This window comes from Aythya ferina, assembly GCF_964211825.1.
Source record: "Aythya ferina genome assembly, chromosome: Z".
Lineage (NCBI taxonomy): Eukaryota > Metazoa > Chordata > Aves > Anseriformes > Anatidae > Aythya > Aythya ferina.
The window spans coordinates 82,042,296-82,114,384 of NC_140299.1; positions in this window are offsets into that span (position 1 = coordinate 82,042,296).

A 72,089-nucleotide genomic window follows, 5' to 3' on the forward strand; every position below is an offset into this window, starting at 1 on the left:
GACAGAGCAGAAAAAAGTAATTAATGCAAGCTTGTATGGACTAGATTTGAATTCAGATGCTTCCATTCCTTGTGGTATCATGGAGATGGATCATGACACAGGTAGCTTCAGTCCTGTTGGTGCTTTGCCCTCCCACCACAATAAGAGGTTTTCACATTGAGAGATGGATTATAGATGCTGTGGGGAATATAACATAGAAAGCATGAACAATAGGAAAAAATAGTTTTTCAGCCATTCCTGTGTACAATACATTTTCTACTACTTCCCATTAAAGACAATTGCAATCAAATGGTAAACAAAACAGCCCCAATACTACTAAATAGATTTAACTGTACTCTTCAATAATAGATAGAACTAAAGCTAACTGAGCAATGTCCTTTTACTCTGGAATCATTCTTTGTTAATTATCCCCTTGACTTCTCTTAATTCTCTTAGCAGTAATTTCTAATTTTACTGTGATCTTTTCTTCACCCATAACCTTTGAACAATATTGCCAGGGTATTTTTTTCCTTCAGATAATTTCATTTGATTTCTCTTCAGTGTCCTCAAAATGTACAATGAATAGCAGCCAAGATTTCTTCTTCTGTCATCTTCTCAGTTTTAATAAAGCTCTTCTCTTGTTTAGCCATTTTCATTTTCTTTTCCATATTATTTATACATTCAGAAACTGTTTTATGAAATAGAATAATATTGACAGCTGGACAGAGGGCACAAAACAGAACAGTAAACAGAATCTGCTCTAGGAACCACAGTGATGGGAACAGATCACAGAAATTCTCAGGTTTGAAGACTTTTCCCATTCCAGTGTTGTGGTAGGTCTGGAAGATAACACACAGTCCATGTTTTGAGGGGATTCTTTTTCTTTTTCTTTTTCTTTTTCTTTTTCTTTTTCTTTTTCTTTTTCTTTTTCTTTTTCTTTTTCTTTTTCTTTTTCTTTTTCTTTTTCTTTTTCTTTTTCTTTTTCTTTTTCTTTTTCTTTTTCTTTTTCTTTTTCTTTTTCTCTTTCTCTTTCTCTTTCTCTTTCTTTCTTTTTCTTTTTCTTTTTCTTTTTCTTTTTCTTTTTCTTTTTCTTTTTCTTTTTCTTTTTCTTTTTCTTTTTCTTTTTCTTTTTCTCTTTCTCTTTCTCTTTCTTTTTCTTTTTCTTTTTCTTTCTTTTTTTTTCTTTTTCTTTTTCTTTTTTTTTTTTTTCTTTTTCTTCTTTTTCTTTTTCTTTCTTTTTCCTTTTCTTTTCTTTTTTTTTTTTTTTTTCTTGAGGATGATATACATCTAGAATATGATAATATAAATAGATAAATATCCATACAGTTTCTCAGAATCAAAAGAATGCTTCATTACAAAGAAATTAAATAAGCATACACAACACATGATAAACGATAAAGGGAACTTCACTGCTGTAGTTATTGCTCGAATTCTGTGAATTGAGCAATCTGAGTTTTGTAATTATACTAGAAGTGGATTATTACATATTTTACTTATTTTATTTTATTTTATTTTATTTTATTTTATTTTATTTTATTTTATTTTATTTTATTTTATTTTATTTTATTTTATTTTATTTTATTTTATTTTATTTTATTTTATTTTATTTTATTTTATTGTCAGCCATTGGTAGAAGATCTGAGAAATGCAATGTTTAGGTTTGCTGTGTTGAACTCTATTGTCTACAAAAACTGATCCTATCCTATCTCCTAGGTAAAGTCATTTAGAATATCACGGAATCACAGAATGATATCTTCAAGCTCTAACTTACAAAGTAGACAGCAAAACTAAGGATTTTGCAGTGTTTTCATTCCTTTAAAATATGGTATTTGCTTTTAACAGTTAGTGACGATAACAAAAAACTCTGATTCCAATATCTGACTTTAGTACCATTTCATATGGATGACTGTGAAACTGTAATCTAGGAGAGAAGGATGGAGGGACTTTTGCTGCAGTAATTTCTGCAGCAAAAGTCTGATTCCAGTCCTGAGTTAGAAATACAGAAAAAAATAATGTAGGAACTTGAATGTGAAGGAGTTAATGTGAGTTGAGGATGACTGGTGAAACTTCTGAGGAGATGTAGATTTATTGGATTTATGTATGTGTATCTGTGTGCGTGTGGACATGCATGCAAATTTCTATTCCACTGTATATGCACCACATGAATGTGTGACTTGTGAATATCTTCAGATACCCTTCTCTAATGTAGTCTACTGTAACTCAAGCAAAGAAATTTACATGAGTAAATTGTGGAAAACCCATGTAACTCTATGAATAAAGCTGATTAATTATGTTTAAATTTCTATAATCTGTTAAAAGGGTCAGCCCCCAAATTAGAAGAGTTTTCTATATTCCTATTATAAAACATAGACACACTGTCTGAGCTAAATTAAATTTTTAAGCAGCCTCAGGAAAGGAAAAAAAAAAAAAAGATTTAAATTGCTGCCACAGGGAAATTTAAACCTGACACATAAAATAGAAAAGTGATCATCAACAGCCTGTGAAACAGAGCTTCTGGTTCTATTTCCAATTTGTCATCAGCCCCCTCCCCCCACCCCCATAATTTTCTTTATTCTTTGTTTTGAACATAAAATTCTACAGAGAATGATTTTAGCAAATTCTCCTGTGGTGCAAATGCAGTAGTGTAATCATGGATGTTTTTTTAGCAATGCTTTAAACTGAGTAATATATTTTTTACTGTATTTTCCCTATTTTGAGGGGTGTGTGTGTCCCAGTATGTAATCATATAAAACTAGAATGTTTTATTATATTTTTATTTAAAATTGGATATGCAAATATCTATGCCATGCTTTTTTGAGACTAAATAAAAATTTATTTTCAAAAAAAAAAATCAAAAAAAAAATCAGAAGACTAGAAAAATACTGCAATTATAATCCCATATGTCTATGAGCATTATTCCATTAATATCTAATATATCTAGCCTGAAGATTATTTCTTTCAACTGATGAAGTCTAATAAAATAAATACTACATCCTTTCAGTAATCTACCTTCATTTTACTCTCAAATATAATCCGTTTTAGTAAGAATTTGGCCAGACAGTTCTTTGTTCAGCATGTAAAGAGAGTGTAAGTATAGTTGCACAAAATGTAGGACTGCAACAACCACATTACAGTTTATTTTAAATACCTTTATTTGGCAGAATTCTTAAATTGGAGTCTTATATAACAGAAATAGGTAGCATTTACCCAGTTTAGTTTGTGAAATAGTAACTATATTATAAAAATTACTTATTAAAATTTATTATCAGTTAAATATTTGCATTTTTTAATAGATTGAGGAATTTCTGTTGTCAGACTGAGAGTTCAAACTTCATTTTTGCTTAGAAGTAAAGCAAAAGATGAAATAAGATATATAATAAATATCAAATAATAAAATAAATAATAAAAACAACAACAAAAAACATAACAAATTTTAAACTAAAATGAATGGTTTCTGGTTGAGTCTCCTGCTATTTTTTTTGCTATTTTCTTCCCTGTTTTATTTTTTTTTTTTTCACAAAAACTAAGATTTTCATAAGCTATTTCAGGAAAAAACTCCAGGAAAGATAATGGTACAGGTATTGGCTTGTAGCATCTTTTTTTTTCCCCTTCCTTCCTTCCTTCCTTCCTTCCTTCCTTCCTTCCTTCCTTCCTTCCTTCCTTCCTTCCTTCCTTCCTTCCTTCCTTCCTTCCTTCCTTCCTTCCTTCCTTCCTTCCTTCCTTCCTTCCTTCCTTCCTTCCTTCCTTCCTTCCTTCCTTCCTTCCTTCCTTCCTTCCTCCCTCCCTTCCTCCCTTCCTCCCTTCCTCCCTTCCTCCCTTCCTCCCTTCCTCCCTCCCTCCCTTCCTCCCTCCCTTCCTCCCTCCCTCCCTCCCTCCCTCCCTCCCTCCCTCCCTTCCTCCCTTCCTCCCTTCCTCCCTTCCTCCCTTCCTCCCTTCCTCCCTTCCTCCCTTCCTCCCTTCCTCCCTTCCTCCCTTCCTCCCTTCCTCCCTTCCTCCCTTCCTCCCTTCCTTCCTTCCTTCCTTCCTTCCTTCCTTCCTTCCTTCCTTCCTTCCTTCCTTCCTTCCTTCCTTCCTTCCTTCCTTCCTTCCTTCCTTCCTTCCTTCCTTCCTTCCTTCCTTCCTTCCTCCCTCCCTCCCTCCCTCCCTTCCTCCCTTCCTCCCTTCCTCCCTTCCTCCCTTCCTCCCTTCCTCCCTCCCTTCCTCCCTTCCTCCCTTCCTCCCTTCCTCCCTTCCTCCTTTCCTCCCTTTCTCCCTCCCTTCCTCCCTTCCTCCCTTCCTTCCTCCCTCTCTCCCTCTCTTTTTCCCTCCCTCCTTCCCTCCCTTCCTCCCTTCCTTCTTCCCTTCCCTCCCTCTTTTCCTTTCTTCTTTTCTCTCTCTCTCACTCTCTTTCTTTCTCTTTTCTTTTTCTCTCTATTTCTTCTTTCTTTCTTTCTTTCTTTCTTTCTTTCTTTCTTTCTTTCTTTCTTTCTTTCTTTCTTTCTTTCTTTCTTTCTTTCTTTCTTTCTTTCTTTCTTTCTTTCTTTCTTTCTTTCTTTCTTTCTTTCTTTCTTTTTCTTCCTTCCTTCCTTCCTTCCTTCCTCCCTTCCTCCCTTCCTTCCTTCCTTCCTTCCTTCCTTCCTTCCTTCCTTCCTTCCTTCCTTCCTTCCTTCCTTCCTTCCTTCCTTCCTTCCTTCCTTCCTTCCTTCCTTCCTTCCTTTCTTTCTTTCTTTCTTTCTTTCTTTCTTTCTTTCTTTCTTTCTTTCTTTCTTTCTTTCTTTCTTTCTTTCTTTCTTTCTTTCTTTCTTTCTTTCTTTCTTTCTTTCTTTCCTTTCTTTCTTTCTCTTTCCTAATGTCTGTTTTGCCAGTTCTTGCTCTTCTACTATCACGCTTTTAAAACCAAAATATTAAAAGTGCTAGAAGTGATTAAAACCTAAAATATATGGTTTTGTGTAATATTACAGTTTTACACCATATTGGACCTGTGAATATTTAATGTATCTTACTCTTTTCGTACTAATTACAAAAATGGCTCCAAATCTTTTAATGGTGTTAAAGAGGACTAAGTATAAATGATAAACAGAATTCTAAATAATACAGGACCTAAATATAGTTGAACTTAGGTTTTCCTTTAACAATAGTCTGAGTAAACTCTAATTTAAAAATTCCTAAGATTTGAAGGATACATTCTTAAGAGAAAACAGTCTACCTCACAATGCTGCAAAATTGCTAGAATGGATTATATAATACCTTCCTATGTGTATAGTGTATGGAGGGTATAGGAGGTTTAATATAATTGTTAATTCCATTTACATCATAATATTCATTCATTAATCATAGAAGATATACTGATATTCTCAAATCCAGAATATTTGAAATCCAATGCATAAAGCAGAACGTCTAGTAACTCAGTTCCTCATGTATTAACTGCTTAGGACTACTATGTTTTCTTTTTGCCCTTTGGTAAGACTGTATTTTACCAACTTATTTGCTTTTTCACACCTATTAAGAAGTTGTGACCAAACCAATATAAATGTGCTAAAACCATGCTTGATTGCTGTGTGGAGGGAAACTGAATGTAAGCTTTCTAAAAATTTGCAAAATTTTGAATTTACCTATAAGCATACTTGTGAAGGTTTTCACTGTTTTGATGAAGTAACGGGATTGTCATCTTGAGACTCTAAATTAAAGAAATTAATAGTATATTGCAGCTGTTGTTCCTTTTCTTTTCTTTCCCTTTTTTTTTTTTTTTTTTTTCTTTCCTTTTTTTTCTGAGATTTAACCTATAATTTTGTTTGAGGTCAGTGAAGTTGGCTTAATAAGAAAAAAAATCAATGCCAATTCAAAAACAGTTTAAACTTTTCTCAGCAGCTCAGCAATTAGTGAAAATCTCTTTTGAGAGAAAAATCTCTGAGCCTCACTAGCTTCACTGCATAATGTGTAATTTAATAATCCTGAACCCACATTCTTTTTTAATAAAAATTGTAGAGTTCTCTGATGTGTAAATATACATAGATTCAGATGGCCCTTTATTAGGCATTTTAACCTGTATTAAAAAGATTACATGTAACCAGAGTGTTTTTTTTTTTTTTTTTTTTTTTTTTTTTCCCTGCTCATATACAATAGGGTATGGTACAGTGTTGAACAAGGTTGCTTGGAAGTAAAACTTTGGAGATTTGTGGAGAAGGCCATGTGTACAGTCAGTTGTGAGTGCTTAAGCCATGTTTGGGAAATCTGCTTAGATGGGATTCTCCTACTCTGTCCATCTCGAGATGTTGTGATAGCTCACCAAAGATTGTGGTCTGCACCTGAGTACCATCTTGTTAACTAAACACAGAAATACTCAGGTCATGGAGGTGGTAAGGTATCATACTGATTTTTATCTATCAGTTTTGACATTCCTGAAGGATTAAAGGGAAATAGTCATTCGCATTTGTGCTTGAGAATGATGGTTGTTGGGGAAGATTTTTATTTTTATAATACCTTGTAGATATAGACACTGTATAGTTCTGTAATAAAGTCCTTTACTAAAGAGACCTTTATGTGTGTATATCAGAAGCCTTAGGGGTTTTGTTCTAGATACTTTTTCTTGTCCTTTTGCAACGATATCTTTACTTTCAAATATTTATGTCAGAATCATTTTCTTTTATATGACCTCTTTATCATCTTTTTCTGGACAAGCAACAGAGGCCCTTTCCAATCTAGAACTATGAAAAAGGTATTGCGATTTGAATCAAGCTGAAATCTTGTTCTCCTGGGATAAAAAAGAATAATTATATATATATTTTTATGATAGCACTGCTGTTTAAAAGCCTTGTTTCCCACTATAAACATGAATATCATTTTCTGTGAACTCAGCATAATATGGGCTGTTATTTTACCTTTCTTATTCCTGTATTTAGTTGCAAGTCTCTGACATCAGTTCCTAATTAGGCAGAGATTCAGTTTCCTCTCTTCCTTTTTTTTTTTTTTTTTTTTTTTTTTTTTATGCCAAAATGTCAGCAGATGGTGACCCATGTTTCACTGATGTGTTCCTGGAATTACATAATATATAATTATAGGTTGAAGTTTGAGTTTTTAGCCTTATATAGGCCCATTTCAACTCAGCTGTAGGTTTATGGTTTCCATGGGATCGTGGAAAGTAACATGATGCAATTTGTACTTCACTGAAGACTGGTTAATTCAGTACACTATTAGAAAAGCCACAATTAACAGTTTGATGCGATCGTTAGCTATAGAATGTTCTAGTAAAGCTGTCAGATGAAAGTTTAAGTAGTAATTGATCACTCTCCTTTTTTCTTCATGCCTTGTAAGTGGGTCATAGAGCTGGACGGAGCCCTCTGAAATAATCCAGACAGTTTCTGTCTTCAAGACAGTCAACTGCCTTGTAATTTCTAGTACAGGCTTGTCTATACTCTCTGTCAAGTCTTCATAACCTCCAAATTTATTTTGATGTTTGCTATTGTCAATATACCCTCGTTCAGGACAAGCCTGTGACTTCTTATCCAATGGAGATACTTGGAAAACAGTATTCTGTTTTCATCTGTAGAAATGGCTGTTGAATCCAAAACCTCTCAGTTGCTCCCCTTTAGACCAACCAGTCTCTATTCTTTAAATAATTCTTCATAGGCTATGTTCCTACACCCCTGCTATTTTTCACTGATATTTTCTAGACTTTGGGCAAATAGTTAATTTCTTCTGGAAATACACTGTAATTTATCTAAAACTGTGCCTGTCTGAGCAGAAAAATGAAGGATTACTTCAGCCCTATGTGTTTGTCTACTGCTCATGAACACATCCTTTTTTCAAAAGGAAAATGTTGATGTCTTATAATTAGTTATTATTCACAGAAAGGCAACTAATAATCTTCTGATGAATATTTTGTCTACCAATTGTCTCCCAGGTTATACATTTGATTTTCTGCCTAGCTGCAACATCTTGCACTTACTTCCTCCTCTTGAAAATGAACATACTTTCTCAGGCCACGTCTCCAGTTTGTCAATATAATTTTGAATTCTAAAATTGCCTTGAAAAATGCTAGCAATCCTTGCCTGTCTAGTGTGATCTGCAATTTTATTATATATGCCCTCTGCTTAATTAAGCAGGTAACCCTAGTACTACATAGCATAAGACTGATTTGTGTGATCTGTATTTGTGACATCCTTTCTTCCTGACAGTTAACTATCAATAATTCCTTAAGCACAGTTCTTGGTTTAAACCAAGAACAGTGTTTACATTCACATTTCTGTATTTAGATTTAGACCTTCATGAAAATTAATTTCCTACGAAAATTTAGCTCTAAGAATGCAATCAATGTCTACATCCTGCATTTCAAAGACAATCTCTTCCTTCACTTGGACATTGAGTGTACATGTCAAGCATTAGCACATGCCTATCTTAGATACTGAAATCTCTAGATATCTTTTCTATAGCTTTTTTTTTTTGACTATTTATTATTATTTATTATTATTTAATACTTCACCACTTTGTCCTTTGTTCTTTAGCAACCCCATTGTGACTTCTTTAAAATAAAATCCTTTAAGGTGATCTGAGACAGCCAGCATGGCTTCAGCATCGGCAAATCATGCCTAACCAATCTGGTAGCCTTCTAGGATGGAGTGAACGCATCAGCTGACAAAGGAAGATTGATTAATGCCATCTACCTGGACTTCCGTAAGGCTATTGACACAGTCCCTGGTCTCCACATTGGAGAGAAATGGATTTGAAGGATGGACCATTCAGTGGATAAAGAATTGGTTTGAAGGCAGCACCTAGAGAGTGGTGGTCAATGTCTTCATGTCCAGGTGGAGGCTGGTGATGAGTGGTGTCCCTCAGGGGTCTGTCCTGAGACCAGTGCTCTTTAATATCTTTATCAATGACATAAACAGTGGGATAGAGCACACCCTCAGAAAGTTTGATGATGGCACCAAACAGCACTGCAGTTGATGCAACGGAAGGAATGGAAGTCATCCAAAGAGACCTGGACAAGCTTGAGAAGTGGGTCCACATGAATCTAATCAGGTTCAGAAAATGAGAAGTGCTGCTTGTAGGTCTGAGCAAACTCAGACATTAGTCTAGGCCGGGAGAACTCATTGAGAGTAGCCCTGCAGAGAAGGACCTGCAAAGAAGCCCACGTTAGTAAGGTTTGAACTGATCTTGGAAGTTAATAAACTGATCTTTAAGGTCCCTTCCAGCCCAAGCCATTCCATGATTCTAAGTCTGAGGGGTGACCTCCTTGTGCTCTCCCATTTGCTGATGAGGGGGAGCAGAGGGGTCCATCCCTTCTCTCTGTTGCCCAGGGCTAGGACAGGACCTGCTGCAATAGCAGGAAACTGCCTCCAGACCAGCAAAGGAGCTGAACTCAATGCTCATGGTGGGTCCCTTCCAAGTCAGGAGCTTCTCAGATTCTCTGCTTCTTTGAGGCAAGCCTTGTACCCAGCGAGCTGTCCACCTTCGTGACAACACACTGGGCACAGCTGGGAAAGCTTTTGGGGCTCCCTGCCCTGTAAGCATGTGCTGCAGGCTTTCTTGGTCACTGCATGAAGGCTTGGAGGTGACCATTCCTTCACCTGGACAGCTCCTATGAACAAAGGGAGGTACAGCCTTCAAGCAGGTACCCTACGAAGACCCTCCTGGGGAAAGGATGGATCACAATGCACTCCATGAATACTGTGGTAAGGAATCAGAGTCTGAATAGGAGTCAATCCCTGTCTCTCAGCAGCTGAACAGAAAGGTGGTGGAGTAGTTTTTTCCCCAGACCAGTTCAACATCAACTTCTTGGACATCAGTCCTCCCTTGTCAATCATTAACAGGCTTAACAGGTGAGTATCAACAGGCACTCTGTGATTGTCTTTCAGACCCTGCAGCTGGGGCTCTCTAAGCAGATGCAAAAACAATGAAGAGCAAAGTAAAGCACTATGCCTTTATTGTGTGCAGCTGGAAAGGGGCAGCTCCTGCTGGTGCCTCAAGCCTGCAGGCCTTCAAGGCTCGGCCGGGCTGCTTTGCACAAGCCACCACAGCTGGGCACATGGAAGCCAGGCAAGGCTTTGAGCTCTCTGCCTCTTCCTAAGCTCTGGTAGGAAAAAAGCCAGAGAGTGACAGGGCACCAGTGGCGCCTGGGTGCTGCAAGAGCAGCTGGCAGTGGCCTAGTGCAAAGTGCCCCTGAGGCTTTGCAGCAGGGCACTGAGAGTGTTACTGCCTGCAGTGGTACTTGTACCAAGATGGGGAAAGTCCTAGAGGGCACGAGGCAGGAGGAGCAACTGAGGTTCCTTGGTTTGCTCAGCTTGCAGAAGAGAAGGGACAGAAGACTGCTTCTTCCCCAAAGCAATTGGGAAGGGTTCTTCTGGAAATCTGATGTGGTCACAGGTGATGTGGACTGATAGTCCCACTGAGGTGCCTCAGCAAGTGCACACAGCAAGGAGGAGTTGGAAACCATGGTGCAATTAGACAAATAAGACCAGATTGCTATCACAGAAATGTGATAGTTGAAAGGCTGAGGTAGTCAACAACTTTGCTTCAGTCTTCACTGCCCGTCACGCTTCCCACGTCTCTCAAGCACCTGAACCTTCAGGCAGGGGCTGCAGTAGCAGAGTCCCTCCCACTCTAAGTAAAGAGAAAGTTTGGGACCTCCTGATGCAACTTAACAACTATGGGGCCTATGACAGGCATCCCAGGGTCCTGAGGAAATTGGCTGATGGAGTACACCATCTTGGCTGTTGTCTGCTAATAGCTCTAATTATTCTCTATAAGCTTGCATTACTGGTAGTGTGCTTGACAATTACAGTTCACATTTTTTTTTAGAAACTAATCAATTAAAAAAATCATTTTAACATGTACAGATGTTATCTGTATATTAAGCATGCTTTTGGTGAATGTTACAGAGCGTATTAATAAATGTTATGTTTCTCAGATTTGTATTGCTTTTTCAACTGAAAATTTAAATATGAAAAAAAAAAAAACAAACAACTGTGTACCAATAGTGTGAACTATTTGTTGGGAATTTCAGCAATCATAACATAATTTGTGATCATTTTAAGAAAACAGGTATGTCATAAGTAATAGTGCAAAACATGTTAGTCCTTTGGGCTGTGGCTTCAGTTGATTTTCGTTTAGGATGGGCTAATGTATAACTTTTATTATAGTTTGTCACATACAGACTAACAGCCTCATATTTCTATGAGATCATTGCATGTTATACCTTCCTTGTGAGTCATCTGTGGAAATTTGGTTAAGTGTATACTATCATTGTACCTAACACTGAGGCATCTTTAATGCCTTCCATTTCCTCTTATCATTAAGATTTGCATCTCATGGCTTTTGGATATGGTGGTGTGCTCATATTCCCAGAATGGTTACTAGTCCAAGTGTCTGGAATAAGCACTTAAGCATAATCTTGTCATAATTTATTATGCTAGGGGAATATTGTAATTTATCTATATTTGCTAAGGCAAATGTATTAAGGATGGCCACAAACTTACGTTGATCTACTTGTATGTTTAGTAGTAAATTCCCTTCAGATGTTTTTTTTCCTTTTTTTCTTTTTCTTGCATATTATTTGGATGGAAACTCTGACCCTCTCCTTGCTGCTCAAAAAATCTTATCGTATTCTTTAAATTATTTGTGTGTGTGTGCGTGGTGTTTTTTTTGTTTGTTTGTTTTTCCCCATAGACTAGGCTGTTGTGCTCCTTACAGTACCCAAAGCTTCAGTATTTCGTTGTGAAGGATCTTAAGTGTTGAACAGAAACTAGACAACACTCTTCAGAACCCATGTTCAAGAAGAGCACAGATAAATGCGTATTCTAGTTTCTGTAAGAATACCTGCAAGAACTGTGCACATTAAATATATATATAAAGTATGTAAAACAATATCTCTTACATCAAAATTTCCCCATTGTAGGTGGAGTTAAAAGTTTATTTTATACAATAGAAGGGACCCTATCTCTGTTGGTCCTTCTGCTTTTAATATGATATTCAGGGTAGGATATCTATCAGCTTCTTCTCCTAGTAATATAAATTATTCAAAAGGCAAGAATATCAATGCCTTTTGGAAATCAATACCTTTTGGTTATATCTTGTGTTCTGATAATTTCTCTACTCTTTGAAACTATTCTCAGTTTTGCCTGTTTTGTTCAGGTTCTTTGGCTCTCCAGCAAATGTTTTCTTTGAGGCCTACATTTTCACAGAATGGCTGAGGTTGGAAGGAACCTCTGAAGATCTTCTAATCTGAAGGAACCTCTGAAGATCATCTAGTCCAACCTCCCTGCCCAGCAGCACGTTGTGCAGGATGGCTTACAGGTGGGTTTTGAGTATCTCCAGGAAAGGAGACTTCATAACCTCTCTGGGCAACCTGTCCTAGTGCTCTGTCACCCTCACAGTAAAGAAGAGTCCCTTATATTGAGACGGAACTTCCTGTGCTTCAGTTTGTGCCTGTTGCCTCTTGTCCCATCACTGGGCACAAATGAAAACAGACCGTCTCCATCCTCTCAACATGCTCCCCTCAGATATTTATATACATTGATGAGGTCTCCCCTCAGTCTTCTCTTTTCCATGCTACACACGCCCAGTTCTCTCAGCCTGTCCTCATACAACAGGTGCTTCAGTTCTCTAATCATCTTAGTAGCTCTAAGCCCCTTTTGAGACATTGTAGTCCAATATTCACAAAATCATAATCAAAATCAAATTTCTTCCAGTTGAGGCTGGAAGGAATGCTGTGAAATCACCTACTCCAAACCCCACAAGCTCTGGGAGTGTTAAACAGAGAGGATGTCTCTGTCTCAAGATCATAGAAAATGGAAATAGTTTCACTTAATTTCAGTCAACTTCATAATCAATATTACTCGTGAGTAAGAAGCAACGGCAGTTGAAATTATATGCTGTTCTAGATTTCAGTCATTAAACTCGCTAGCATTAGATTTGGGTAAAAATGGTAGATTATGATTTTAAAACCTATTTTTCCAAAAGCAACCTATGACACACACGCACACACACACATATTACTTTCTGGGAAAAAAAGAAATGGTATGAAATTTGTACACAAACTTGGAAGTCTGAGATTTAAACAGCAAAAAATCTTTTGTTCTGTGGTATAACAACAAAACAATCTGTGGACAGGACCAGTTTCAGAACTGAACTCTTAATATTCTTTAAATGTGCCTCCAAGAAGGAGAAGAATATTGTCATGGAATTAAAACCACAATGATTAAGAAGGCAAGCACTCAGCATGCCCTTTAAAAGTAGAATTTCAGTGTGGCAGTAGCCTGTTGTAGCCTTTCAAGGATAGGATTGTCTTTAACTTTTCTGAGCCTTTGCTATGCTATCAAAATTTGCCTTCCAAAAATACACCCTTTCTTTCTGTATTATATATATATTATATACACATAATATAATACGCATAATGCTTTTATAGGCTTTTCAGTATCCTAATAATTTTCTCTTGCTCTTCCATCTTCCAATTTTTCTTCATTCTATTATTTGATAGGTTTTGACAAAATGTGGTGAATATGTGCAGATTTTCCTTTGACGTATTTGTTGGGGGAAATTTAGTAAAAGAATTGCTGAAGTCCTGGTTGAGTTTCATAAAAACCTTTCCTACTAGCCAGGATAATTCCTTGGCTGTACAGCTTAAGCTTTGTTGAAGATGCATCAAACCTAAGTCATTCAAGAGTGTGCTATGTGATTGTTCTCAAAGCATACGTTACAATAACTATCTGCTCAGAAAGGACTTTCTTCAGACTAATCAAACGAAATTTTTACAATGAAGTTGTCATGGGTGGTTCTCGCATCCTTTTAATTGTTTTTGATGCCATGTCAAGCAGGGATAACCACAGGGCTGCCACTGTTGCACTGGGACCTCAGCAAGTCCTTTCCTCTGCCACATGCAACGGCTTCTTGTTGCTTCAGTTCTTCTCCTTCCTTGTTGTTCACTGAGAATGCCAGACTTTTTGCCCAGAGCAACAGAAAAATATCCCATGAGATTTTCTATCTTGCTCACTGGCTGATTTCTATTGATTTCAGAGGGACAGAGTTAGAACAATGTTGTACACCTTTGAAACTGCTCTCAAAATGGTGACAATAGAGCGAACGGGACAGCTTTTTGGCAATGTTTATACTTGCATAAGAAAAAAAAAAACCAAACAGCTTAAAAGCTGGGCTTGTAACAGCATGACAGATTTCTACTTATTTTGCTAAGCACAAAATCTGAGAAAAATAAATCAACTTCCCAACAAGTTTGGTAAAATATTTATATCAGGAGCCTTTTATGTTTAAATATGTATAACTTCTATAGATATCTTTGAGATGTTACACTGTGACAAAAAATTCAACTCTTATATCAATAATTCCACCATCCTGTACATATTATATTTTCAAAATATATACTTAATCAAAGCTGACCATTAAGCCATGTCAAATGTGGTATGGTGGCTTGACCCCTTAAATGGGGAAATTAGTTTATTTCACAAAGCCAAGAGTTACAGTAACCACTGAATTGTATTTTTATTGGCAGTTCCTGAAAAAAAAAATATAAAAAAGTCTTATAGTCCCATGGATGACAGTACTATTTTATTTTATTTTATTTTATTTTATTTTATTTTATTTTATTTTATTTTATTTTATTTTATTTTATTTTATTTTATTTTATTATTTTATTTTATTTTATTTTATTTTATTTTATTTTATTTTATTTTATTTTATTTTATTTTATTTTTTTCTACCAGAGATCTCTTCAAATCCATGTGTGAAAGAGAGAAATGCTACTGGCTTTCCTTTACTTTTTTTTTTTTTTTTTTTTTGGCTAAACATCAGAATTATGTGGTCTTTAACAGTGCCAATTTGCAGTGTTTCTTAAGAGCTAAATAGATTCAAAAATCAAAGACAATTCCACATATAGTTTTTGGAAATTTATAAATGTTTTAGCATTATAAATTTTACAGATAAGAGAAAAAATTATAAATATATATTGTTGGATTTTCTCAGTTCTGGGAATTTCCTTCTATAATTTCCTCCTATAGTTTCTGTTGTAATCTGTTATATACAGTGGAAATTTCTTTAATGATATTAGTCTTTGAACAGAATTCATTTATTTCATCTGATTTTTTTCTTAAAGCAGAATTTGTTTGGAAATCTCAGTGCTTGTGGTTTGGCTGCAGTTTGTTTCATAGAAACTACAATTGATTTTATCTAATTCAGCTGTTATTTCCGTCATATTTTTTGTCTGTTTTTGATGTTATAGGAATCAACTGTTTTAGTTGGTTAAGGCTTCTCGCCTGTTCATAAAAACAATAGGTTCCTTTTAACAATACAAGGACATATTGCTCTGGCAAGAAGGGGGAGAATAACTATTTTGTTTGTTTGTTTTCTCATACATTGGATAGCCCAATGTTTTCTCTGATTGCACTTTGTTTTCTTTCATCATAGCTACCCCCTTCAGTTTCCAATTGGGTAGTGTGGAATAGCAACTCATATTCTTCTGGTAATGCTTCTGTGTAAGAACTAGTACCACAGAACAGACCAAGATACAAAGCTAGTTAGGTTTAAAAAACAACTGTCCTTAAGTCTCGTGCTTCACCAAATCTATGTTGTCATGCGACGGGTCTCATTTTGCAGTCCATCGATGTTCCTGCCCAGTTGTTCCAAGCCAAGCACTATCTCTAGGGTATCTAAACCCCATAAAACCATGGGTGGATGTCTGGAAAATGTCATCTGAGCTGTTCCATGCTGTAGACTCACCTCTGTGCCCTCTGATATATTCCCACGAAAATGTAGATCATTTGGCATCACTGCTAATGAGAAGGAATACTGTTTTCTTTCATCAATGCCTACAACATAAAAAAAAATCTTTTATAGAATTGTTATTCAGTGCTACATATTAGCGTGAGACTTACAGAAAAAAATCAATATAAAATGTTTATTAGCTATAAAAGTTCAAAGAGACTGAGGACACCTCAGCTTGCAAATTTCTGGATACTTAAATTTGGAAAATTGTGAATTCATTTGTGTTTGCAGAATTTCAGTACCGATATCAAATATCTGTAATTCATAGTGACCCATTCTGACCTATTCGTGTGCCCTGTATTCACCTGTGAGGCTTTGTCTTGAATATGACTAGTAAGATAGAGTTTTATACATAGCATATATGTACTAGAAGTGGATGCTGTATTAACCATCTTGTGCAAAAGGTATAAATAGGAACATGTGTCAGCTCAAAGCTTCATGACAGATGCATTTAGGTATAATACATGATACATCACAAACTATCATCTTAGCCAGAAATCTTGAAAAGACCTGGATTTCTGAAGAATGCAAAGATGAAAGACAATGTTTTCCAGGGAGAGATGTCTTTTCTTCTAAAAGCTCCAGGACTTCAGAAAGTATTTTAATAGGTATTTGCTATTTGAATCTGTGTAGACAATTACCAACCCAAACTTCCTGCTTAAATATACGTAAATTTCTTCTCTCTATTCTGTCTGTGCTCCAGGTCTGAAAATGTGCTGACCTTTCCTTCCTTGGATGCTCTTAGTGATGGGACAGACCACATAGGAGGAGGGAGAGGACATCCAATCAATTGCTTAGGTTGGAAGCTTGGTTTATTCTTGGATATGTTTTCAGAAGAAAACAGCATACTAAACTGATCTTCCCTTCCCTGCTGACACCCTGCTGACACTGTTCTCTCCCTCACAGCCAGGCATAGTTCAGTACCAACCATGAGAACAATGGAAACTTTCTTCTTTAGTTCTAGAGATAAAAAGGTAATTTTGTTTGTGTCTATTCATTAAGTCCCTTGACGAGAGAAACTCTATAAACAGGAACACTGAGGCTAGGTCAGCAATTATTAAATCTAAACTTAAAAACATTTTTTTTTTTTGTTTTGAGAACAGCTGTTACCCATAGCTCAGCTTAGGGAATTAAAAGTGACCCAGTTGCGTTGATCTCAGTGTGCTAAACTGGGACATTAACCTACAGCTACAGCTAGGGGAAAGGATTAGATTACTTAAAATGTTAGCTAATGTCTGTTTGATCTTGATTTCCTCTTACAAAGACAAAATGTGAACAAATAAATTATTCAATGTCTTTTGTTTCGTAGGTAAGTTAAAGTGAATTGATGACATATAATCCTAATTATTATTATTTAGGAACTTGAAAACCACCTCATTGATGCCTTTTATTCCTAATATGTATGTGGCTTTCTTGGAGAAATGTTCTCATTGACCTCAAGATCAAAAACACATTTATGTAACAGATGCAAACCCTGCAAACCCATATCTTTTCTTTTTTTTTTTTTTTTTTTTTTCCCACCACAATTAATTTTTATGAATCTTATGTAGCTGCAAGAAGAATGTTACTGAAGCACTGATAGCCATTGAAATACATGTAGACTGATGACAGTATGATAGACAAAAGACTTGTCTCCAGAAAGCAGTTAATGCCAGCCCCAAACAAGAATTTTAAGTCTAGAAAAGAGAAGCAGAGCTGGGGTCAGCAAATACAGAGTTGTAGAGGGCTGGGGTTAACCCCAGTTACGTAAATCGCTGGTGTTGTGGATGACCAGGCAGGCTCATTGGGTGAGATCTAAGTTCTCTCAGACAAACCGGGTTCTTGACCTTCTGTGGGACTGATTGCTGGCTGCAGCCTATACACAGCTTTTTTAAGTCATCCTTGGAACTGTAGTTGAGCAATAATGATGGAAGAGCTGCAAAATGCCATTAGTGAAAATTGCAGAGCTACCAGAAAGTGGTTTAAGGAAATGTTACACTTAAATATGACAAAGGCAAAGGTCAAACTAAAGAGATGCCTTATCGTGGAAAATGTACATCATGTTGCTCAGATCCCTAAGCTGAGTACGGCGTAAGTCCACGGGGAGTCGGTAAGTGTGTGTATGAGACTTATTACTCTGCCATGACACTATTATGTTTTATTTTTTAGCATTTTTAAAGAGTAGGTAATAGTTATGAGAGATGAGGAACTTGGAATTAAGTACTGCAGTTATACACAGAAGGATAATTTGGTTTTGATAAATTGTCCTGAGCCTGTTAACTAATAATACATTTTTTTTTTTTTTTTTAAGTAGCATCTCACCAGTACAAAAAAAAAAAAAAAAGAAAAAGAAAAAGAAAAAAAAGGTAGTATCATTATTAATGTCTAAACTATAGTATGTTTCACACAGGATTATGGTAAAGGTCAGACCATGTTTCGCTGAATTAAAAGCTATTCTGAGCTATAGCATTCCTAATCAACTCAGACCTAAAGGTGCATAGCTCAATTATAATGAGGCACAATGAATTTAAATAAACTGTGCAACACTGTGTAGTGATTTATAAATACACTGTTATATCCTTTTAACTCATTAGCAATGAATGATACTCCTATATGTATTCTCCAGTATTTTCTGCTGTGTAATTATTTTTACTCACAATACTTCTTAGAGAAGACTTTTTTTTTTTGTTCGTTTATAATATGCAGGATGTAAAATGCAACAGGGGCTGTCTTGAAAAACAAAGGGAAGGGAAGGGAGGGGAAGGGAAAGGATTTGTACAGAAAAGTAGTTGTGGTTTTTAATTTTAAAATCTGTGATCACATATCTATATGTCAGATAGTACAGATACGGCCAGGTTCAAGGACAAATCCATGGTTTTATCATAGGCATGCAAATGATCTTACCTAAGACGAATATGTAGGGAATAGTTAACAAAAAGTTAATTTCATAGAGCTAGGACACAGGAACTAGGGAAAGAAGTTATAAACATGTTTTGATGGGAAAAACAAAACAAAACAAAACAAAACAACAAACAAACAAAACAACAAACATAAAAATAAGGTAATAAATGTAGGTTGCAACTTATTGTTCTGTGTGTGGCACAACAGAACATGGCCATTGCAGATTGTGGATGGTAGTTTGTAGGAAGGGTGAAATAGATGGAGAAATCATTTTCTAAAAACTTTTGGAAATATTATTCAGGTGTTTGAGGAAGTTGAGATGAAGGTAGTTAATCATATATATATATATAATTTATTTCCTATTTGTCAGCATGCAGATCAAGAAGAGTGGAATTAATGTAAGATCTGAACTTTTAGGCTCAAATTTTCAAAATTGCTGTGTCCCTTAAATTAGGACTGCAGTATAACAGAATCACAGGATCACATAATAGTTAGAGGAGAAGGCTCACCTCACTTGACCTGCTGGGAAGACTTAGTCTAATGCAGCCAAGAATACCATTAGCCTTCTTAATGACTAGGGCACATTGCTGACTCATGTTCAGCTTGGTGTCCTCCACAGCTTCCAGGGCCTTTCATGCAGAGCTGCTCTCCAGCTGGTGCCCCCAGCAAGTCCTGGTGCCTTGGGCTGTTCCTCCCCGGGAACCTGAAGGTCCCTCTGGATGGCAGCATGGCCATCTGGTGAGCCATCACTTCCCAAAGTTTTGTGTCAGATTTACTGAGGATGCTCTTTACTCATCAACCAGGTCATTAATAAAGATGTTAAACAGGACTGCACCCAGTATGGAGGCCTGGGGTACTCCATATGATTCTTCCCTCCAACTAGACTTTGCATTATTGACCACTAACCTTTGTGTCCACCTGCTCAGCCGGTTTTTGATCCACCTCACTGTCTGCTAATCCAGCCCATACTGCCACAGCTTCTCTATGAAGATCTTATGGGGGACAGTGTTAAAGGCCCTACTGAAGTCTAGAAAGACCACGGCTCCACCCCCCAGTCAGGCTGACCATCCCATTTTAGAAGCTTGCCAGGTTGTTCTTGCCTGAATTCCTCTTGTTGAATCCATGCTAACTGCTCCTGATATCTTTCTTCTCCTTCATGTGCATGGAAACAGTTTCTTGGTACCAACATGATCAATTTTCAGAAGTGCTGAGCCTGCATTAACTCTCAGTTTCAGGTGTCTAACATTAAGCACTGTTAGGATTAGATGTGTGTGGAAGGTGGTATACAACTATCTGAAAACACGGCTAAACTTCTGATTTAATTCCCAAACCTGTCATGTTTTGACAAATGCTGTACCCTAGTGTACTTTTGCTCATTATGATATCATTATAATACCAAAACACACCTCCATCCCAAAAGCTACCTGCCTCCAAGGTGCGACCACCCCTCACTGAGCTCTGCATTTCTCAGGGCCTATACCTTTAAAGGGAGATGGGAGAACTTTTCACCAATCATAACTAAGTTATGCCTGACTAGAGTCACTCAAGCTCCACCTAAAAGATAGAAAATAATATAAATTGGCCTAAGAGAGAGGGGATGTCAGGGAAGATACCATTGTTGGGGAAGATACCACCATCAGGGGAGGTACTACCCCAAGGGGATACACCATCCTGAGAACCTCCTGACTCCTGGGATCAGTCGACGGGCTGAGCCTCTCTTCCCCCCCCATTGAGACGCCTTTGGGTGAGATTTGAACACTTGGTTATACTGTGTGTCTCTGCGGAAACTTAGAAATCTCTATAGAGGCTTTGTGCCTTTTAATGCGTTAATTTCCAGGCTGTGCACCTCTGTATTTCATGCATGCTAGCTTGCTTTTGCAGACAGTAAATTATCACTGGCAATCCAAAGAACCTGTGTACCTGTTGCTGTAATAAATTGCACTTAATTGCACTGTACCTAGCCATGATAGTTCTCATTGAATGTGACTAGAGTAAGGGTGGTTATACGTTATTGGTGAATCCGTGACCGTGCTAGTTCAGTGCTCAGGGCAGTTGTACATTGTAGGTGAACCTGTGATTGTTACTGTGATAGTTCAGTGTCCTGAATCTGACCGGACCCATAATAGTTAATCAGCTACACCCCTTAACGTGACAATTCTTTCCCCCAGCTTTTATTGCTTAGCATGTCACCACATGCTATGGGACATCCCATACGTGTGCCAGTGACATCTGGACTGTAGACCTGTTGGCAGTCAACTCACACATACAAACACACACACACACAAACAAACACACAATAACTTTTATTTTTATTTATTTTTTGATTCATGATGCATCTGAGTCAAGATCTGCCACCACAGTTCTGACAATCAGGTATCTGATGTCAGATGCCAGGTTCACTCCAGCTGTATTCAATAAATTAAATTGCACAGTGAGGTGAGATCAGATTGCTAGGCTTCCATGCACCCTCCCCCTTTTTAAAAAAGCAACGGGGAAAAATAATAGTGGAAGTGTTATCTAGCAGATCCAGATTCTCAAGAGCAACTCTGGAAAAGGCCTGATTGTCTCTAATCTGAATAAACCTATGTAAAACTAAGGGCCCCAAATCCTCCAAAAAAAAGTGTCTTGTTCACTTTTCTAATAAAAGCTAAGACAGAAATGTTCTGCTGGTTCTAACTTACAGGATCAAGCCTTGCCTCAAACCCTACCCAATACATCATGAAAATGTACAAAATCAGACTTATTAACAAATTATTCAAACTTTCTGTTAATCAGGGAACTTTGTTACTAATCCAGCAGTTTTCTCTCTTGGCCATGACTCCATCTGCATTCATATAAATATGTAAATGACCTTCCCCAAAGGCAATTTATTTGTTGGTTAGAAAAGTATATTGGTGCACTGATCTGATCTTATTTACAAAGGTGACCAGTGGGATTCACAATGCAAAGCTTTTTGTAGTGCAGATTGAAAGTTCTTTCAAACAAATGAAAGGTACTCACATTTCTAGCACATTTTTGATCTTTTTGTTTGTTTGTTTGTTTGTTTGCATCTGTACTTTCTAGCTGATGCCTTGTGAGATTAGTGCCCTTAACAATGTAACAACCATCATATTTAAACTGTGGGGACAGAGAAGCCAAAGCTTCCCTTGTTCCCTTTTTTTTTTTTTTTTTTTTTTTTTTTTTTTTTTTTTTAAAAAAAAATAGAAGGGAGGAGGGATAAATCTAGCTTGACTGCATGGTAATAATTCCATCTACCCACTCTTGCATTAAGTGATTATCCCACTGGAAGTCAGTGATCTGCTTTGAAGTCCTCAGCTTCAAAAGAGTCACCACATGAAGCCTATTCATATAAGCAGGGGTTCCTCTAAATAGAAAAACATCCTCTGCATCTCACTCTTAATTTTTGCAGTTGATGAAATGCCTTTCAGCATCAATAGGATTTTAAGATTACCATAATTTCTTCTCAGATGCACAACTAGAAGGGCAAGGGCTTGGAGGCCTGACTTTGGAGGTTGGATTCCCTTTAATAATCAGGATGAAACAATTGGAGGATGATTTTGATTACCTGCTGTCAAAGTATTCCCCAGATTTCTTCAGTGCAGGAGTATTCCTGCTATCAAGTCAATACATTTTTCAGACAATGAAATATCAAAGGATATTTTTGCTCATTTGAGCGAGAGATTATAAACCTGGAGAGAGAAGGCAGGATGGAAAGAATGCTGATTTCATAGGTACGGATATCTTAGCAACCCCTACCAAAGGGGCTCTGCCCTCTTGAAGATCCTGTTTGAAACAGAAAGAAGATTGCACAGAGCTTTTATAAATATGGTTAAGCTTTCCTCACTGTGCTCTGCTCCAGGAACTACAAAAAGGTACTTGAACTTACTCATTTAAAAATGTACTCACTGTAATGTCCACGACTAGCACAAATAAAGGTTAATTACATTTATTTTAAGTTAATGTCCCAGATGCATACTTAAAGCTGCAGCCTTGTTCTTACATCCATGGTTGTCCATGAATTACATAATACATTTCTGCATGTAAGTAAGCAAATAGCTATATGAAAGCATTTCTTCACTGTGTTTAGTTTTATCTGAAGCATCAAATCTTTTTCAAGCACAAGAACAAAGCGCTGGAAAGGTAGTTTTAGGTAGTAATTTCCATTCCCTGCTACTGCATATAACCACACCGTAAGACTATCACTTCTAATCAAACTTTAACAGTACGCCTAATAATCTTTGTGTACTGTAATTTGACACATGCTTCTCTAAAATACTTGGGAGGAAGATCTGCAGGAACTGTCGTTTCTCTGCAGATTTACCAGAAGGTGTAACAAGATGGTCCAGTGTTGCTAGTGATGCTGTCTTCCCTTACATAGAGGTATGGAGATGAGATTGCACCTTACTGGGGAGCCCTAGGAAGAAATGGCTTCCCTACTTTCTGTTTAACTTATTCATTATTATTATTATTATTATTATTATTATTAATGATAATGATAATAATGATAATACAATTTCATTTCCTTGGTTTTTACTCCACATTTCTCATAAGGATTCAGTTCCCTGTTAGAGTAATTTGTTCTCACATAAACCTCTCATATTTAATCTTGGCCATATCTGCATGATATTATATTATTAGTACACTTTTTTTTTGCAGTGCTTGAGATTCCTGTTTGTCTCTCCCACCACGGAGAACTAAGAAGTGTTCCTGCATGGAAAAGTGGAACAACGCTTTCTCCTTGGAGGTGGCCTCTTGTCCTAGTAGAAAGGTTTGTGTGGAAGGGGAGAGGAGAGGTGGAGGGGGAGAGAAGGTGGGGGTTATACACAAGGAAATTACTGATTCCAACGTATGATTAGTATATTTCATGCATGAAAGTTCCAATTCTTTGCTAAATTGGAGCTGAAAACAGAGTTAATAAATATGTCATCAAAAGAGGGTAAGAGGTGGAGCTAGAGGTCCTGCTGCCTGGTGCAAGTGAGAGGATGATTGTCTTTCCCTCACTGCTAGTTGTCATAGGAGGGATGGGTGGTATCTGTGAGTTATGAAGTTATGTAGAGGTAGGGAACCTGAGGCAGCACATTACATGGGAATGAATAAAAAAATAGTTATGACTTGTGCTGTAGCAGTTACTGACAGATTGTTCCCAGGTGATTTTGATTAATAAAATTGTGGCTTGATTAAGCCATATATCCTGTCCTTCTTTTCTCTGGCATCCCAAATGAAAGATTGACTATATGTGGAAATCCTGACACTGACGCTTCCATCCAGGGGTATAAGTACAACTTCCCCTAAAAAAAGAATTTTTTTCCTTCTCACGTGCAGGAAATTTTCAGCCACTGTAGTTCTTGCCCCTTTTCTGTACATAGAAGGAGAAGAATTCTCTGACATACTGTGTCTTTCTCATAATTTGCATAAATGAGCAGGATTTCAGCTTCATATATATATAAACATTTCCTCCCTTGGTATTGGAAAATGAAAAATTGAATGTGGTGGGAAATAAAGAGTCAATGTCTGCATTAAAAATAATACACTACTCTCTGCTGCTATACATGAACAAAACTGTACATCCAGTTGCAGGTGCAACTGGAAAGAAAAACTTTATGAGAAATGTAAATTTTGTGTATGCTTTTCACTGATATGTAGATTTGCATATTCTATGTTTGCAGCTTAGACACAAATTTTTAAAAGTGATCCCAGAAAGATTACAAGACAAGAAAGAATTTTGACAAGCATGGCATCTGTGTACAAGTGTCTGTGTATGTATCTATCTATGCATCTATCTATTCCCTATGTAATGCATACTGAATATTTTAAAAATGTTGTAAAAAAAAAAGGAACCTGAGTTCCTTGAAAGACAGTTGTTTACAAGAGTACCTTGACATTCTGCTTTCTTTGTTACTCTCTAGGTTGCATCATATATCATTTGGTTCTACATGCTTCTTTCTCTTGGTATTTCTTTTTATGCTGTCAGATCCTGCCATGTCCATTCAAATCTGAAATTGTCTGAAACTATCTAAGTAACAACAAATCTGCTGTGTGAATAAAATCTTTATGGTGAGCTGCTAGGTTTCCAAAGCACATGCATAATAGAAATTCAGTATCACTTCATTTGAGTACAGGCATTGCTAGCTGCATATCATGGAGTCCCACAAATTGTCCTATGAAAAGAAAGATTATGACAGAAAGACAGCCCTATGTATAAGAGTCTACTAAATGTATTCCACAGCCAGCTGTGTGAATCACCTTGGGGAAAAATGCATATGAATGCACATGCATATTAGAGAGGCTTCTAACAATGATCTCATTCTGTACCAACTCTGAAATACTTTTTTAAAAAATATGACAGTTTAACTGAATTATCTGGAGTAGGCATTTGGAAAGGCTGCTTTAACTCAAATTTTAACCTACCAGAGCTCTCTGGTACATAGCAGTTTTGATTAATGGGGGTTCCTGAGAACATCAGCTTTCGGCCTCAGCTAATGTACATTTGCAGACCCTAATTTTTCTTTGGAATCTGAGTTTGTAAAGTATATCCAAATGGAGATGAAAATACTAGGGTATATTAAATGTTTATATCAGATAAAATATGCCATGAATGGATGAAATGAAGCCATATCTGTCTAAGATGGCCTTTGGTTGACTGTGATACTTAGCATATCTTTGTAAAATGTTAATATAACTTGGGAAGTGTCATGAAATCCAAAATCAAATTAATTGAATGAAACTCAACATTCTGTTATAAAGATTGCATAATATATCTCTTCCAATTCTAACATTATTATTGTTTTTGAATAGAGTACATAAAACATGCTAAACTCCAGTAGTCCTCTGTAATATTCATATCAGTTTCTCCTATTATTTCTGTTGTCTCTTTAGATGTACTCACTAAGTCTAATAAAAGCAGGATTGCATTACAAGTAGACATAACCATGTTCCAATAATGTAGTTAATATTATTAGTAGAAGTAGAAGATACAGCAGCACATACTTTACCAAGCTGCATAAGCTTGCAGCGAATCTTGGATGTGTGCTCCTATTGTTGATCTGTTCTGAAATCTGTGTTTCCTCATCCTCACTCCTACTGGCTACTTACCTACAGCTAGTATCAGTGTGACTCCTATACTCCTCTACTATCTGGTGCACAGATAAAATACAAGCCCTCTTGTTTCTATATAATATTCAATTATAATATACATAGCTATATGTTTTGTGTATATGGTAGTCATATACTGACATATATATATTTACTTAGCTGGGTCTCAATAACAAGCAGTAAACTTCCATGTAAAATTTTCTAAAGAGGAGGCGGAGGCATAACTCTTTAAATTAAACCCTAAATGTAAATGAAAAAAAAAATTTGAGATTTTACCTCTTTGATACTACTGGAGTAAGAAAAAGAGAAATTACTTTTAAAAATTCTCAAGGATCATTTTAACAGATTAAAGTATCAAAATGTCCTTCCATGGCTGACTGAAGACTGATCTGATGTCACATTCCTGAAGAATAAAACTTCTAAGACAGGTAGCCTCAAGCAAAAAGCACAAGGAAAAAGCAGAGTGGTTTTGAATTTGTCAAAGGATAACTGAGGCTGTAGAGTGGGCAATTTCATTGTGGAAAACTCTATTGTTTAACATTCAGTTATGAAGACTTGAAATACAGGTTTATAAAGACAGGTGTTCAACAAAAATGTAGTGTCCCTAAACAGTGTTTCCAGTGGGGATTGGCTTGAAAGATCAGCGTGGATGAAAGCTAGAAAAAGTGTCTCTGTGTCTGCGTGAAGCCTATAACAGAATTTAATTTCTCAACATCACAGATTATGGTTTTATGAGTCATCCAAAAAGGCAGCACTGCAATACTGAAAACAATTTTTGTGTGTGTGTGTGTGCATTTTTGATGTTGTTTGTTTGTTTTACTTATATCAGGTAAGAATGTGAGTATATATATAGCCTTGAGAGACCTTACTAAGTAAAGTCAGTGTTTGTCAATTCTTTCTGTGGGATGTCAGAACCAAGTTAACCATACACCCAATATGAAATGTTGTAAGGCTCATTGACAGAGGTGAAAACTCAGTTAAACTTTATTCTTTGTGCAAAATACACAAAGAAAAGGTCAAGGGAAATTTTTTTGCTGATACCACTGAACCTTTGCTAAGGATGAAATCTTGATGCACTTTGAGAGTCTTAAAGGTTGGGTTAGTTAATTTACATGACAGAAAAATACCTAAAATTTTGCACAAGCACAAAATATCCACAAACAGGTTGTTTAAGCAAGCTAATTATTTGGGCATGTTTCAACTTCCTGCTGAATTCAAAACAATAAGATCAGTTTAGAAAATCAGACCATGTGTTTAAGTGAATAAGCACAGATCTATAGTCTTCTTTTAACTGTATAGTTTGATAATGAGTCAATTTGAAAATTACTCCCTAATACTTTATTCAAAATTCGAAGTCTTATTGTTATGACTTCTTAAGCAAATTTCACCTACTTGAAACTAGTCTTGCAGCATTTCATTGATGGTAGAAACCTTGACACAAAAGTTATTCTAGTGTCCCTTTAAAAGTGAAAGGGATTGCTCTTACATTTGCTGTTGTTGTAGTTGGTTTTAATGCACTTTTATCTACCTCCTGGACCTTCATGGGTCTTGATGCAACAAAGAAGCAAATAACTTTGTGAGGCTGGGGATCCGTCATCGACTTCCAATTCACTTTCATACAGACTGAATTTTACCCCTAGCAGAGGTTCAGTCACTCCCATTTTGAAGTCAGAGAGTATTTGGTGCATACACTTTGTATCTTTGCACGGTGTAAAAAAAAAAAAAAAAGAAAGAAATCATCCATAAGTAGTTCCATTGTTAGTGGGAGAGCTCACTTTAGCAAAGCAAACAGGATTTGACTATTATTTCTGTGAAATTTCTGTTTTATTTCTTTAACACTATTCTAAAATCCTTCTCCTCTATCTGCAAAAGAGAAAAAACTTACTCAATAGGCTATTTATACCTTTTCTATTAGCTTTATCTATTTATTTTTAAACCAAAAAGTTAGGCAAAAAATAACTTTATTAAAATATGTCTTTCTACATTTTGCTTTACCCCCCCTGTCCCCTCCCCTGGGATTGCCATAAAGAAGTCAAGTAAAGGATCAGTCTCCTACAGCAGAAGAAATGCTGGTAGGCAGCCCCAGGTCAATCCTGCCTCTTGATATACAGAGTTTGTGATACATTTTTAGAAAACCCTACAGTCCGTGTCTTGCAGACCTTAAAGCTGAGAATTCTCCTTAACTCTCTGAAAACCATTGTACTGTAACAGCTCTGTCCTTCATTTTTTTTTTGCTTTGAATCATAAGGCCACGTTATATTTTAGAATGTAGTCTATGAATGGTATGATATTTCATTCTGGTGCTTAACAGGCATCTTTAAAAGACTTGAGTGTATTTAGCTTACACCTGGGCCCCTCAGGATTCATAAGGTGTCCCTCACGGGCAGGTCTTCAGTGGTGGCTCTTCTTTGGAGTCCCCTCTTGAGTCATCTGTCCATCTGGTGCCACCAGTGGCACCACCACCATCTCCCTCTCTCACAGGGCCCCAATGAGGAAGGGCATTGCCTCGAGCTGAGAAGGAATTCATCTTCTCCAAGATGCTTCACCCATCGCTATAGAGAGGCAACTTCCTACACATCCACAGCCCTGAAAAGAAAGCAGGTGACTGCATTTAGTTTTTCAGCAGAATTCCTGCCGTTACCATAATGATCATCTCAATACTTTTACACAATAGCCCTCTATATAGAGTACCGATGAGGTTGTCATGTTGACAGAGATTACATAAGGCAAGTGGAAATATGTGAAATTTTGCTATTCCACTCCACAATGATGATGCCTATGGTAAAATTATAGCAGTGATACAAGGACTCTGAAAAGTTCATTCTGTATATCATTTGATTACATTAAGTGAGAAATATCTGCAGCACTAATGTGTGGGAAATTATGCATTCAGAGATGGGTGACTAGTACTAGAAATTAAAAGGAGGAATGTATGAAACAATTCTTTCTTTAACAAAGTTGCAAGACAAAATTACTAAAATAAAAAAATCATAAGCATTGAACATTCACATAGATAGTAAAAAGTATCAACTTTTCTTTCTTTTAATTTGTATTTTGGGGAAAATCTGAAAAACAATTACTGAAATAGTATAACACATGCAAAAGGATAACTTGAAGGCATACTTGTAAAACACATTTCAAAATTTGTATTTTATAAATATTTATAAACTGAGTTTTTGGGATAGAATTGATTTTTTACAAAAATTATCCAAAAGGAAAATACAAAATACTGTATGACTAATTGACATATATCTTAACTAAATTTTAAATTGATGTATTCTGGGAATAAGCTGTTTAAGAATAAAGTATAAGGCAAGAACTATATCATCTCCAGTCTGAACTAACTTTTTTTTTTTTTTAATTATTATTATTTTTTTAATGGCTACTTTTTTTTTGGGAAATCATGAAGAATACTCTCATAAATTTTTGAAGGAAGTAAATTTCTGCCAAAATTCTTGTGCTTATTCCAGTCTTGAGGACTTTTTAGCAGGACCTGGCAAGATTATTTCTCTGGACTTCTTTGGAATTTACTGGTATGTAAAGGTGGGGGAGGTGACTTTCTGCTAATTGAGTCATTCAAATAATGACAAAACTCAAAAGTATATTCATTAAAAATACTCAACTGACAAGAGATTTAATGCTCAGTGGGGACAAATGGTTTAATGTATTTAAAGAATTTTAGAGACTGATCTTCTGAAGGCTTACCATTGTGAGTAGCTCTACTGAAGCCAATTGTACTATATGTTTTTACATTTAAAGTCCTGTGTAATGGTACAGTGGAACTACTGAAGTTCTTTAAATTAATCTTGAGCTTAAGTGTGTAGTGGGATCTAGGACTATATTTTAGTTTGAAAATCACTGTATTTTGTTATGAATAGATGAGTAGAATTACATAATATTTTATATCTGGGCTCAATAATGTGCATATCTGAAATGCCGTGCACTGAATGTAAATACTGGCATGGTTATTCTTATGTCAGTGTGATCAAAAAGTACCTGTAACATATTTATTACAAGTTTCTCTTGGTATGTGTAGTTCATTTGAATGTCATTGTAAAAAATAAAAAAATAAAAATAATGAAAAAATTACATTGAACTGGTAAAAATAGACACAACAGTTTTTGAAGATTGAATATGTAGAAATCTTGATTTTTGTTGATGTGAATGCTGGTCATATGAGTAAGTAAAGTAAGTAAATAAGACTTTATTAGTGTGCATTCAATAGTGGAAATTTGTGGAATTTTATATATGTGAATCCTTAAGAGATTCAAAATCATTATCAGTATAAACACATATAAGTTTGAAGACTAAAGGTTTGTATTTAAAGCATTAGATTTGTTCATTTTTAGGTGGTGGCATACCTAAAGCAGCATCATTAGTTATTGACATTCTTCATATCGTATCTCTTGAAATCTCAGAGATAATTCAGTTAGAGCTGGAGATTTTGTGCTCAGTTTCCACACACAGACTGGTCTGCTTGGAGCAGTTGGCTGGTCCTGCTCTTTTATAAGCCCACCTGAGTTTTGAGTTTCTAATCCAGCACAGATATGATTGGGTGACTCCCAGCTTTGTTGCATGAATTTCTCAGACTCTCCATCTTTGATTTTCTCATTAAATTTTTATTAGAAATTTTTGTGTAAACAAAAAATACTTATGAATTAGGCATTGCCTAAATTCTTAGCTTCTTTTATATTTATGCTTCTCACAATTTTGACATTCTGTATGGGTATGCTCACAAGAGGATTTGGACTAAGAAATATTATGCTGCAGCACTGCAAGAAAGAGAAGGTTTTTATAAAAATAATTTTAACACAGACATTTTTTGTGTTCTTCTAGTTCTGAATGCTCACATTATAATGGCATATCAGGTATGGCTTAAAATACACAATTAAATGGTCATTTAGGATTTGTTATTGCCAATGTCCATACTCATATAGTAACTTTTGAAGCCTGTAATACATTTTATAACAGTATCATGTACGTTGTGTATCTCTCTTCTACTTTTCTATGAAGGACAGAGTGGGGAAATAATTTCACACTGCATATAATGCATTGGATATGAAGGAAACTTGAAAATTATTTAGTTACAGATTTCTCTGACCAGGCTTGCAAAATAGCATATATTATGTTAATGGGCAGGAATTTGAAAATGAACTTGAATATTAAACATAGTAAGTTTGGGTTCTGACATGAATGCAGGCATGGTTGGTATATAGCATAGAAAATAGATTCTTTTTTAACTCTTTCAGGTATCTTACAGAGTATGATACTGTCTATGTCAAAATACACAATTATGTATGAAATATCAGACAACCATCTGCATTGCTATTAAAGTCTAGTTTCTGTCATGTCAAATCCCACAGCTCATCCCATGTTCCTCCACATCAGTGCATTTCTAAGTCAGCTGTGTTGTGCTCTGTTGGCTAAAATAAGCTCAAGTGCCGCAGACTTTACTGCTAATAATCCTGTGAGATGAGCTGCCTCTGTTTTTGCAGCAACCCTGCGCATCCTCCAGGAGGTGCACACAAGTGGTGTGCACAGCTCTCTGGAAATTGGCCACACGAGCCACATATGGTTCACTGGTGATTGCTCACTTTGTGGTGGAGGCATCTATCACAGCTGTAATCATGACTGAGATGTGAAAGACTAACAAGCATATTATGTACTCTCATTCTCAGTATGTCAGATGTGTCATCGGCTTTTGGCCAGTTTTTAAGCAGTTTCTGAACTGTATAATAGGGGTAGACACATGCTTAGCCGTTTTATTTGCCATCAGCCAAGAGCCATTAGAATTACATGGAATAAACAGGGATCTGCTCCTCCATCCCGAGTGCTGACTGCTTTCCCTGGGAAGTTCTGCTGCACATCGCACAGGGAGGGCACGTCACTCTCCATCCTTGGAGATACACAAAGCCACACTGAGTGAGGCCCTGACTACACCAGTATGTCTACAGAGCTGACATTGATTTGAGCAGGTGATGAGACCAGATCTCCAGAGACCCCCTGCAAATGACACCACTGAGCATGTCCACACTTACATCTTCAGAAATTCTGGTATGCAGAACTCAGAAGTGATGGGCTTTGCTCTGCAGAGCATGCGTGGAACCATCACCAAGCTTTTCAAGTGGAGCACACAGAAAGTCACACGTTCATGATATTTCCCCAGCCCCACGTGCGTGTATGGGAGCAGATCACCTGGTGGGAGTGGATCACCTGACACCAACACACGACTTGAGATGATCTTCTCATGGCTGTGAGTCCATGATACCTGTGGACTTTTTCCTTTACATGTCTAAACAGCTGTACCTCTTCTCTTCCACAGTTCTCTGAGCAGGCACTGAGCCATGAGACACTGGTTCATAGACTACAAAGTACCTCTCTGCTCCCCCTCAGAAATTTGTTGCCTTTCCTTATAATATATGTGCATTACTGAGCTCTTTCTTTATTGCTTTCTCTCCTCCTGAAACAAAAACTTTCAATTTAAAACAAGCATCAAGTTTTTGTTTTATTTATTTTTTTCACTTGGCATCTCCAGATGGCAAGTGTGGGGACAACAGCCATGCCTAGGATGCAAATGCTGCTGTTGAGGTGTGAAAAAAAAAAAAAAAATCAAAGAGAAAACATAAGTCAAATTTGAGCTATTAATGGACACACAACATGCCTTTTTATTTTTTATTTTTGGTTGTTATTGGGGGGAGGAGAGGGCAAAACAATATCTGTTTCTTTTTCAGTATCACAGATTTTGCAAATGATCTATTCAAATGCAGGAACAAGAAACTGAGGATAGATGCCCACTTTGTGGTGATGTCCTGTTTTCCCTCAGAGTTAGCCTTTTCACCTCTTCCCAACTGCAATCCCCAGCTTGAGTTTTGTTCTGATGAGTAAAGGGCAAAGGAGTAGTAAAATGACATATCTGACATGGCTCTGGAAATATTTAATAACAGTTACTACAGCTCTTAGGTTTTTGTATTTGTTCTGATAGAGCATCAAAACAGGTTTTGCAAATGGATGTTAAAGGCAGGAATCAAACTGGCTGTGGATAACCTTGGGCAAGCCAAAAATGTTAATTTTGGCCCAGATCCTAAGTAGGCATATGGAAGAAGAGAGAACAGGGTATATGTAATGGATTCAATTTTTCCTAAAATGAATGGTCAGACTGGGCAGCAGTCTTTGCAGGGTCTCAGAAAGAGCTAAATGATGGGCATAACTATTGGGAGGGGAAGAGCTTCTCTGAAAGGGGCTGCTGATAAGTACTTAAAGCTGTGCAAAAGCAGCTGCTGCTTTGGATGTGGAAGTGCACCTGTGAGTCGTCAGCCTCGCAGCTAATTTGTCGCAGAAATACCTGCACCAGAACATCAGTCCTTATGGGGGAGACTATCAGTGCTGCATGCAGTGTATTCCTTCAGTTCTCCACTTGGGAATCACTTGTGGATGGAGCCATGTTCTTGTGTAACAACTTGAAGGATGTGTCACAAGCACTTTACGGGTTTAAGGAATGCCTGATTATTTCTCATGAGGTGTCATGTAATATTTGGGTTTTCAGAAAATAGATGTTAGCGCCTGGTTGTGTTTTATCTTAAATACTGTATAGTAAAAAGTAACAGTCAGTAAACCCCAGAAATGCACATATGTGTGCGTTGGTTGGTCTATTACTCAGCCATCAATATGCACTTAACTGAAGCAGCGTGTTTCCCGATCAGACAAAACACCAGCTATCCCAACGAACTGTCTTTGCAGCTTCAACGTGCAGGAGGCTAACAGTTAACAATAAATACCTTTTTATATTTTATTATTATTTATTATTTTTTTCCCAGAGCATATTTCCATGGAAAGTGCAAAGTATTACAGTAGACCGGGTGTTTTAGGTCATTTATTTTGTTTTTGCTCTGGGTCATTTTACAGAAGCACTTCTGCTCTCTAGCGTTAATATGAGAGCCACTCGACTCCCCAGATATTACCCAGCAGCACTTGGGGGCTCTTAATGATTAATACCATCACAGTCCAGCCACAAACCTTTCTGGCGCAGATAATGCCAGGCAGCAAGCACGCTTGACACTTTTAATGTATAATTAAGTAGAAAAAGTCAGCACTCAGTATGCAAATTTTTCAAAATGATAAATGATGCCATACAGCAGTAGGGATTGATTTGGTGTAAATGAAACTAATTAAGGAAATGTCAAACATAATTAATAAAACAGGTTTAAGCTGCAAAACATTGTCAATTGAATGAATGAGGAGGCATTGGCTCCCATTGTTTCTGCTTTATTTAGGGCTTGTGTTTAGCTTGTACTCTGTTCCTAAATGCACTTCCTCTACCTCACACCCTCCACTACCAATTCCCAGAGAGGGGGAAAATAAATTTGCTTGTCTCTCCACTGACTGCAGAAATTAATTGCAGAAATCTTGTCCCATCCAAGTGTTACATTCACTCACAGGACATTAACATAACTAATTTGAAAGAGCCCAAATGACTGCATAATAGAGCACTGTCAGTATGCCTGACAGTCTTTGGTCATACCAAATTAGCTTGGTTTTCTAATTGAAAATTTTTTTTCCTCGAACTCTCTTTATATATATATATATATATATATATATATATATATATTTTTTTTTTTTTTTCTTCAGCTATTCATTTTTTGATAAGAACAAAGGTTTTATAATTTACAAAAGAGTGCTTGACCTATAATTACTAGGAGGAAATTAGGGGAGGTAGAAAAGTCAGATTTAGTCCTGGTAATGATGCTGGAGACCTTGCTCCCTCTAGGGAGCCTGAAGAATAATGGAATCTTCTATTTTTACGGGCGACCTGTGCACTGGTGCTGACTCTAACTGTGAATCCACTTTACCTTGCAGATCACTTGCTTAACACTAAAAGTGCCAACAGAATCACAGGCCATTATTCCAAATGTCATTCTGTGCCAGTGCCATTTCCAAATGCCCTTCCCTTCAAATGAATGAATCAAAGAACATCTGCCAGTCCTCTTGTCTTGTCCTTGTAAATCTCCCATTTTAAGAGTTTCACAAAATGAAAGTGATACTTAATTTAGTTAAATCGGTTCACTGGTAAGAATTTTGCTTTAAAAAAGTAGCACTAGGATGCTTCTTTTAAATAATAATAATAAAGTTACATAGCCTGACTTTTCACATGTATTTGGTTATAGAGCAGAGGGTCTTTTTGACAAGCCAAGTTGTCCTTTCTTATAATTTATTGTCTTCTTTTGCTTTTCAAAGTCTGTGCTGGCAGGAGGCCACTTAAAGAAATCAAATAGTAGAATATCGTCCTGAAATCACCTCTGAAAACACAGGTTAGTGGTTTCCACTCTTTTTGCAAATTTCAAATTAGAAATTGTATATGTATTAGTGAGTACACATATATTTGTATGTACATCACAATGTGTCAACACAATACATGTATTTATAGATTACATATATAATTTAAAATCCATAAGTTTACACATACATTATATATGTATGTATGCATATTTATATAAATAAATGTTCATATTCTTCTAATGGATATTAAGCACCAGACATAACCTAGTAAACTCTGGTCTTTACATTTCTTCCAACAGAATGAGTGAGTTTGGGCAGAGCTTGTGGTTGAAATATTTCTTAAATTCATAATCCACTTTCTGCTAATTTAAAAAATTCTGTATGAGAGTCCTTAATATTGGTGTGAAATTTTAAATTTCAGGAGACATGAGACTCCTGCAAAGTTTTCAAACATTTTAATTTTTAGAACTGATAGCAAGAAATATATGCAAAACACTTATATTTATTTCCTCTTGATGAGGAAAAATAAATCACTTGGAAATAAAAGTAGGTGCATTTTTTTTTCCCCCAATTCTCTGTTACAGAAGGCAGTTTTTATAATTTATTTATTCAGTCAGCTTTCTTGAAGACCTATGCTTTCATCTGAGGACAAAACTTTATGATTCACTTAATGGGCTAGATCAACTCTGAAACAACTCTGTGTTGAACCCCTCCTGTGGAGATTCACATTTTAAGAAACAGCATTTCCATAAATTTATAAGGAAGTCTATTTAAACATTCAAATTAAAGCCTACCTCAGAAAACCTACTATATACGCTGGACCTGTTGCAAAAGGAATTATGCACTTCACTCATAGGAGAGAGGTAGCAATATGTTTATTGATGAAAATAGTGATTTAGCAAAGCTTAAACATGAATAGGACAGTGATTTAACAGTTAAAAGTACAATGGTAAAAGTGACATTAACAAGATTTATGATGGCAAAGTCACTTGATTATTTATTGCCTAGAGGACAGGGTCACACTAAAGAGTCAGGAAGATCCTCACATTGAGTCCTGAATGGAGAGCTTCAGAATGAAGTCTCTTTTGCTGTCCACCTCTGAGGAATGTAGGTATGACTGGATCCTATCCCAATCCCAGATTTAATGGTGTATTCCTGAAGGATTATATGCAAAGGATTATAATCCTTTGTATCACTTAGATAAGATTACAAAGTTTTAGAATGCATAGCAAATTACTTGCAAAGTTCCAACAAGCTAGCTATTAATCACTTCTGTATCTGTTGCAGGTAAAGAATTATTTGACCTCGAGAAATAATTCTGAGAGGTGTCCCTGCTCAAGGGGAAGATCCAGGCATACAACCCACTGCAGTGCAGGAGAGCTCAACAGGCTCTGAGCTGTCCTCTGTTTATGGGGTAAGATGATTTGACTACTAGTCATATCTGCATACCAGACGTATTTGGACATGTTCCGTTAGCCCTTGGGTCTATCTCCACCAAATCTACCTTGAGCTTGGTTGAGCCATCACAACCAGACGGAGGTCTCATGGCCACCACTGACGGTTATTGCCTGAGCAGGGTTACAGGTGAAGGGTGAGCATACTGCCTCAGGGCCACATGCAAAGCAAGCCATGAGACATATCCTCTATTTCCCCAAACGTGGAATTTGGCAGTGTGAGATCACTGCCAAATTCCATCTTGAACATCACTTGCTTTCCAAGCCCAACACAATTCTGTTTCATAATCAATAGTTTCCAATTACTTATAGATTATGCTTACAAGATGCTTATTTTTTAAAAGCGCACACAAAAATTCTAATATATTGTTTGCCTCTTTCTCTATGGTGTGCACAAAAGCACAAAATGGAAGCCACAGAGGAAGTTGGGTTTTAGTATTTACTATATCTGAAGAGCATGCCTGGGACAAGTTTGCTTCCTTCACTAGAGGAGCACCTATGTACCTTTCCAAACTTCGAAAAGTATTTTTCATTTCCTATCAATTTTTTAAGGTTGTACTTGAACAAGTTGGTTTCTTTCCAACAGCTTCTTGGCTTCTTTCCAACAGCTCATTGCAATTTATACTAGAACAATAAAGAAATAAAAGGTTCTGGAGTGGATCAATATTTTTTCTTAATATGTTGTTGGTGGGGAAGTACTGCAGACTTCTTCATCTGAACTGGTCCTCTATCCCCATTTTATGACTCATGGAAAAATATCTAGAATTCAAGACTTGTACCCTAAGAGTGCTTCTATGATTCCTTGACTGTCATTGGAGCTTATTGTGGCAAGATGAGATTAAATCTGTTAATGTATTACTTGAGCAATGGTTACAAACACTACTGAGAAACCACTCTGTTCAGATACTCATAATTTTTGTTTCTATTCCATAACGTTTGAACATTCTTTAACTAGATCCTAAAATTCAATTAGGGGGATTTCCTCCCCAGTTGGTTCATATTTATAGTTCCTGCCTTAACATGACAAGAAAGACAATTGTTCAAAAGTTTTTGAGAAAGGACTTTCTATATAGAAAAGTAGATAATTACATGGATCAGTTCTCTTTCTGCATATAAGTTAAATAGGTGAAAAGCCAGATTGTCCACTGTTGGTTTGTCATTGTTATTATTATTATTATTATTATTATTGCTTTATATTTTATTTTATTTTAAATTTTATTTTGGATATTTTTAGAAATCTTGCTCTGGTATATCCATACCTATGTCCTGAGTCTGAGACTTTACCTACAGCATATGATAGCTCAGATGCCAGTCCTGGTTGACTGGTTGTGGTCTAAATCATGGATTGCTGGAGGCTGGGGCAGTGTTTTGGGGAAACTTCACTGCATGTTTACAGAGCTCAGAGGCTCTGTGAAGAGCACACACTGTGTGCTCCTGCTGTGGCTGGGGAGGTGAATCAGCCAGCACACTTCACAATTCTGGGAGATTTTTTAAAAGTTTACGTATGTTCTAAAACAGGAGGTCTGGAAGTCCACAAACCTGTTTTAGGGTTCACGTGCAGTAAGGACACTCTGCCAATGCCTTGTTACTTTGAGGCTGGTAGTGGTACAGAAGCCTGAATTCAGATGCGTGGGGTGGCAGTAAAAGACGTGCATTTCACTCATATTTGAGGGCTTATAGCCACATATATACAGTTTATGCCAGCAGATTTAAAGTGGACACATCAGAATATAATACACATTTTCAATTACACTTACTTTAAAGATGTTTGTTTTTCCTGTGTAAATGGTTGGATCAATGCACTTTCCATTCTATCACAAAATTGATTAATAACAATCATAAAGAAACCGTAAATTATTCTTTTCATCCAAATAACATGAGTATGTCATGAAAACAAATAACATTCAACCTTGGAAAAGGTTTTTCTATAATCATTAAATAAATAATAATAAAAAAGCTCACATATACATTACCTTATTGCCTCTTTTTCCCCCTAGGTTCTGATTTAATGAAATAGACCATTTTTCTACACTACTAACTTTCTTATTCCAAGAATACCATGGAAATAGAGACCTATATAACTATTCTTGAAAATATTGCTTCATTTACAGTTTTGAGAAACACTTTTCACAAGAAATCTGATGACAAAGACAGTCAAAACAGGAAAAACAATAGGAAAGTTTATGACGTATAAAATGAATTCTTCAAGAGAATTTCGTTTCAAAATGCCAAGGGTTATAAGTCAACTATATGCAGCACATATTACTATTTATTACCTTGCATTTGGCTGAAATTCATCTCTTTTGACAACCTTGGGTAAATCATGTTACATATTTCATAAAATATGAGTGCTGGACCTTTTTCTGAAGACACTACTTAGTGAGTGAACTCATTGCTATTGGCTGCATCCCAGGTGCCTTAAGCTCCCTTAAAACTGGTGCTTCTCAGGGTCTTGTGGCAGCTGACTCAAAGAATAAGTATAGAAAACATATGTGAAACACTGATGTCCAGTTTTCGGAGTTCAGATGGAAAGCTAAATACAAATCGAATACAAATGCACTTGTGAGCAAATTTACAATTTACTGGGTAAAACGTTTTTTCTTTTTTTTTTTTTTTTTTTTTTTTTTTTCCATTTCATTTGAATATGTTCAGAGCCCCTCAGAATATACAACTTTATAGTGAACGTATTTTTTATTCTTGAAGGCTCATTATTTTACAGTGAGGTTACTGAACCTAGACCACGTAGTGCAGATTACCCAGCATAGTATTAATCAAAATATACATGGCAAATGGGATTCAAAACAGTGCCAAATAGGCATCTGCTTTTAGCAGTGAACAAAAATGCATTTAGCTCCTTTATTAAAAGGTATTATGGGCAATTTATTTTTAAACCATCTCTCTAACACCATTAACTAGCATATAATTTAATGTACTCCCAAGCAACTTGACTTTTACATTTCCTTCAAAACATTAATTTGCTTTTGCAAATTGATGTAAAAGATGCCTTTGACCCCCTGAATGATTCAAACCATTAACAATAAATTAGATTATCCTTTAAAACAAGATCACCATTTTTATTTTTGGATGGGAAAAAAGAGGACTACCATTGCAGGGAGTGAGATGATATTGCTTACAGAGAAATAAAATTTGGAATAGTTGCAATTATTTATTTTTTTCCATCCTTATCTATGGCAGTGCTCAGAAATTTTCATCAGAAAATTTGCAGGGCACTTAAATGTTTTTAGCAGATTAAATTAACAAAATTCTTTTTTTTTTTTTGGTTTGTTTTTGGTTTGTTTGTTTATTTTGGGGGGAGGGAGGAGGATTATTTAACTTTAAGAAATGGTTATTATGCTTGTGCCTAATACTGTATTAATGAAAGAGACTATTAAATGTTACAGGGTACCCTGTAACACCTTTAATTGTTGCAGGGTACTTTGTTTCCTTCAATTACAGTAAAATACAACTCTCTGAGGATGTGCTTTTTTTTCTTCTTTTTTTTTTTCTTCCCATTTTACATAATGCAAATAGCATTTTTCCTATTCAAAATAGTATTGCTGAGAAGGAAAAATGTACTCTTTAACTAATGCATATGATGCTGTGATGTATTTGAAGATGCTTAATAACTAGTCTTAACTCACAACTGGGTTTATTTATATGGCGGTTGCCACTTCAGCCCATGGGTGCTGAGTAGGAGAGATGTCAGAACAAAACACCCAAGCATGTATGACTTGAATTTAGCAGTCATTGCTGAAAGCTGTAGTTATCTCATGTCCTTGTTGTGGATATGTCCCATGAGAGGAAGACCAACTTCCCCCTTTGTGTTACCTTTACATCCTCCCTCTGGTTTTAAGGATCTGCTTCCTAGAATCTAAGATCCTGATACAAAGCCTGTGGAAATCAATAGCAAGTCTCTTATTAAGCGTGACTGAGGCCTTAAGGGTTAGGTTCAGCCACCCTTATTTGCATTGTACAGCAGCATAAGCCTCCCTCAGCAAAACATCCCAACAGACACTTAATTAAAGCATGTGAGAAACTTGATGTTGTGCAATAGGTCCTACCAATCAAGGTCGGAAAAATGCAGTAACATGGCAAAGTCTGGCTTTACTTTCCTTCAGAATTTTCTTTCTGTTAAAAAAAAAAAAAAAAAAAAAAAAAAAGAAAAGTACTGATTTATAAAACATGCAAATCGTAACTTTCATCCCAGGATGTGCATCTTTACTTCTAGTTTCTATTATAACCTCATGTAGGGAAAAGGTCTGGAAAACTTGATCTCATTATCAGCACAATTAATTATAGCTGGGCTATTTCTAAAGGATTTATGTAATATTTATAAGCCTTCTGAAAAGTGTGGAGTATGGAGTTTTCAATTTATCCCTCAGAGAAGCTCTATGTTGATACATATCTGGATGTTCAAAATATGTCTTGCTACACAGATATTACAAGTCATTAGTATGAAGAGCAAGTGACTTCAACCACCAGTTTACATGGTTCTTAAATAGCAAGAATTGAAAATTTCTTGTAAAAGAGAAACTTCTCCAAATAATTAAATTACTATGCACATTTGCACCAGAAGTTAACCTCATCTGGCAGCTGCCAGTTCCAAATATTAGGAGAAATATATGACCAGGACAATCAGTTACAAAAAGAAGGGCTTTTCTCTTATCAGAAACACAACATTAAAATGCAAATGTTTTCATATTTCAAGAGTTTCAAATGTTCAAAATATTTCAAATTAAATGTGTTTCAAACGTTGCATCTAATTTTACAATAATTTTACATTTTTTATTTATTAAACACAACAAACATGCAGAAACAGATATCTAAGAAATGTACATTTTCAGTTGCTTTCTATTTTCTTTCATCCATTCAAAGGTAGATAATATTCACTTTTCATCCGTTGCATATACTGAGTTGTTTGTCATATTAGGAAGACATTTTCTTCAGACCTTTCCTTACCAACACAATTATGCTTTCACTTTGATAATCCCGAAAGTTTTCTTTGCCCACTTTAGCTGGAAAATCTTGTTCTCTGATGCTCTCTTCCTACTATGTTATTATGTGGAAAGTTGCCTGAAGTAACCCACTTTTTTATTATTATTATTATTTTTTTAAATCCTATTCATATTCTTAGCCATTTCTATTTTAAAATGTTAGCATTCCTGACTACTTTGCAGTTTTGCTGAACTACATTATAAACATTTGATTTAGAAAGTAAGAAATTCAGATTTATATTGACAAAGAGATTACAACTGTGAGCAGCTATGACTGTTCTGCAATGAGAAACATTTTGGAGAGTTGGATACTGCTGAAATGGTTGGCTCTCTGATGCTTTCTCATTCCCCCAAAATATGTCTAGGTTACAGCTAGTCATGTTTTATGGCAGAACAGAACAAAGATCTGGGAAAAGGGCTGGGAGTCTTATTTAGTAAATCAGAATACACGGGTCATTTGTTTTATATAACAAAAATAAATATGTTCGGTTTTGTTTCAGTTAATTAATCAAAATATCCCTCTTTTCTATGTCTTTCCACATCTTTGGAAAGTTCAAATATTGGAGCCTTGGATAGTCAGATGAGAATGCACATGGAGATATATTTACAAAAATGTCATTATTTGTGTCTCATTAACCGATTGTAGACCTGATTAAACACAAAAAGAGCGGGAGCTATCTTTCCACTTGAATTTAAGTGCAGGAGGAGAATAACTGGAACCGTCTTTCAAGCACTCCACCTGGTAAGGAGTGAACCATCAGACCACATTCCGGCCTGTTTTATTGAGCTGGGAAAATGGGTCTTTATAGTGCTTATAGGTTTCTTTTTTCCACAAGCCATCCAGCCTTGAACTCAACAGAGATTATATCCTTAGGCTAATTCCAACCTCCCTAACACTCTAATATTCATTGTTTCACTCATAAGTAGATCAGTATTAAGAAATTCTTCATATTAACTTTTAAATATTCAAATCCAGCGGAAAAAATATTTTGTAGTTGCTCCTCAAAATATGTAAAACTCCTGCACTGAAATGGAAGTGACTGATTAGATAAACTTCTGCTTAGGGAAGTTGTTCTAGTGCTGTTCTGTCATTCTTGTGAGCTGCTCAGTGGAGCAAGTTATTGACAATTCTGGCTTTTCTATGTTATTCAGGGGTCTGGTGTTCAGCCTCAGACAAAACACTCATTTAGGCAGCTGCTTTCTTATGAAAGATCAGGTGCCTTGCTTCCCTCTTCTTCTCCCTCTCTCTCTCCCTCTCCCTCTCCCCTTTCTCTCTCCCTCTCCCTCTCCCTCTCCCTCTCCCCTTTCTCTTTCTGGTAATGCATGTCAATAATGCTGTTTAGACATTATTGTCACTGATAAAAAAATAAAACAAATAATGCAGTCATTGGGTATTTACATTTATATTTCTAGTTATTTTAATATAATGAAAGTACAATACTTGTACAGGAGCATTTTCCTGATAAATAATAATAATTATTTTTCCTGATAATATATATTTAAATAGAATGGCCAAATTTTTAGCTCACCATGAAAGATAAAATACATCCTAATTTCAAAATGATACAAATACATTAAAGCTATTCAATTAATTATACGTTATTTCCTTCCTTTTTTTTTTCTCTCTCTTTCCCTCCCTCCCTTCCTTCCTTCCTTCCTTCCTTCCTTCCTTCCTTTTCCTTCTCTCTCTCTCTGTCTCTTTATTTCTCTCTCTCTCTTTTTTTTTTTTTTTTTTTTTTTTTTTTTTTTCAGTTTTATTATACTTCTGGGTGTGGTAATTACATATTTAAGCCTTGTGTTGCACTTTCTGTGTCCTGTGAAAAATGTTTCAAAAATGTAATGATGATCTTTGTGCTATTTTGGAACCTCAAGCTATATATCTCATTTCTTCTCATTTAAAAGCAGCTGGAGAAATTCATTAAAAGTTGATGCTGTAATTTGGATGTGGACTTTACAACATAAACAGTTTTCTAGAGCACTGTTGAAATTATAGCAAAAATAGCAAATTCATAATCATGAAATATAAAAATAAATAAAACCATTTAATCTATTTCTGAAGATGATCTGGGGTGCAGGGACTTACCAGAACTAAAGCAGCTCAAGCACCATTCAGGTAAATGAATGAAAGGGGGGCGGAAATCCTGATTAAAGGTCTTTTTTGTTTTCTTGAAAACAGAGTACTCACAGCACAGTTAAATTAAAGGATCATTAGCTTCTGCATGTGTTTTGGTGGTTGGAGCAGCCAGGGGGCTGTTGGGATGTTTGTAGCCCATCTCTCCTGTTTAAATGAGCTCAGAATTTAGCCCTGAGGCAGTGGCATACCAGGTTAGATTTTAAACCCTGGTTTGCTGTTATCCGGGTAACCTCTTGCATGAATTCATTATTTTTGCAAAAGTACAGACACTGAAGCAAAGGTTCCCCTGCAAGGGCAAAAGCAGATTTACTACTAATGGAAATGGACTACTAATTCTATGTTCACCCTCATAAAACTCCTGCAGTGCAGCAGGGAACAGAAATTAAAGAAACATTTGGAAGGTCAGCAGCACAGGAATACTGTGTAAAGAACAAAGACTGTGGATTTCAAAGGGTGAACTGCAGAAATGTAAAATGGGTATCCAGTCTCTACTCATCTAATATAACTTTCAATGTGTGATGTTGTTGCATATGGAGGAAAAGGTCCCCTGCCAAGCAGAGCAAAAATAATCCATTAGAGTGTATGAAAATATCCCTACTGGCAAAAGATGCCAGTTTTTTAGTGATTAAATTTAGTTTTCTAGACTTGCAGTGAAAAAAATAAAGGAAAGAAAAATTATGAACTTCCTTGACCTTAAATCTCCTTTGCTTGGCTGTGCTGAACAAGCCACATGCAGTTTGGAATCATTCCCTGCACAGAGATGGTGGCAGACAGATTTGACCACTATATTTTAGCTCTTTAAAGAGTTAAACATTTGGAAAGCAAAACATACAAACAAACAAACAAAACCCTGCAATTCCCCCCTACTGCCCCACAGGCTTCAATATAATACATTAAATTTTCCTCATTCTGCACTGACGATTCAAAGTGATAGAAGAAAAAAATTCCTCCAGTTGTTATTATGTCCATATTGTAGTCACAGTGAATGTACTGTCTTCAACAGATTTAAACAAGGATGCATTGAGGTAGGACAAGTACGCTGGTTTTGTACCCAAGCGAGCTAGTTTAAAGCTAATTCGTTTGTACATGTATGAACATTTTTGTTGAAGCATTTTATATTCCTGTTTTGTGGTCATGTCTTCCCATTAAAAAATTTCACCTAATATTTCACATCATCATTTAAGTTAGAGTAGGGAAATAACTTTTATCTATAAGCATTTTTAATCAATTAACTTTTTTTTTTTTTTTTTTTAATAATCAACAGAGAAAGACACTAATGCACCACTGCAATGTGAAAGAATATTGAATTGGAATAGGTAAATAAATAAATAGCAACAGATGTTTTATAATAAACGCTTAGGAAATTTTAATCAAAATGCCACTTTCAATGGCAGTTATTCAATTGTATATGCTTTGCTGTACACTTTAACAATATCCCTTTAACTGATTCTAACCATTTGCCTGTCAGAAAAGGAGAAAGCTCATAGGTGCTAGAGACAAAATACTACTCAATGCATTGCAGACTTTACATGATAAATCACTAAAAAACTTCCTCCTGTTTTTCCCTCCTTTAACAAACAGAAAATTTATCATGTTTCCTGTAAAAAGATAATGAGCATCTTCCAAAACCATACACAGGACCATTTCTCTATGACACAAAAATATTTAGCTATCACTTGAAAAAAAAAAAGCCCACACCTTATTTTGGGAAACTCTTGTAAAAACAATATACCATCTCAGATGTATGTTATTGAGCAGATAGGATTAATTTTGTGTACTGGCAAAACTTAACTTCTGGCATAGCACTGGTCAGTGCTGTGGGGTTGCAGTGCTGGAGCAGATACTTTGCAAAACTCCCTGTGGAATCCTGGTTAAGACAAAAGGTTTTAGCTATGAGCACCTATTTTTTTTTTTCTTTTTTTTTCTTTTTTTTTTTTCTTTTTGTTTTGTTTTGTTTTTGTTTTACAGACTTGGAAACTGCTGCAGATGGAGCAGTACAATCATAGAACGTGTGATAGACTCAAGGACACTGTAACAGTATTTGCTAAGCTATGTCAGTCAAATTCTACTTATAATTTTAAAATTTCTCTCTGTATATATATGTATAAATAAATGTATACATTCTTTAAGAAAGTATCGCCACTGACTTGTGATGTTCTTGATCCACAAATTGTTGAAGATTGGGACAGTGTTTGGGGATGTATCACTAAAAGCTTGTTCTGCTTTCAGACTACTCTGTATGGATGTAATTTGAAAACTGCCAGACACAAAATAATGCATTTGGCTGATCCTTTACCTGGTCTGGAATGGCTTTTCTTAAAGGGCAGTAGCACTTAGGTACTCATAATATGAAACATGGACTTTGATACAGGGAAAAGGATGGTCATGGTAAGCTGCCAGTGCTCATTCCCACAAGCTCTCATCTGCTTGTATGTTCTTTCTAAAAGTTTTACAGCTTTGACTCCCCTACAGGCATTGTGTAAACTATCTTCAGTGACAGTCACTTGGAGAAATTATTAGATATCATTAAGCTTCTTGAAGTACTTCTGCATTGAACTCCTAGCAGTTTCTTTTAAATCTTCCACTTACCGTCCAGGTTCTTTTCATGTTTTTAAGTAGTAACCTTTGATGTCAATTTCACAGGGAAAAAAATAAATAAAAAATTAAGGTCCCATCCCTCTTTCTCTCTCCAGTCTTTCTATAGAGCACCTGCATCAAAAGTGTCCTCATAGTTGAGACCAATTAATTAATTAATTAATTAAATGAATAGTATTCCCGTTTCTTTCTACTTTTACAGCCTATTGACTGAACTGTTTCTTGGCTTTAGCCCACATCTTCTCTAATTCATAAATACCACTTTTACCTGCTGCGCAGCTGAACTCCACCACTACCTCTCTCTCACTCCGCTTCCTCAAAGAAAATAAGGGCAGAAAATACCCTGGAAAGGGCTCAAGGGTTGAGATAAGGACAGGGGGGTCATTCAACAATTATCATCATGGGTGAAACAGGATCAGCATAGGGAGATTAATGTAATTTATTGCCTATCACTAGTGGACTGGAACAGTGAAAAGCTAAAAGCAAACTAAAAACACCTTCCACCCACCTTCCTACCCAGCAGCACGTCCCTTTTGGAGCAGCTGGAGCTGGCTCCTCTCTGACATGGGGCAGAGCTGGACTCTGCTCATGGAGGCCACCCCTGCAGCCCCTCTGCTACCAAAACCTTGACACATAAATGCAAGACAATGACTTTACTCAAATATGACAGATTTAGAGAAAGCATGGCATAACTGTAGGCATGAAGATCCTGAGGAATGAGATAACAATATAGATTTAATAAGGAAGGAGAAACTGAATGGAAGGCTGCCAAAAATCTAGGATGAAATAGAAGGTCTGCGTAAGAAAGATGCCATGGGCATTGCAGTTTCTACAAGGAGGAGGACCTTGCAATATTTTTTTAATTGTTGCTGTAGAAAATGCTTATGGTTGTCTTGGATAAATTCTTTTACTTTCTACAGCAATTTCTGGCATTAACAAAACAGCACAGAGCGGCAAATCACCTTTGAAAATAGTAGGAATTTTATTTTAAGAATGAAGGTTAGACTACATGCTGAAAAATAATCCACTACATGTGCAATATTGGAAATTCCTACATCCTTTGTAACCCTTGAGACAAAGTGAACTATGAACACTACATACCATAAACAATTATTTCCTTCCATTTGAAAGTACATGTTGATCATATCTTATACCTTTTGGTCCTGATCTTTGTCTTAAGAAGATATTTTAAGTGGAGACCAGTACTCATGTCTCATATCTTCACTGTCATTAATTCCTTGCTTTCCTGTCACTTGCAACTAGGCAGCAAGGTGTTTTGTTTGTTTGCTTGCTTGGTTTTGGGCTTAAAAAATTACATTCCCCTTTAACTCTTTGTGTGCATGTGTGTGTGTACTTTGTGTCTCTTACAGCAAGTGAGGAATATTTCTTCTGCACATTAGTCGGAAGAATTGACTAATTGACAGAATTGAATCTAGTGGTCTCATAGTTTTAATTCACTTCTTCCCCCTCTAAAGGGGAACTATGCAAAACTGAAGAAAAATATTTTCTCTGTATTGAAAGGAGCTAATCAAAAAATATAAAATAAAATCAGAGTTTATTGACAGTATGATGCTTTCTGAATCAGTTTTTAGTCAAAATCAAGATTATTATTTCTTTATTATTTCTTATTTATTTTCAGATGATATGGAGAAAGAGTTATATGTTTGCACACACACATATATGTGTGCATGTTTTTTAAAAATGATAACCCTAGTGTTTCCTATCTTTTGTTAATATTAGCAAGAGCAACTGTGTTTGTCTACTTTTAAAGGTATTGTTCTGGCCCCAAAACTAACAACCTAACTAACAGAAAATGTGATGAAATTGCTATACCCTACTATGGAAGGTTTTTTATTTATTGATATATATATGAGGTTCCAGCACAAGACATAGTTATTTCTTACAAATGAATTACCAAGAAGATGATGATAGTGAAATGGTGATGATAATAAAATAATGGTGATAGTAAAAGATGACAAATGTTACAAATGTGGAAAATGGAAAAAGGAGACCATGATTTTGCCAGCCCTGTTAGTTCTCTTAAAGATAGTTTGAATAGCTGTCAGAAACTCAAGCTCATCTTTCTTTGCGTTATAACTGTAGACAACAGGTTGTCTTTATAAGTCTTTAATATATCAGCTTGTTAATGACTTTTTGTGCTGTTAACATATGTTACATATATATATATATATATATATATTTATTTTTTTTTTCCTATTAGCAGGACATTTTCAATTAATTTTTTTCCCTTGGACAATTACGTCAACATTCAGATCTGCAATACCCATTGTTAATCAATTAACTAGATCCCCATGCAGAAATCTGAAATTCACCTACCTACAATATATTTGCCCAGAATGTTAAACCTTCCAGTTTAACTTGCTTTTCTCAACTTTCCTACATATTAAACTTCTTTCCTAGTCTATATTTTCTTGAAAAGCTTTTGAGAAATAGGAGCATACAATCAATACTGGAAATTTAGATATGCATAACTTGCTCTATGAGTGCTCCTTGAATCTGATTGCCCACAAGGAGGACATGGTCCTATTAAAGCAAGTCCAGAGGAGGGCCATGAATTTGACCAGAAGGCTGGAACACCTCTCCTGTGAAGACAGGCTGAGGTTGTTCAGCCTGGAGAAGAGAAGGCTCCAGGAAGACCTCACAGTGGCCTTTGACTGCCTAAAAGGGGCTGCAGGAAAGCTGGGAAGGCACTCTGTGTCCCTGTGAGCAATGCGTCTGAAAATTCACTTAAGATTACAAATACAGAAAGTGCACTTCTTTTTGTGAACCTTGTGTAAATGGCTGCCTAGACACTGGGAATTAATACATGATGATATTTAATTTATGACCTGTAATCTGTTTTGTTTTCATTTGGTTTATTTTACTTATTTATTTATTTATTTTGTGTGTGTGTAGTCTGGAAGTCAAGTCAAAACCAAACACTGGCTCCAATCTCCTCATCCTATTCCAACACTTTCTCAAAAGTTCTCAAAAGAGAGAAAATTCAAACTTTTAACCAAATCTAAATTTAACTGCCTGAGTTCATTTCTAATATGTGCAAAATTTGAATGATAAGTGTATATTTTTAGAGTAACCTCAATTATATCTGCAATGAAATCAGTGAAAGTCCAGGCAGGAAATTTTTCCCTTTACATTTGCAATTTAACTTTGACATATATTTCTGGCAATATGTGATTAATCTGCTCAGCATACAAATATTAGATTGACTTCTTTTTATTAAAAAAATAAAATAAAATCAGTATTAATAGAAATTTTACCAGAAGTACACCCAAATCATTTAACATTATTTAATCCTCTTCCGGTTAATTTCCAGATGCCTTTTAGTCCCAAACCCAGGTACTTTTAAGTTAGTATATATGAATTGTGAGACTGTCAATGCAACAACTGCAGAATTAAAGTAAATCAGACAAACGAGAGGTGTTCGTGATCATGTTCTACCCATTACTTCTTGCTGACATCACTGTGAACCATACAAACCTGAACTCAAGTGATTTGATACTTACATGGAAACAATGAAAAGCACAGTGGGAAGCTTTGTGATCTTGGCTATAATTTTAGGAATCAGTGAGACTGTTTCAAATCACAAGCAAGATAAAATAGAGAAAATGCTATGAGATGCTGCACCTGCCAACTCTCCATGAAGGAGTGGGGAGCCAGACAATTTTCTGCTGTCCTGTGCTACACCTTCTCCTTTCTGCTTAATTTCCCCAAGATCAGAGTAGCTCTTTCTCTTCTGACTGCCATTTTTTAACCTGACTTTTCTGTGGAGTCATTTTTTCTTGGGGTGTGAATGCTGCTGCCAGCATATCATTTAAAAATGCAGTGTGTTTTGTATTTTTTAAAATTGCTGTGTAGCCACATTGTCAGTCATAAACCTGGTTATATATAGTTCCTTCAGCATAGCCACATGTTGTAAAGCTTTGATTGACAAGAAAGTTTATTCTAAATGGATCTGATGTGTCATCAGTGTAAAATGAGCCTTTTGAATGACATCTTAACGGAAAAAATATTACACCAATCACACAGAATGGGAGCAATAGTGCTTGTTATTACTGCAAGACTACATTAGGTCAGATACCCCCAGAACAAGTGCCTTTGATATGTGCATGTTTTCCAATATCAGCTCATTCTGGCCATGCAGGTGTCTCTCCAGCTCTCCGGTTGGTCACTGAATAGTGTAAATGTGTTTTTGCTGATTCTTTTCTTTTTGAGACAGTTTTGTCACAAGCAATAGGCAAGAGTTTTAACACAGAATGGTGGCTTGAGTGAGGCACATTTCTAGTTTAGTTTATATCTATTGCAAAAAAAAAAAAAACTTCGAATATTCTCTTTAATAACTTGAAATTTTAATAAGGACCTAAGGAACAGTTGAAGAGTGACTGAACTTATATTTAAATTAGGGCTTTGAGAGCTTGGAGATTCTAACTTGGTGAACTCTAATTAAATCCCACAAGGCCATCAGGTCTGCCTCCCTAGCTCTTGATGGTGAAAGGGAGGTCTTCAAAAAGCATCCCCTGACAGTATACAAGTGGGAGGAAAAAAATCCTTCAACCCTTCATGATAGCATTTTATAAAGCAAGAATTCCTGAAGGAGTACCAGAAAAGAGGAACAATAGAGCATGAAACCGTGAAAAGCTGAGAAATATGTTTTGAGTATTAGTGTAGCAGTCCTCCTGAAATTCAGTTTTGTAAGGTTTTTAAGAGACTAGTGTTTGTACAAATTGTAGTGGACCAGAGACTTTAGAAGGTGCCATAGTGCGTGTTTATATTATTGCTGCTGCATTCTTTTTGGCTTAACCACAATGTAATATTGGCTGAAGGATTGAAATTCTGCTGCATTTGGTAAAATATAATCAACTTGTTGGGTAATTACTAGTACATAAATAAGTTGTAGTATGTATGTTTCAGAACATGAAGTACGGATGGTTGACTAGATGACTTCTTGAAGTTCCTTCCAGCCCAACTTTTTATGATAACTAGAGGTTTATTGGAGCTATGAAGATCTAAGTATTTTATTTTATATATATATATAGTACTGAAAATGTTTTGTGTCTGAAAATTTAAATAGCAGCTGAAAAAAATAAGCTTCCTTCTTCAGAAAAATATGTGTATATTAACACAATAGAAACAGGTGATGTAAGTCTATTTCCTATTTTACTTCATTTTTCTTTCTTTTTCTAGAATTGGCATGGTAATGTCAGAATGATTTTTAGTTTGCCAAACATGAAAATATATTAAAAGATAGCCTTTTCCCTTCAAATATAAAACAAACATGAGCATTTAAAATCACCAAATCAAGCAAATGAAACCAAGCCAAACCAAAACAGAAACACTGACTCTCTATTCTATTCTACTATTCTTTCCATAGAATATAACTTTTCATGAAATATGACAAACTTCCACTGAAATAACATAACCATACATGTCTATTCCAATAAAGCAGTTTTATGTATGGCCATAGCCGTTGAAATACAGGTGAAATACAGGTGAAATGCTTTCCTGTTCTTAAGAAAATACACCAGAATTGATATGAAAATCATGATTTGGCTATCTGTTGGCTATCAAGTAGCTGGCAATCTGTAAAAGTTGTCTTTGGATGTTGTTTACCATTTTTCTTCCAAAGAGATCCTACGACATATTTTGCCTTCCTTGCTGTATTCATATAAATCTTTTATCTTGATAGTGTCAGTGGTAACTTACACCCCACCTTAACAAATCCCACTCTTTTTCTGAGCATTTTCTTCTAAAAGCACTAAATAAATTCACCATTAAATTATTTCTATTCTTGCATCTATGAAAGCATATTATTAAACTGAATATGTGCATCTTTTTCCTGGGGAAGGTTTCAGAGTATGTATTTTTTTAATAGAATTGATCTAATCAGAAGACACATACAATTGATCTCACTGAAGTCTATTTTTATGTATATTTTGAGTATTAGTGTAGCAGTCCTCCTGAAATTCAGTTTTGTAAGGTTTTTAAGAGACCAGTGTTTGAGGCATGAGGCATTACAGACATATCAACCTCATCCTAGAATTAATTCCTTTCAATAAGATGATATGAATTGTTTACAGTTATTTCACTGCAATTTTGTGTGCCGATAACTAATCTCTCACAAGTCTATAGTTTCTTACATAAAGAATACCACTGATAACAGAAAAAAAATCTTTGAAAAGGAGAGTTACAACTGTTAAAATCAGATGTAATATCTATAACATGAGTTATTCTGTAATTAACATAGTAAATATAGTTTTTTATTTATTGCTATGTAAAGACATTGTAAAGTCCAATGACATTGTAAAGTCCATATGTAAAGACATATGTAAAGTCCAATTCTAGGTAAACAAATGTAATTTAAAAATTGTAACAAATGTTGATTAATTTTTTTACTTTTTTTTTGAGTTTGTGTAACTTTCTGAGTGGCTTGTCATGACACACCTGAAATACCAGAATATAGCAAAGTAAATAAACCAACCAGTACAAAAAATAAATTAATATAAAAGAGAATTTGTCAGGATATGGTATTAGTTAAAACAGCATGACTCCAGAGTGTCAAATTAAGTTTTTGGAGTTGCATCAGGACAACTGATCAGGTGCACACTGAGAAAGGGTTTCATTTTGTTATTGTTAGTGGACAAGGCTCATTTTCTTTCAATAACCCATACATCCTTGTTGCAGTTCAGCTCTGGTACATTTTAGGGAACTTATTCATTTGTATAACCTCACATACATAATGTACAGCTATAAGTATTTATATTTTATGGAAGAAGATGTGTTCCTCCATCTTGAACAAGATATATGGGAAAATACTCAAAAGCTTTATATTGTACCTTTGTAGCTCCTGTCAAGTGTATGCATCAAAAGAAGATTAAAGTGCAGTATGTGTCTTTTAGCTTACTTAAAAATCTAGACAGAATCATCCTTGATGTTTTTCTTAATACACCTATGACCTGAAAGAGATATTGAACTATTATACACCACCTTTGTTCTTGAGTACGAGATGCAAAAGTATTGTTTTTTTTTTTTTCCTTTTGAACTTTTTTTTTTTTTTTTTTTTTTTTTAATGAAAGTGTTGCAAAGGCTTTCATGGTTTTGTTCTGAAGTGGCAGTACCCATTCCTTGGATATAAAAGTAACAGGTATGAAATATGAAGGCACCTTTAAGTTGTTCTCTGATCAAAGCTCTGCACATTGATCAAGTGCATTAGGAGAAAAGATCCATTTTTAGGAATGTTAATATGTTTAGCTTGAACTAACTCTGATCTAAGGCTTGTGAATTACAAACTGGGTAAACTGTTTTTATAGAACTATTAGTTCCTTTGGTTCCTCTGTCGGTGGAAAGTATAAAGAATAACTCAAAACTATAGACTGCTTGTCATACTTCAGTACAAGGAAGGCATACTATTTTTATTAAGGTTACAAATTCTACCTTCCCTATTGTGATTTTTTATTTCAAGTAGTGATTAAAAAAGTAATCAAATAATCCCTGTATAGCTTATTGACATAGACAATAAATAAATAAATAAATACAAATTAAAAAAAATACATTTATTTGTTTCAACACAGAGTGCTTATTAATTGGCTTTTCCTTGGTGAGATAGTGCTATATGGGCTTTCTTCTGCCCTGAATGCCTGTTGCTATTGATTAAGTCCTGAACAGCTTAAGACCTCCCTGTCTAAGGTCGCTTCTCTAACTTTATGATGTTACTGCAGCTGAGATCAGGAGCTGTACTCACACTGGAATCGCCTTATTTGAAGGAAGAATTCCTGTGTGATAGGGCATTCCCTATGTGGGGCCACATTTGGAAAGGGCTGTCCATGTTTGATCAGAGGTGGTATGATGCATGGCTGTCTTTTAGGGCACACAGTGTGAATGCTTGTAGGAAGGGGTGAGGGAAACAAAGAAGAGGCTTGGTTATGGTGAGTTGCTGGATCTCTCTTGTGCTGAGGTTTGCTAGCAGGGTTTGCCACCAGTATGATCTCATTTGTTTTGGTTAATTTGATCATTTGTTTTTGTACCTCATATAAGTGTCACTTGGTGGAAGCTGCTTTAGAATATATTACAGGTTTATCAAATAACAGTCAGACTTTAATAGATATCACTAAATACTGTAGAATTTATTTATTTATTTATTTTTCTAGTGAAAAATATTTATTTATTTATTTTTATAGTGAGTAATATTAAACACCTGTGGGAAATGTTTTGGAAGATTTGATGATTTCATTTCAGAATCATCATTGTCTAGTGTTTTCTTTTTGTCTCGTATTTTCAGGTCTTTTAAATAAAGACCGTAATTGATTGACACCTCTTTCCATCTCAATAGATCGAAGGTTCTTTACAGGATGAGCAAGTCTGACTGGAGACGTCATGGAGATCTGCTGTTCTTGAAATGCTGTGTCTAGCATTATGAAATATTTCTTTGATTATGATTTTGCCTGTTGGAAACTGGTGGTTTTGTCTCAACTGTTACTTTAAATGAATTTTAATTGTCCACATCAAAACTTTCCAGTGACAATAAGAACTGGGAAGGGTGATATCATTCTGCTGAGTATCTTTGTTCCAGAAAATCTCCAGATTGCTTACCATGTGTACTGGGTTTACATAACAAAGTTGGGGTATCAGAGGGACTGCAGGGGCAGCTTCTGTGAGCAGAGCCCAGCAGCTGCCTCATGTCAGAGAGGCGCCAGCTCCAGCTGCTCCAGAAGGAATCCACTGCTGCCCAGAGCTGGGCTGTGAGTGACTCTGGCAGAGAGGAGTGTGAAGCAGCCCTGCAGCCCCCAGGTGAGTGCAGCAGGAGGTCAGGAGGTGCTGCAGGCAGGCAGCAGCAGTTCCCCTGCGGGCTGTGCAGGGAGTGGCCCCTGGTGGAGCAGGCTGTCCCCCTGCAGCCCATGGGTCCCACATGGAGCAGATCTCCACGCTGCAGCCCCCCCATGGGTGGAGGAGCCCCCGGTGGAGCAGGTGGATGTGGCCTGGAGAAGGCTGTGGCTCATGGAGAGCCCCCGCAGGAGCAGGCCCCGGGCCGGAGCTGCAGCCCTTGGAGAGGAGCCCACGCAGGAGCAGGGGGTCTGTGGGGTGCTGCCACCCACCCGTGGGGGATCTGTGCAGTTTGCTCCTGAGGGATGGATGGACTCCATGGGACAGAGCCATGTGGGAGCAGTTCCTGAAGAGCTGCTGCCTGTTCAGTTCGGGCAGGCTCAGTTCAGGAAGGATGGCATCCCATGGGAGGGTCCCCACGGGGAGCAGGGGCAGAGAGGGACCATAAAGAAGTGGCAAAGAAGAGTCAGGGACTGACTGCAGCCCCCAGTCCCTGTTCCCCTGCACTGCTCAGGGGTAGGACAGAGGAAGTGGGTGGGTGGAAGGTGTTTTTAGTTTGCTTTTAGCTTTTCATTGTTCTGGTCCACAAGTGATAGGCACTAAATTACATTAATCTCCCTATGCTTAGGCTGTTTTGCCTGTGATGATAGTTTGTGAGTGATCTCCCTGTCCTTATCTCAGCCCTTGAGTCTTTTCCATTGTATTTTCTTATCATTTTTACTTTGAGAAGGAGGAGTGAGAGACAGGTTGTGGTGGAATTTAACAGCCCACCAGAGTAAAACCTTGCTTAAAACCTTCCACCAGTGTGGAAGCATGTGTGCAGAAAAAAAATAATAAAAAAAAAACATTTCAGAAAAACTTGTATTTTCATTCCTCCTTCTATAACGTCCATTTCAAGGTATGAGTGCCATCTTCCTACGTCTATTGTTTAAGGGGATTAGGTAGTCACATTCAATTTTACAAAAAGAAGCAATTTCGGAACTGAGAAAAGCCTTTCAGCAGAACATGTTCATTCATTTAAGTCTCCCTGCAGGTTTTGGACATCTGACTATGTGTAGAGCTCTGTAATTGTGGCTTAGGAGCCAGTGTGACCACTTTCATTCTAACTCACTCTTTGGCACTGCAGGGGAAAGAGCTGATCTCTTTGGAGAAGAGTTTGAAATACCTGTTCCAACAGAAAAGCAGCCCAGATGCATTGGATTTGCTTAGATTTGAACATAACTTAGATTTGAACATTTTTACCTGACCCCCAGAAGTATTGGATCACCTTGATAAAATTCATCATAGTCAGATTTACAGACTATTTCCTGCATGTTCCCTTATTAGCCACAGCTATTTTCTTCAGCTTGGCAGAATATATGTTAATTTAACCCACTCATAATGAGACACACATAAGAACTTGTCACTCAAATTGTAGGTCTGCAGAGGATTCTCCCTTCAGAGAACTTTGGTTGCAAAGGAAAATTCTCTTTGTGGCTGATAATAGTGATTCTTTTTAACAGTAATGGATTGGGAAGGGGTAAAAACATGGTATTCAGGATATCCCAATGCACTGCCATACAAATTAAATGTAACAGAAATGCTTGGGTTTTGGATGCATTTAAATAGGTAGTACCAAGGACGTGAACACACCAGTGTGTCTTAAAGCTGAAAGCAGTTTAAGAGTGGAAGAATCCTAACTAAGGAGATTTCATAGAAAATTCTTGTTCCTGCCTGCACCACATCATGACTTTCATTTCCCACTAATTCATCCACACATTTGGTTAAGTAACTAAAAATGTATTCTGAATATTTTTATAACAATATTTTTCTGTTTAAAAGAAAAGTCACTGCCAGACACCACCATCTGTTGTGTAGACCTACAGAATATGCATCTGATGTCTGTGAGTTGCTGTCTTTTATATCCTCTTATATAATTAGAGATTTCAGCCCTTAGTGATGCCTCCTTCTCCACCTAAAGAAGGCCAAGTGTAAGTTTACCCAAAGTATATTAATCACTTTCCTGCTACTCACTGATAAGAGCAGTGCTCTGTACGGTTAAAAGCTATTAAATGTGTCTATTCAGAGGATGTTTAAAATCCTCTGCTGAGCACTTGGCTAAAATCCAAAATTATTACCATAATACCTTCTGAAATGAGACAGAAAACATAATGTATTACAATTGATAAGTGCATCATTTGTACTGTAGATTTAGTTTATTTTGGAAATATATTTAAATGTTTTATTTGTCTTTTACACACCCCAGATTAAAATTTTAGTATACTTTTGGCTAACAATATTATATGAATCAAAAGAAATATGTATAATGCAAAAATGTGTTATAGTTATATCAACAGAACATTACATTTGAAAAGGTTTAGAAGCTGCTCTAGTGATCCAGTGTAATTATGGCTCTGTAAATGTACTACAATAATTGGACACAATCTAATGAAAAAGTATTTCTATATTTTCAGAAGTGACCATGGGTTTCTACTATTCCAGACCCTTCTTCCGTGGTCCTTTCCCACTGCTTCTCCTATTGGGTTCCTTGAACTGGAATTGCAATCACAAGCAACGGGAGCATGTATGTCATAAATGGGTTAATTTTAGTGTTATGTTGCCTTTAAATATTATTGAAATTATTCATTCATAATTTTGACAAAAAGCTTCTTTTTTTCTCTACAAAGAAAAATATTTTTTTTTCTCACAAATGCAATGTATCTTTTAAAGATGCATTCCAGCTGACTTTTAAAAATTGAAATTTATTTCCACCTTATTAATATGCAAAATATCTTTGGTGGAAATCACTACATATAAATATATATGTATAATTCCTATTAAAAATGGCATTTTCAATTATTTGCAACCGTAGTTGTCTAGTTTCAAATACTTCAGACTACCAAAGCAAGAGATCAAGGTACTGAGTCTGCTGTATTCAGCTGGATGCCTTAGCTGCTGTGCTGGAGCTATGGGCTCTTCTCCTTTGGACTTGTGACTGCTGCTCTCCATGTGCATAGTAGTCCAGACTCAACAGGAAGTGCCTACAATGGTTTTGCTCAGAATACCTCAAACTCAGTCAGTTAGAAGTGCTCCATGACACACGATGGGATTTCAAGATATACTATGCTACAAACACTGTAGGTTGCAGCTCTCCTGCTTCTGAGAGGGTGTCCCTGCATCTACATTCGATGATACGTGTGCTGGTAAATCCTGTCTAGAAGTGTAGAACTGACTTCCTACATCTAATACTAATTCTACAACTACAGCAAGATTACAACAAGCATCTGAATATTTATTCTTGGAAAGGCTTTCTCCTGCTGTTGCTTTCAGACTTAAATGCCTGCATTTCCAGTGAGGTTGCTTCTGTGTACAGGCTGAATCTTAAACACAGATTAAATGACTTTTTTTTTTTTTTTTTTTTTTGTCCAGAATAGATGTACAAATCATAGATAACTCCTCAGCTGGCTTTCATTTGAGAGATCACAGTTCAAATTACTTACTGAGATTATTTTCCTAATGCCGTCTGAGTGGGGACAACATAGGTGATCTGAATCTCACCAAAATTTAAGTGGTTTTCTCTACAAGAAGGCAAAAAAAAAAGAGATTTATTTTAACCACAGTACTTTTTGCATACTTGTCATTATAATAGTTACCATTATTGATGCACTTGTCTTGGATTACAAGTGATTCAAGAACATATGTATTTGTTCAGAGAGTTTTTGCTCAATTAATAAAAATAACATGAACATATTTGCAATTTGTTTTAAAGCTCATTTTTATTAAAATCATATTTTTGGCCCAAATATAGTTGGACAGCACCCTTTAAAATAATCTTATGTCTGTCATGGAAATTTCTGGAATCAAACTGAAATGCTTAATTACCTATGAGATTATAGTTTCTGAACTTCAAAGGTTTGAACTAATGATGTTCCTTTACTTAAAGCACTCTTTTGCAGGGGTCTAAAATTCCTTCTGAGATTACGTTTGAAAACCCTAAATGTAGTTGGTGAAAGAAGATATTTGTAAAACACACCATCAGTATTGATTCTAGCTAAAAAGTCATATTTTATTTCCCTGCTGGTTACATTGTGACCTTTGTTAAGCTGTCATATAAATTACATTTGTCTTTATAATACTACCGCTAACCACAATGCAGATTTTGTCGTTGGATAATTGTATTATATATTGGTCTACATCTGAATTAACTCTCAGCTTGGGACAGATAAAACTTGTAATATCCAAGTTTGGTTAAATTCTGATTCTTCATTTCAAAGTTCTGACTATGTAGAAGCAAACCAGCTATTTCTGAATGAACATGGAATATCCTTCTGGTATTTTAAGTGGCTTACTTTGGTCTGCCTTCTGACTTACATATAATAGATCTTTTGATTAAGATTGACACCTATAGCGAAAAAGACTTAAATTGAGTGCTCAAGTGGTGATTATTGTTAACTTATCTTCTAGGAAGATCGTCTTCTACTCAAGGGTTACAGAAATAAGAAATTGCACAATGGCCAGATGTCACATTAGCATATGCAAATCCATCCTACTCACGCAAAGCTATTCACCGTAAGTGTGACTAGCTAAAGCAGACTTGCTAAGACTGTCAAAAACAACCACTGTTGATGGTGTTGGAACAAGAGTAAATGGTTAAAGGGAAAACAGAACCACAAGAAATCCCAGGTCTATAATGATGAAGTATGCTACTCAAGAAAAAATTGATCTGTAGCCTCAGGGTGCTGATCCCATGAACTGTGTTGTTTATAAGTGCCAATACAGTAGATGATACAAGTTGGAAAGGTGACAGAACAGTTTGGTTGCATGACCTGGTTTTAACTGGCAGCTTGTTGCAGCTGCTATATCACTGTCTTCTGTGTAGCACTTCAAGTCATCGCCTCTTATGCTTCCTGTGCAATTGGAAGTGGTTTGCTGATGATAACACTGACATCAGTCTCGCACCCCTGCCCTATATCTCCCAATTTTTTTGCAGCTTACAGTGTGTTGGGACAAAGATGCAACTCAGTCTAACAATGTCTAACAATGGTCTCTCTGGCCACTCTGCTGAAGTTGGTCAAGCTGTACAAGCTTACTCCAACCACTTCTTGCAACTTTGTTCTTCAGAAAACAAAAACCTCTCTCCTTTCATTACTTGTCTATCATTTTCCACCCTCTCCTATGAGAGGGGTGTCAGGCAGTCACTGCAGTCTGTATTTTAGATGTTTACAATTAGATGGGGAAACTAAAATTTCACAGCCAAATAATTAAATACCATGTTAATGAATTCTGTTAGTCATATTACACTGAATCATATTAAAGTGCTTAACCATGTGCTTGAAGGAAAGAAATATTTAAAGTGAATTCTGGAAATATTCTGAATACTAATTAATTTGTTCAGAAATCCTACTTTGTGTTAGTTTGATGATATTAAGAAGTAATGCTTATGTTACATCTTATCCTATTTGTCAATTAAGGGGAAATTTATGAAGTGGTACTCCATGGACTCTGCTGAACATAGATATTATAGCTGTGAACTGCATCTTTGGGTCTTCAGGCACATCTATTTGAGTATGCCAAAGCTGTCTAACACACCTTTCACCACAGGTTTTGACCAGGTTTCTGCAGTTGCCCTCTCTTTGACACTGGAACCCTCCTGTAATTGGGGAAACCCCATCGTTAATGACAGCACCTGTGGAGAAAGACAAAACAGCTGTTTTGAGGGTCTGTAGATAATGTTTCAGAAATAAGAACATTCGTGTGCAATCCCTCAGGTGCTTTCAGCATGACATTTCCTTTTTTTTTTTTTCTTTTTTTTTTCTGAACTTCTGTCAAAATTGTATGCTCTAAGTTATTAGAGCATCATATTATTTTCTTTCAATTGGAGACTAACCCGCTCTTCCTTCCTCCCCTCTCCACAATAATAGGGGTAAAATAACAATATAAATAAGAACTGGCATGGCTATTTTATTTCTTCTCTGTCTCTCTTTTCATTTATGGTGATTTTGCAAACAAGACTTGAAAATAATGTGCAACAGTTCTGATCTTGTAAAAAGATAAACATGGCAAAAACATAGGGATTGAGTCCTTCAGGCAGTACACAGGCAGGTAGTGAGTTTCTACTTTGGTACATGGAATCAAGGTGTTCTAAGAAATAGATTTCATACTGGGTTAAAGGAGATAGTATTTAAATAGAAGCTGAAACAAAGGTAATGCATACTTACTATTGTCAGACTATTACACCTGATCTTTTCAAAATGTCAGTAATGATATTTTCTTATGATAAAGTGCTGTACTGACCTGAGGAGTCTTTGGATCTTTGCCTTTTATACCTTGGGGTAACTTTTCACACATCACAGATTTCTGAGAAGACAAAAAAGTAGAAAAAATACTGAAAGGTCCGTTTTCTTTGTCCAACAGAAAGGACACTATCCTGTGCTCTGTTCTTTTTGTCCAAAGTTTGACCAAAACACTTGATTGTTTATTTATATTAATTTTATTACAAGATAAATACACAAGACACAGCTCTTCTGTAGCACTCACAGGCAGATAAATAACAAAGATTCACATAAATGCTCCAACACAATATCATGGTTTTGGCTGGGACAGAGTTAATTTTATTCATAGAGGCTCATATGGTCTGTGTTTTGGATTTTTTTATGAAAATAGTGGTAATAACATTGTCACTTTCCAGTTGTTACTGAGCAGTGCTCACACAGAGCCAAAGACTTTTCTACTTCTCATGCTGCCCTGCCACCAAGTAGGCTGCAGCTACACAAGGAGCTGGGGGAGACACAGCCAGTACAGCTGACCCAAACTGACCAAGGGGATGTCCCATAGCACGTGGCGTCATGCTGAGCAATAAAGGCTGGGATAAAGAAGGAGTTAGGAGGGACATTCAGAGTGATGGTGTTTGTCTTCCCCAGAAACCATTATGTGTGGGGAGCCCTGCAATGCTGGAAATGTCTGAACACCTGCCTCCAATGAGAAGGAGTGAATGAGTCCCTTGTTTTGCTCTGCTTGTGCACATGGCTTTAGCTTTACCAGGTAACCTGTCTTTATCTCACCCCATGAGTTCTCCTGCACTTTAACCTTCCTGATTCTCTCCCCCATCCAACCAGAGGAGAGTGAGCAATTGTCTGGGTGATGCTGAGTTGCCTGCTGGGGATAAAACACAATACCCATGAAACAGCAAATGTCTATAGGAAAGGTTAGAACTGAATCAGTTAGGATACCAAATCTTTTCAGCTCCACCAAGCAATTTTTTAGCTCCTGTACAGCTTCTTTGTGACAATGACTTGCTTTTGGCCTCAGCAACCGTGTTTTTATTTTTATTATTACTATTATTATTATTAATCAGTTTGGATAATTATACCTTCTTGAAAATTAATCAGTTATGAAATTAGCTCTGTTGTCTGATCAGGTATCAAGATGAGGATTTTTAGGGTAAGGCTAAATATACCTGTGAAATAGAAATCCAGTAATTTTTGTTATGTGGCTGCTACTGAAGAGGAATACTATCTCACAACAGGATGTTTTCTAATACCTGTGACAGAACCTTTAATTTTTATACTTTATCAGAGTCAATGCAAACAAGGCTTTTTATGTAAATGAACTTTGCATGAAATTGATAGTGTTGATAGCTAGAGGAGGTTTTGTGGTCATGCTTAAGGTTATGTGGCCATTTCTTACAAGGGTGAATCACAGGGTGAATTGTTATGAACTGGCAGAGAAACTGAAATGTCAAGGTGTTATGAAGCTGTAATAGTATTCATCATTCTAAATCATATTTAACATATTTAACAGTAACTTATCTCTAAAATTAGATCCAGGAATCGCAAATCAGGAAAGTATAAGAAAAATTTCATCCGATTAGATAGTGACTTAAATTAAGAGATGCATGCTCTCCTTTATTATAAATATATAAATTATAATATATATAAATTATAAAATATAAAACAAATGGAAATAATATTAGTATTTAAATATTTTTCAGACTATCTTAGGGCAAGTGCAGAAGTGTATGAAGGACTTTTGCAGAGAAACTTTTCGAGTTGTCACTTTGGTATTATTTATGGATTAGCAATTCATTTCCTTTTATGGTTTGACTGAAATCTTTCACCTTCCTTTAAATTTTTAATTTTTTATTCCCCTCTCCCTCCCAATGTTCATTAGAAACTATTGGAAGTAACACCAAGTGAACTGGGTTCTACTTGTGGCTTTATATAGTTATGTCCAAAACTCAATGTTACCTTTCCTCAGCTACCATCTTACCCTGAAAGCAATGGATTTTTGTCCAACTAAACTCCCAGGATGCCTAAGCAGAGGCTTGTCTGCACCCACATGCAGGACTAGATGGGCATTAAGCTTCTTTCTTACACGTATAAAGTTGAGCTATATCTACATCATTGTCAGGTCCTTGATTTGAGAGGCATTCAAAGAATACAGCTTTTAGATAAGTCATTACACAAAAATGGATAAGTTAACCTCCTTCTTTCTCCTTCTTTCATTTTTACCCCAAAGCATCAAGATGCTTTTGTCTGAGCTGATTTGAATCACAGCCCTTCAGAAGAGCCACTAAATGAGAGATTGCAAAGATAGAAAACAAGAACAGTTCTTGCCATGTCAGTGCCTTTAGCACAAAGCTCTGGATACCAAACTAAAGGATAAATCAACGTAAGAGACTTATAGAATCAGAATCATAGAATATTATGAGTTGAAAGAACCCACAAGGATCACTGAATCCAACTCCTGGGTCCACAAAGGACAATCCAAAAATCAAACCACATCTGCAAGAGTGTTGTCCTAATGCTTCTTGAGCAGGCTCAGTGTTGTGATCATGTCCCTGGGCAGCCTGTCCCAGCGCCCGACCACCTGTGGGTGCAGAACCTCTCCCTAACCCCCAGCCTGACCCTCCCCTGTCCCAGCTCCATGCCATCCCCTCAGGTCCTGTCGCTGTCCCCAGAGAGCAGAGCTCAGCGCCTGCCTCTCTGCTCCCTTCATGAGGGAGCTGCAGGCCGCCATGAGGCCTGCCCTCAGCCTGCTCTGCTCGGGGCTGAACAAACCCAAGGACCTAATAGTTTCTCTGATAACTTAATGTCCTTTTTACACTGTGGTGTTCAAAACTGCACACAGTGCTCAAGGTGAGGCTGCACCAGTCAGAAGAAAGCGGGACAATCCCTTCCCTTGACTGTCCAGCAGTTCTGTGCCTGATGCACCCCAGAACATCGTTGGCTGTCCTGGCTGCTAGGGCACACTGCTGGCTCACATTCAGCTTTTTGCCAACTAAAACCCCCAGGTTCCTTTCTGCACAGCTGCTCTCTAGCCTCCTGTTCATACATAAAGCCAGGGTTGCCCCATTCCAGGTGCAGAATCTGGCAGTTGCTCTTGAGCTTTTTATTTTTGGTGATTGCCAGCCCTTTAAGATCTCTCTGCAAGGCCTCTTCACCCTCATGAAGTCAACAGTTTCTCCCAGTTTAATATCATCTCTGTGCTTACTCAGGAGTTTGGAAAGAAAAGATACCTATTTGCACAGCCCTTCTTTATGCCCTGTAACTGGTGACTCAGAGAGTCTTCTGAGAGGAGAACACAAAGAAAACGTCCCATTATACAATGACCTGTGCATAGCTCCTGTGCACCAGGTGGTCTGATCATTAAGGAATAGATAAAGATGATGTAGGGTGGAACAGTCTGTCTGCATTCTACCTGCCAAGATTCCATGTATGTGTTTCTTGGTGGTGAATTTGAATTTGTTTTTAACTTGCTAGTTCATTCCTACCTGGATGCCATTGTTTTAACACCCTTCAATTTTGCCCATAAAGCTACTTTCAGGTCACAGTGTGCTATTGAACCCCTGCAACACTAATAACTGGCTTACAAAAATTTTCCACAGGTTTGTTGGCATCCTAGAGACCCCTGAGTTGTGGTAATATGCAAGTGAATTCCATGCAAGTGTTTGCTATTTTATAGCTCAGGAGCTATGTGTCAATGCTCTCAGTACATTCTTCAGCATAAAGTATTAGTGTAGAAGTAGTTATATGAAAGTTATGTGTCTAAACTCTTAAGAAATGGATATGGTTTAGTGGAGGGCTGTTAGCGTTAGGTTGGAGGTTGGACTCGATGACCTTGAGGTCTCTTCCAACCTAGAAAATTCTGTGATTCTGTGATTCTGTGATTCTGTGAAATTTCAATGCTAAATGTTGTTTTCTTGCTTTCCTGGAAATAATCTGGGTTGACGAACACAGCTTTAAAATTTCTCAGTAGTTCAAACCTGAAGAACCTAAGAACAGAGAGTTTGGTTTCACAGAAACAGTTACAGTCTGTAGAATTACATGAATGTTCCTAGTTAAATTAGGACATTAGGCTCTTTCATAAACCTAAAAAAAAAAAAATAATAAAAAAATGCATATACTCTTTTTTATCTTCTAAATATTTTAAAGAAAAAAAAAAGATTAAAAAAAAAATAAATTAAATTAAATTAAAAAAAAGATTAAAGAAAAAAAAAAAGAACAGTATTGGCAGTTAATGCTATTAAATGTCTTGAACAGTTTCTGTGGTAATATAATTGGTAACTTGAAGCAGGTCAATGACAGTTGTGTCTGCTCAAAACAGGTATGTAATAGCTATATCAAATCATAGGCCAGCTTCCCTGCACACAATTATTCGACATTACTCTATGTGTCAATACAAAAGCTTCTCACAGGTGATATAGTTGTTTCTCTAAACATTGTTTTATTCCTTTCTACCTGATTGCCTGTTTAGGCTGAGTCAGTTGCTTACTAAGGTGAAGTTGGCAATTTTGTTGTGGCAGACAGTCAAAACTCATATTCATTTTGCATTAAAAAGAACCTGGTAAAATATTTCTGTGGAAATTGTAAAATTCCTGTGAATTATTTAGGCAGGACTTTCCTGTTCTTTCCTCCATATACATACTTGTTTTCTGACAGGTGTAGCTCTGACAGGACACAGATTTACAGCACTACAGAAAATATACAACTATTTTTGCAGTTATATAATTAGGGACTATGGTAGGAGTATGAACTCTTACTCATGCATTTTAATGAAGAATTCAGAATATGTGTGTTGCAACATTTGAATAGATTTTGGGCAGTGTCAAATGATAGCTATCTCTAATGTTGTCAATAGTAACGGCAATTTGGATTCCATTTCAATTAAACAGAAATTGAGACATGTCCTTGGCTTGTGCTTTAAGTTCACTTTGAGTGATCTGAAAAATTCAGAGTGGTACTAAATTATTTCTTTCTTTAAAATCATAAAAATTCTTTAAAATTATAAAATTGAGCACAAAATGCAAGGGTTTGATTAACATACCCAATAAAACAGGTACAGCAATGGTGGTTTCCATGAAAGGACTACTTATAAATGCTTGTTTTTCCATCATGTAACTATCTGTAGTGCTTCAGAAAAAATGTGTGAAAATGCATTTGGTATTGCAAAAAATCATTACTGCAACATTAACTCTGATATTCATAAGCTCTCATAGAAATCTTTCTCGCTTTTTTTGTGTATTGATTTAGTCTTTCATTAGAGGAGACTTTGTTCTGTTGAACAAAGGTGCTTTGCTGTGTGAAACGATGTGATTAAGGAATGTTCTTTAATCAACTGAGATGCACAAAAAAAGATCATCATTATCCATAAGGAGGATGTTACTTTACAACATTTATGACAAGCTTTCTGATGTCCAGTAGGAAACACACCTTAGATATGTGCTGCCGTTATAGTGGCATTTAGTGGATTATGCTTTTTTTTTTTTTTTGCCTTTTTTTTTTTTTTTTGTAAAGTAAGCAAGTTTTTAATTCACTGCATATGTCATTTAAGAATACATTTCCTACAAGCAATAAAATGCTTAAAATGTTACAAATTGGTAGAATCTGCTTAGGTTCAGCAACATTTTTAGGACAATAAATAAGTAAAATCAGTTATATAGAGATAAAACAAGCAAACATTTTTTATTTATTTATTTTTCCTAAACTATTCCAATCAGGCATGAAGATAGGAGTAACACAAATTATTCATGTGCAATTTTTATTTACCTACATCGCTACCTGGTAAAAGCAATTTCCTTTCCCTTTAGCAATTCTCTTTGAATTTAGAAGCTTTCAAAGACTATACTTAAAATATATATATATATATATATATATATATATATATATATATATATACATATATGTTGCATATGGAACTTAAGGAATACCACTGAGCAAATATTTTGTAAGCATATGTATCTCCTCCAAATACTGTATGGTGCTGCTAGTAGAAAATGAAGAACATTCTTGCACTCCAGACTAAAATGGATCCAGATGTGCAGCCAAATTCCATTGCAGACCTGCTATCTGCGGTGCACACTTCCTTTATGGTGCTTGGCTTTTCACGAATTGTTTACAAATACAGGTTATGCAACTGCATGTGCAAACTTGAAGTTTTCTGTGGAATAGCTTTTAAAGCTTTTAAAACTGCTGCTTTGTTGGTATTACATGCACATATGTAGTTTTTGTGATATTTGCTACCTAAGGGACCAGACTCTGACACCTTCTGCAAGTTGAAAGATGAGAACTATTTGCAGTGTGAGGTGCTAATTGCTTATTTTGTTAACTTCGCTGGAAATATGGGTGACAGAATCAGAATAAAGGTTCCAATTCAGGAAAAAAATGCATATATTTCATTTTAAATGTGTGTTAAATCTTTTTCACTTTATTTAGAATATCTAAGCACTGAAAATAAAGTCCACGTTTAAGTTGTGGAATTGTGTCCTACACAACTATTCCTCCATTTATTTTGCAAGTCCCATCCATTGTTATTGTTCTATAATAGCTCTTTGATACTCTACTAGCTGCTCTATATTTAAAAAATGTATCTCTTCTGGAAAATAATATAACTGAGTTTTGAGTTTTTTTTTTTTTTGGTTTATAAAAATACCATATATTATAATTTAAAAAGTAGATCGATTACATTTCTCTTATCTCACGATCTACTGAAGCAATCTATAGATGTCAACATAGCAATATCTGCATTCTAAAATTTAAAGATTGCTTCCTTTCATTTTTATTTATTTGTTGTTTTTTTTTTTTTTTTTCACCAGTGGGATTTTGCACAAAATTGTGTTTCCTGTTGTGCTCAGGGCTGTGGCTGATTTCTTTGTCTCTACTTCTTGTAAGTTGAGCTGCCCATAACAAACAATCGAGTGAGAGCAATGACGTGACATTGCCTGCATTTTCTGTGCACTTGGCAGAGTTTTTTTCATTTTGCATGTTATTGGCAGTGCTGTGAAATAGCACAACAGAGCCCTTTGTTATGCTCTCAGCTGAGCTGTTTATAAGTAGTGACTCTGCTAAGTGCTGCTTCCTCTGCTGGTGTTCTTCCATGAAGCAGTCTGCCCCCAAATGAGGGAATTATTGATACTGCTCAGCCCCGGGTGTGTTGCAGTTGAAGGTGTTACAAAGCTCACATTACATGTTATTTTCAGTCAAAATAAAAGATATGGCCCATGATTTTCTAAATAATGGAGACATAATTTTATTTTCCTATCAGTGGAAAGTAGAGCCTCCCAGGGAATTCCTGAGGAAGCTTGGATGCTTTGCGGTTATCCTGAAGGGAGAGGTATGAGCTGTGCATTTGAATCATGCCTTGTAGAAGCCCATTATTAAACCTGTCCACCACTGGCCAACCAGGGCTTTCTCAAATCATTAGTATTTTCAGCCTCTGTGCTGCTAAGTAGGGTAGAGTGTTTGTGTATGGTTCATTAGAACCAAGTAAATCTGCTCCAACTCATCCTACTGCAGTTTTAGGGATCTTTTTCTGTCTTCAGATGTTTCCATATGCTTTATGATACTGCTGTATCTTAGCAGCCTATCAAGATGTATGCTTGAGAATCAATAATAAAATAAAATAAAATAAAATAAAATAAAATAAAATAAAATAAAATAAAATAAAATAAAATAAAATAAAATAAACAGCCAAAATGAGAAAGTTAATGATTGCATACAATTCTCCTGCTTCCGATCACTTAAGAACACATTAAGATCACAATTTTCCTCTGTATTGTTGCTATTCACAGCATTGCTGTCCTACATCTGACACAAATCTCTCAATGAAACATCATGTAGATGTGCTGTGGTGCTGTGGGGGACAGGCCTTATTTTTGTTACTAGGTTTAGATATCCACAATATTTTGGTTGCTCCAGGCTGCCTCAAAAATAAGGAAACAAACATCTGTTTGTTAGTGAGGCTGAATACGGCTGCTTACCCATCTCAAGCTTTCTGCATGTCTTTATCAGAAATTAACCTAAACCAAGGAATAAAATAAATAAATAAATAAATAGATAGATAAATAGATAAATAGATAAAAAGTGAAAATATTGTATCAAATGACTGATTGATGTCCTATTTCTTCAGACTCCACATTGTGGATCTTGCTGCTTCAGAAAGTCTCAAGCATGCCCCCAAACCAGGCAAGATGACAGAAAGTTGTGAGTTTGAATGTAGTTTTCTGGTAAGCACTGAGTGGAATTAGAATGAATTTGAACCCAGGCAGATGTGATGCAAGTGACATGCTGGCACTTAAAAGCTTGAATTGCTTTATGAATTGCTTTAGCTAGACCTATCTGAAGATATCTTAACACACACAAGAGTTCCTAGGTGCTGGGAAAGTTATTTTTGAATGAAGTCAGAATATTCTATATTTGGTATAGCAGAAGGGCATTTGAGGTAATTGTTAAGAAAAAAAAAAAAAAAAAAAAAAAGATAAAAAGCTTTCTAGACAAACTGAAAGTAAATTTAACTTTATATTCAACAGCATGTATTTTTCTAGCACATTCCCCTTCCAGATTGACCTTTTCCCTTCTGTTAATTTTTTGCTGCCAGGCATATACATTTTAATAACGTATTTCCATTTGTTGACTATAAGGTACTAAATAAGTACAAAAGACTTAATATATTTGTAGACTAATTACGCTTTCCCTATTTCATGTTCAGATGATAATTTTATTAGAATAATTTTGTTTGCCAGTGAAATTTATTCAAAGTACCTGTCCTTGGCATTTAGAAATGGACCTTATATTATCATAAAACAGGATAAAATTCTATTGCTGTGGCTGAGCAGGCAATAACTGTGTGTATTCTAGATTGCAGAAAAAAACAACAAAGGATATTTTACATAGCGAGGCATTGTGCAACAGGTGATCATATTCATTCATCAAAAGTTTACTGTAAGCATTAACTGGTGGAAGACAAGAACCTGTGGAGCAGACAAAGATTAATTATACCTGTGCTCGTACAGTAATGTTTGTGTTCCAAACAAATTATATTTGCTTCTGTTTAAACGATGCATAAATCTGATACGTGCAGATGAACGTGTGTTCAGGATGAGTGAGCACACTTGTTTGAATGTCATATTTATCCCTGTATTTTGTCAGAAAATTAACTTCTCTGGAGTTTGCGCTTGAGCTGAGCATATGGTTGTTGATCTCTGGAGATGACAGCCTATCTGAGCAATAGCTCCTTATGGCTCGAGCTCTCCTCTGCTGGCAGATGCTTTGGGCTTTTCTACAATTAAGTGGAGATCATCGCTGTTTTCTTTGAGCACTGCTGTGCCTTGTACTCTGAAGTGTTTTGTTAATCACTGTCTGCCTTCGACAGAAGCTGCCAAAGCTCTCATTAAGTTTGAATTTTGAGATGTCATGCTCGAATGATGGAATTTCATCCCTTTTCTGCATGAATGGAATTGGCTATGGAAAGGTGCCAACAAAAAAATCATGACACTGAAGTATATTTTCTTTGCGTTTCACTGCTGAAACAAAAGAGAGGGAGGAGGGGAAAAGAAAAACTTTCTTGCTGTTAGCCTTAGATCCAGAGTGAAGACTGGTTGTGTGATTTTCTGGCCTCACCTTATCATCTGTAGGGCTTATGTTGCTGCTTTCTATGAACAATCTGTCACTGTCTTGTTCACACTGTGAACCTTAAACCACCTTCACTAAATCTGATGAATGCCACTTACTGTGGTGCTGCAAGTGTAGTTAAAGATGCTCAGTGAGAATAAAGAAATAAATAAATTAATTTTTAAAAAATCAACGTTTAGTTTGAGGCAGGAGTTCCTGTGATGACATTATGATGAACTATAATAGGAGCACAAACTAATCTTACTTTTGCCCTTCAAGAAGAATTTCTTGCACATGTGCAAGCAGAAAACAAAATGCATCTGTTGGCTGTTTAATGATTTGCAGCGGGAAACTAAGCATTATGGAAAATATGGTATGAAAAGCCATTGCCCATTTCTCTTGGTGGATCTAATCGTTTCAGCTGTATTAATAAAAATAAGCTTGGAAGAGAAAGTTAGACTAATGAGCTGCAGGGCATAATTGTTTCTGTCGTATTCTGTATAGCAGATTATGAAGGTATAATGCACAAACTATGCTCAAAGAAAAAAGCTCCCCACCATTACATTGGTGTTTTCTGATGTATTGACAGTAAATTTTATAAATATGTCATTCATTCAATGAATTGAAACTTGTATTTTCTTTCTTCGTTCCTTTTGTTGCTTTATATGAAACTTTGAAGATAATGATACCTACTAGTTGTGGAGAACGAAAGGATTCCCAGTAGTTAATGGTACACTTAAGAAACGGAGCCAAACTACCAGGAACAAAAGACAAGATTATCTACGTTCTGAAGAGACAGATCTTAACAGAGTGCAGTGTCTCGGTGTCTGTTTATTTCTGCCTGTATAAAATGCAAAGATCCAATCACAGATTCACATAGGTTGCTAACTACTTTAAAATATATATTCATATACTGTACAAAATAATTTATCTTGTAAAAAACAAAACAAAACAAAACAAAAACAAATTCACCTGTGTACATAACTTAGACAGATAACAATACATTTTGCATTTTATGTCAGACTCTGTGTGCAAAAGAAAACATCTTTCCACTTGAGTTTGACATTTTAGAGGTTTTATTGCTTTTATAGAATATGCATAGAAAACACATTTAATTTCTATTCTGTAATATTTTGCCTGGATACATACCTACATCTTATTCTTGGTTCTTCTCTCATACCTACTAATTTAGCAAAAGTATCTGGTACCAAACATATATGAATCACAGAATGGTTCAGGC